At 34.8% G+C, this 51171-nt stretch overlaps 3 protein-coding genes and 3 long non-coding RNA genes across 6 annotated transcripts; all 6 read left to right on the top strand.

The window, feature by feature from the left end:
• The first annotated feature begins 3219 nt into the window (after window positions 1-3219).
• LOC148154013 (uncharacterized) lies at window positions 3220-3948 on the top strand. The gene is made up of 3 exons (XR_015766053.1): window positions 3220-3323; window positions 3611-3643; window positions 3874-3948. It is a non-coding gene; the product is annotated as an uncharacterized LOC148154013 (long non-coding RNA).
• Window positions 3949-4883: 935 nt separating this feature from the next.
• Window positions 4884-7470, top strand: LOC148154012 (Fc receptor-like protein 5). Its single transcript, XM_088016013.1, has 4 exons — window positions 4884-4911; window positions 5811-6056; window positions 6859-7128; window positions 7454-7470. Exons 1-4 carry the CDS (start codon window positions 4884-4886, stop codon window positions 7468-7470), a joined length of 561 nt encoding a protein of 186 aa, XP_087872139.1.
• Window positions 7471-9908: 2438 nt separating this feature from the next.
• On the top strand, window positions 9909-11103 carry LOC106909766 (uncharacterized). The gene is made up of 4 exons (XR_015766056.1): window positions 9909-10372; window positions 10502-10517; window positions 10605-10684; window positions 11053-11103. It is a non-coding gene; the product is annotated as an uncharacterized LOC106909766 (long non-coding RNA).
• Window positions 11104-16885: 5782 nt separating this feature from the next.
• LOC106905129 (Fc receptor-like protein 5) lies at window positions 16886-31304 on the top strand. Its single transcript, XM_088016012.1, has 17 exons — window positions 16886-16922; window positions 20781-21047; window positions 21813-22061; window positions 23227-23499; window positions 23938-24189; window positions 25069-25350; window positions 26249-26548; window positions 27354-27620; window positions 28570-28818; window positions 28967-29077; window positions 29213-29228; window positions 29323-29402; window positions 29807-29857; window positions 30043-30105; window positions 30188-30247; window positions 30402-30461; window positions 30612-31304. The coding sequence occupies exons 1-17, from the start codon at window positions 16886-16888 to the stop codon at window positions 30695-30697; spliced, it is 2703 nt and encodes a 900-aa protein (XP_087872138.1). The 3' UTR covers window positions 30698-31304.
• A 5222-nt stretch (window positions 31305-36526) lies between these two features.
• Window positions 36527-47423, top strand: LOC106913130 (Fc receptor-like protein 5). Its single transcript, XM_088016011.1, has 7 exons — window positions 36527-36605; window positions 41309-41590; window positions 42044-42295; window positions 44589-44888; window positions 45640-45906; window positions 46886-47131; window positions 47282-47423. Exons 1-7 carry the CDS (start codon window positions 36527-36529, stop codon window positions 47410-47412), a joined length of 1557 nt encoding a protein of 518 aa, XP_087872137.1. The 3' UTR covers window positions 47413-47423.
• A 51-nt stretch (window positions 47424-47474) lies between these two features.
• On the top strand, window positions 47475-49157 carry LOC106912205 (uncharacterized). Its single transcript, XR_015766052.1, has 5 exons — window positions 47475-47545; window positions 47639-47718; window positions 48100-48150; window positions 48386-48445; window positions 48792-49157. It is a non-coding gene; the product is annotated as an uncharacterized LOC106912205 (long non-coding RNA).
• Window positions 49158-51171: the final 2014 nt, after the last annotated feature.

The following is a 51171-nucleotide window of genomic DNA, read 5'->3' as shown; positions in this document are numbered from 1 at the left end:
CTGTTCTCAGAAATGAGGAAACTAAATATTTTTAGCTCTTTTTTAAATGCAGCTGTATTCAAGAGTAAATGGTTCCTAATCAAAGTTGCTTTCTATTAATCTTTGAATACACTTGAACTTCATTCCTTAACCCAGCCTGGAGAACCTGATGAAGATATTTAATAGAACAACATAGAACTATGGCTGAGCATGGCCTGTTAGAAATATAGTCAACAAGTAAGTTTATGGCAAAGGAATCATCAACTCCAGGCCTTAAAGGCCAGTTATGCACTTTTATTGCTCAATCTGCTAACTATGTTACCTGCAGTTATGAAAAGGCTGTCAGTATAAAAATAAGTTAAAAGAAATTTGATTTTGCATCACAGCTGCTTGTAGAACCGGAAATTGGCCTCTGTCTATTTAAGGAGTTGCTATCCGACACTTCCCCTTTCACCACTTTGCTTTGGAGCATCAGACTGAGAAGTAGTTTATTTATTATGAACCTGGAGGAGTTACATGGGGGAGGCAGAAGGGAAGAGTCCTGTGTGTGGAGGGAGATTGGCTGGGGACTGCAGCTCTCAGTAGGAGCTTTGTGCAAATGAACAGCACATTGTAAGAACTATCGCTTAGATGCTTGATTGTGGATAAAATGGGAATTTCAAACTAAGGGCCACAGTTGATAGCATGCTAAATGAAATGTCAGTCCTGCTCACCATTATTGGCACCCATGAAGTTTAAGTACATAGAATGGAATATTTATTGAAGGGAATTCATCAAGAGAAACACCAAGATAGCTTGTGCTTGATGCAAAACAACAAATGATCAAAAACATTTAAAAAGATAAACATTATGAGGAAAACAAAGAAAAAACATAATTTTTACCATGCCAATGGTATTGGCACCCTTTGCTGCAAATCAATATGAAAACCCAATTTGGCTCACCTGTTGCAAATCACACATAAAGATCACTTGTGATGGACTGCCTCCACACATGTGACATGAATTAACCAATGAATGATCATGTTGGTGCTTTAAAAGCCACTTGTTAGTTCATCTCCACATGTGACAATGGTAAAGACAAAGGAGCTGTTTGAGGACATCAGAAACGCTATTATTTGCAAGCACAAGATCTCCAAAGGGTATAAAGGCCTCTCCAAAGACCTTGGTATCCCTGTTTCAACGGTGCGTAATGTTATTAAGAAGTGGAACGGTCAAGAACCCCTGGACGTGGGGGGAAGAGAAAAATTTCTGACAGAAGTCTTCGACGGTTGGTGCGAATGGTGGAAAAAACACCACATCTAACATCTAAAGACCTAAATACCAACCTGGAGCAGTCTGGTGTGATTGTTTCAACAAGTACCATACGCCGCACACTAAACAAAGTGGGGCTTTATGGTCTGAGGCCAAGGAAGACTCCATTGCTGAAGAAAAGACATAAAAAAGAATGTTTGATCTTTGCAAAAGAGAACCTGGAAAAACCTCAATCCTTCTGGGACAACGTTTTATGGACAGATGAAACAAAAGTGGAGCTTTTCGGTAAATCACACAAACAATATGTTTACAGACAGCGCAATGAAGCCTTTAAAGAAAATGACACCATACCAACAGTCAAGCATGGTGGAGGAATCATAATGCTGTGGGGCTGCTTGCAGCTTCTGGTACTGGAGGCCTTGACCGTATCACAGGCATCATGAAATCAGAAGATTATCAAGCAATTCCAGAGCGAAATGTCTTGCCCTGTGTAAGGAAACTTGGTTTGCGGCGAAGATCCTGGGTCCTCCAGCAAGACAACGACCCAAAGCACACCTCCAAAAGCACACAGGCCTGGTTGAAAGGGAAAAAATGGACTGTTTTAAAATGGCCAGCAATGAGTCCTGATCTCAATCCAATTGAAAATCTTTGGGTAGAGCTGAACTTTGCCATTGGAGAAAGGAACCCTGCAAATGTACAAGAGCTTGAGCCATTGGAGAAAGGAACCCTGCATATTGAGCATATTGCAAAAGAAGTGTGAGAGAAAATGCCACCCAAGAAGTGCAAGAAGCTTATAGATGAATATAAGAAACGTCTGGAGGCCGTCATTGCTGCCAAAGGCTCCGCGACCAAATATTAAAGAGGGGTGTTATAAATATTAGTGCACATGCTGGTTTTCTGTTTTGTCCTTTGGAATTAAAATATTTATGTTGAAATGGTAATTGCCTTTGTTAAATTACTTTGGACCTGAAATTGAAAGATCCTGCTGATATAAGTTTTGAACATTTCCATTTATTTCTGAAGATATTCACTCAGCTATGCAAATCATGAAGGGGTGCCAATAACGGTAAGCAGGACTGTAATTTGTCCCTATAGAACAGAAAGCATAGATAGACTTCACTTAATACTGTTCATTTTAGTTTTGGGGATCAGTCTGACTGCATTTGCTTGGCACATTATTACTTCTCCTGTTTTTATTACAGTTCAGTTCATATCTGAATGCGATAATGAGATAATTCTCACTATGAGACTCTTTAGACACAAAGAGGAACCATAAAGTTTCCATCTCCCTCTAGCAACCAGAAAAACAAAACAAAACATCTCCATAAACAAATAGTATAAACATATTATAACTGTTGGACAGAAAACCTTGTATCAAGAAAATGTACATTTTTCAGCAACAGAAAACACATGTTGAAAAATGAAAAAGTCCTAGAAGAAGGAAAAAAAACTGATTTGAACCAGTTTAAATTTTAAAGAGTATTATTATCCTCAGCTTCATTCTCTGCATCCATGTTATCGTCCATCAGGGCTGGTGGATCATCAAGAACATATTGTGGCTCAGATATTTAAGGTTGAACGTCTTGCTTTGTTCATCACTGAGCTGAGAAGCAGCTGACAGGAAGTTATTTGAAGAAGGTGTAAAAGAAATAATTTTTGAAAAGCATGCATGCAAAAACGAGAAATTAATTAATGTGAAAGGGAAGGAGTTATTTTGCTAACTTAAGCCCAAAACTGCTGACAAAAATGTTTTTCTTTACAACATGCAATATTTGTTTAAAGTCAGGGTACTTTTAAAACCACATTTGTAGTTTTTTTTCAAGAAACGGGTTGAAATTTTTGTGCAGTGGACAGGAAATAAAACCCACTAACTGCTGCGGTCAAAGCTGCTGCTGCTGGATTCTGGTAATTATGATAAAGGGAAGGAAATTCACAGCTATACTAAGAAGCATAGAACATGGTGGTGTCATTTATGTGTGACAGATGTAACGTCTTCATAATTATAAATAAAACAACGTAGAAACCTTTCTGATGAGCAGAAGGTCTGGATGTGAGGATGGAGAACGCTCTGCTCTGCATGCTGGGATTTTTCTGTAAGTTCATCACTGACTTCATGTTTAATGATCAAAATGATTCTGCATGAAGGAAAAAGAGTTTATCTCTATTTGATCTGTTTCTCTACAATTTTGAAAAGAAGCGATATGTGTTTTCTATGATTGTTATATAAATGATTTTTGATGTTAAGTCTTTTTGGCATTACATATTTTATCTCTGACTTTATTTCTAAAACCAAAACATTTTTACCTGAAATGCTTCTAAAGTTAAAATATATTTGTTTTAAGTTTAATCATATCTGACCAGCTTCTGCTCTTCATTGCAGTTCTCAGTAATCTCATCTATGTAAATGCTGAAGGTGAGAATCAGTTTTTCTTGTTTGTTTTTCATTCAGTTTATGATAAATATATAATTAACCACCAACTTTTTATGCATTTTAAATTAAATATATATTTTTTTCAGTTTTATTTGAAAGCTAGTTAGACTAATTGAAAAACAGTGCATCGATTTGTGTTGAAATAAATATCTTTATGTACAAAATATTAACAGTAGATGAATATTTTTCTCTCTATTTGATCATCTCAACAGATCCGAGTGAATCAGGAAATAAAGATGATAATCAGGAAAGAGACATGGAAACAAGTCAGTAACTTTCTGCTTCCAAGATCAAACTGTCTAATGTATTTAATGGCTGCCTCAGCATCTTACACTATAATATGAAGTTACCATGTTTATTAGATGTGTATCTGTTTAAAACTGAAGATTTACATGAGAGAAAACTTAAAGAGGAGAAAGGTTTGTGCTTTTCTGTAAAAGTTGAAATGTTTTCTCTCTTTAGCGCCATCTGCTGTCTGTGATGTGAAGGCAAAAAGTTCATGTGGACAAAGTTACTTCCCTTTTCTTTACGCTGACATTTATTAATCTGACAAATTAATAAATGTTTGTAATCAGTTTGTAATCATGCATATTTCATTATTTTTGACTCTAATAGAGAACTGACTATCATTTTTTAAATTTCCGACAGTTATTATTGGACCTTTGTTGTCTTCTGTCTAAACAGTGTATTTTCTCATAGAGACTTCAAAAGCTTTTGAACAAGATTTTTTTAAGTGATTCTGCTTTCCAATGGATCCCCAAAGACAAACATGACTAAAATACATCCAGTGATTTATTCTTGTGTTTTCTGTTAATAAGCATTAGTCTGGATCAGTGGACAGATTGTCTTTAAGATTCATTGTTTATTATTTGAGTTCATGGTTTCCCTGCCAACCATCCATCCATTCAGTGATATAAATGTTCTAACAACACTTTGAGCACAAACCCCATCAAATCCCCGCTGCCCTGACCTGGTCCTGCATCGGCAGTGTTTAAATATACGTTTGGTGAAATCTGTGAACAAATCAAGCTTAAACACAAAGATTACTAATAGCAACAATACAGTCAAACTATGAAGATGATTCTTTGGACTTTCTAATTAAATCCTAAATTTACAATTTAATCTTCTATCTCAGGACCAACCATTCATCAAATTTAACAATTTGACATTCTTGGTATATGAATGCTAGGATTTTAGATCGATGGTCTGTTAAAATTCAAGCATGAACACAGTTTGCCTGCCTTGGGTTGGTAAAATGAAAAATCCTCACAGAAAGTGCAGCGATGTAAAAACTTCTGATCTGTGTGGATCTTCCTGTAGGGTCACCTTTTCTCCCGGTTCATCCTGCAAACACCTGCAGTTAAATTTAACACCACTCTTGTGTGTGTGAAGGTTTCAAAGCTGTCAATCAGAGGAAAAATGGTTCTGTTCTGGAAATCGTTTATTTTGAAGCTCACCACATTTTCTTCTTGTGATAAGTGAAATAATCTGTCAGTGGAATTAGTATTTTTCCATCAATATTTAAGAATTACTGACTTAAAACAACTGTCTATATTTTGCTGACAAGTAACTCATAAATTTCAAGTTCAAAGATATTTGCACTAGAAAACTAGACCAAAATATTTATTAAGATTTTGGATTTGTTTTTACAGTGTAGATTAAACACCTGCAATTGTGCTGCAATTTTTCTCCAACACTGAACAGATAATTCTTGTATCTTGTATCTTGTTCTCTTCCAGCTGTGAAGAACACAGCTGAACAAGACGATGTGCAGGGAATACTGCACATCTTCTAAATAATTATTTAACTAAAAAAGCTAAATTATTACTATGCAGCCTGATGATGTCAATCAGTATTTAATAGTGCAAACTGATTTAAATAATTCATTTTGTAGTGTTCAACTCCAATCATTTGACAATTTCACAGATTATTATTAGTTTCATTATTTATTTTTTTACTGATTCTTTGATAAGTTGATACAAAGGAAGTGACTGGGTAAAAAATATACTTTTTCTAGGTTTAAAGATTTTTAAATGAATACATTCGTTTTCATTTCTGTGTCACCTAAGATTTATTTATTTATTTATTTTATTTTTTGTCAAAGTTTTACATGTAACATTTCTAATGAGAGATTTCTTTATTTGAACAGTTTCCATTAAACCCACTGTGACCCGGAAACCCGACTGGTCTAAAATATTCAGAGGAGAGAGAATAACTCTGAGATGTGAGATCAAAGGAGGAGGAACTCAGTGGACGTATGAATGGAGACCAAACACAGGAAACTCTACAACATCCAGTGAATACAGGATCAACTATGCTGACAGTGGTACATTCAGCTGCAGAGGAAAAGGAAACCATCAGTTCACACAATGGACTCACTACTCATTAACTGTTTGTAAGTAGATCATCTATTATAGACATGAAGTGATTATTTACAGTGCATCATCAAGTTTCATCTAAACAGTTCACTTTTATTATCATTAAACATGTTATGTTTCTTTAATATTTTAATTTACATTTTCAAACACAAGAACTAAAAGTCAGTGTTTCCTGCTTCCTAAAATCATTTATTGATCAACTTCTAAGACAAACTAAAATAAATGTTAATAATAATAATAATAATAATAATAATAATAATAATAATAATAATAATTAATAAATAAATACTCAAATCGACTGCACATGTGCAGTTTTCCTTAGTAATATATTATAATGTTTATGCTTCAATTCTCTAATTTGTGTCACTGTGAGATCTTATTGTTCATGAAAGATGCTTAATCCACTTTGATGCTGGGCAACCAGATTTTTTGTTGATCTGCTTATTAGAAGTCACTGTTGTTTAGTGACTGTAAAATCGAGTTCAGTCACCAAATGTAAAATGTAATAATGATGAGATTTTACATTGGAATATTGGAAAGAAGCAATTGGAGAGTAAACAATTGATTTATTAACAGTGAATTCTGCTCAACACTGTCTGTATTTTAGTAAAGTTTTGTCTCGTATAAAATCTATCTGTCTTTAAATGATTCAATAAAAGCTGATAGGAGGCAGATTGTGATTCTCTGGTCCTGCTGCAGTTTTACAGCAAATGACCTGTGTCATTTATTAACTGGTGCTGTATAAATGGACCAAACAGAATGTATTGAAACAAGCACAATTTTGATAATTTTGTTCTTTTTTTTCTTTCCCTCAATCAGCTGCAAATAAACCCAGAGCCTCAGTGACAGTGAAGGATACAATCATACCAGCAGGGGGCAGTGTAGCACTGAACTGCTCTGTGGACATCGGTGAAGGCTGGAAGATTTACTGGTTCAGACATTCACATCCTACAGATCGGAACATATCAACCACTGAACCAGATGGAGTCTTCAACGTCTCAAATGAAGGTGTTTACAGCTGCAGAGGAGGAAGAGGAGATCCAGTTTTCTACACTGAAACCAGCAATGAAGTCACCCTATGGAAATCTGGTGAGTTTAGTTTCTGTTCATCCAAATTGTCTTAAACTTGTTAAATACTTTTATTGAAGATACTCGTTTTTTTAACTACTGACAGTACATATCATATTAAATTACCTAATAATGTTAAACTGAGTTTTGTAGTATAAGCTTGATATTTAATCAACCTGCTATGAAATATCTTTAAGTTTAAAAAGTTCTGATTTGATAAGTGTGTTCTTTATTCTAATATCTTCTACTACTAATATTAATTATCCTCTATGTTTAGAAGTCACTATTTTATACTTGAATAAAATAGTGACTTATTCAACTTGAATTGTTTATTTCTTTTTCTTAGATCAGTTTGACCTTTGAACTCCAAATTGATTTCTGTGAAAGATAACCCTCAAATTGGAGCAAAAGATTTACTTCTAATTTCATTTTTTTATATTTCTTTATGTGATCAGTTTCCATTAAACCCACTGTGACCCTGAAATCCAACTGGTCTGAAATATTCAGAGGAGAGACGGTCACTCTGAGATGTGAGATCATTGAAGGAGAAGGAGTTTGGTGGTGGGCGTATGAATGGAGGACAACCAATAGAAACTCTCCAGTATCCATTGAATTAAAGGTCATTGCAGCTGATAGAGACACATTCAGCTGCAGAGGAAGAGGATACTATAAGTTCACACAGTGGACTAATTACTCACTAACTGTTTGTAAGTAGATCATCACATGAAGTGATTATTAACAATGTTTCATGAATTTCCAATTAAATATTTGGTTCTTTCAAGCAACATTAAATCTTTTCATTTTTATTCAAATATTTCAGTTTATATTTTTTAAACACAAGAAGTGGAAATCAGCCTAAAATTTATATTGATCATCTTAAAGACAAACTGCAACAATTATTGTCCCAATGTGTTGTTTCTTAGTAAAATAACATTATAAAGTTTATGCTCCACTTCACTAATTTATTTCAGATACAATTTGCTACTGGAGATTTTATTGTCTGTGAAATAATTTTATTCCAGTTCAGCTTTAATGCTGGGCAGCCAGACTTTCTGTTAACCTGTTTATTTTCATCCTGTCACTAGAGACTAGATTTCACATTTAAATACTGACTAACAGGCTGAGACAGAAAGTTGAGGTTTTCTTGAGAAAAAGGACAGGAGCAATCGGAAAGAAGAGTGGAAACGGTTGATTTATAAACAGTGAATTTTGTTCAATACTGTCTGTATTTTAGTAAAGTTTTGTCTGTCATATAAAATCCCTCCATCCTCCAATGAGTCAATAAAAGCTGATAGGAGGCAGATTGTGATTCTCTGGTCCTGCTGCAGTTTTACAGGAGGCCACTGTGGTTCCTCTGAGTTCAATTCATCTGATTGAAAGTTTAGAAAAATCACCACTAGACTAAAAACAGTTCAACCTTTAGTTGTCAGCAGAGCTTTCCTTGTTGAAGGACTGAGAAGTGATTTGTGCAGTAGAGCTGATTTCCAGCCCAGTTCTCCTGACTGCAGCAGAACATTAGAAGATGTTCTGGTTCAGTAGTTTGGTTCAGCTCAGCTCTGATACAACATGATTTGATTCAATCACAGTCAGATTATTATGATTTCTGGGTTTTATTAGTTAATATATTGATGAACAGTCGATGTTCTAATGTGAATAATCTGCATGTTTATGAGAAAAGATTATTTTAATGTTAAATTTTAATAAATATATGAATCCATAACAAGCACAGATGCTGCTGGTTAAAAACATTTGACAGAATAAATGAGTCAATAGCGGAAAATGTATATTTTGTAAATGTTAAAGGAAACCATATAAGACCTGTTTGTCTTATGAAGTGGAATGTGACGATATTTTTTTTATTAAGTGAAGCTATATAAATGAACCAAGCTGAATTATGTTGAAACAAGTTAAATTCTGGTGATTTTGTTATTTTTCTCTTTGTCTCAATCAGCAGCAAATAAACCTGCAACCAAACTGACAGCAAGTGATACAATCATACCAGCAGGGGGCAGTGTAACACTGACCTGCTCTGTTAGTGGATCTGATGGCTGGAAGTTTGATTTGTTAAGACGGGAGACAGAGTCTCATACAGATCAGTCCATCAGAACCACTGAACCAGATGGAGTCTTCATTGTCTCAGATGGAGGTGTTTACAGCTGCAGAGGAGGAAGAGGAGGAAGAGGAGATCCAGTTTTCTACACTGAAACCAGCGATGAAGGTGCAGTTTGTGATTTAAAAAAAAAAGAAAGAAAAACAGCAGAACAAAGCTAACTACAGCAGGATACCATGTAGTTTTAATTCATCATGTCTGAAAATTAAATCCATCTGTAAATGGATTTAAGATGAGTGTCTCATCCTTATTTATATTTTGTGACATTTGGCGGTAAAGTTGTTCAAATTCCTCTTGTTTGTTTTGGATATTTTTCTTCACAGCTTTATTTCATTTAGGATTTCATGTTTTCTAATTTGTCTATGTCTCATACTTACTATATAAAGCATAATAACTCTGAAAGTAAACAGATTCTCCATGTAACAGACGGGGAAACAAAATCTAATTTGAAGCAACAAATGACACTGTTAAATTGTTTTGTTTTATTTCTCATTAGTAGCAGATGGCAGCACTGCTGCCTTGTAGAAAGAAAGTGCTGGAGACGAATCCTGACCTGTGGTCTTTCTGCATAGAGTTGGTTTGCTCTCCTGGAACATGTGTGTGTGTTCGTTCACTCCTCATGGCTGTTATTGGTGTGTCTAAAATTTTCCTGACATATGAATGTGTGCATGGTAGTTTATCCTGTGATGGACTGGTGACCTGTCCAGTTTGTAATCCAATTTGACCAGAAACTGCTGGAGATAAAAACCAGCAAGAACAAGCAGCTGTAAACAATGGATGGATATTTGTTTTTATTAAGTTTCGTTATCACTGCAATGATGCCGCTGTAAGTAAAAAAAACTTGTATTTGTACTAGAAATGAAGAAATCATCTTCATTTTTTGCCACTTTGACTTTTTGTCATGTGATTAATACGCATTTAAATGCATTTCACACAACATTTGACCAGAGTCTCTCTTAGTTGATATAGTTGATGGAGAAGCTCCACCTTAATTATAACCTCTTTTTGTCAGAGAATATTTACAAGCAAGCAGTGATCAGGTGGAGAAATCACACAGATCACCTGCCATCTTGATCGTTGGACCAGTTGTTGGAATCGTTCTCATTATTCTCTTTAGTCTCCTGATCTTGTTGTGGCGCTGCAGACGGTCCAAAGGTGAGACATTTTTCTGACTATACTGAATTATAATTAGTTAAATACTTCATTTGTTCAAATGTTTCAAGTTTATTGTGATGTTTTTAAGATGGACTGAAAATATGATTTTTTTTTTCTTTTTCTGTGCAGATTTAAGCAGCAGCGGGTCAGTAAAAACCATCTGTTCTCTCTTTGAACATAAATAAAAATATATATATACTTTTAATAAAACATCTAAGTCTTTTATTCTTAGACTGAATCAACCAGAGAGCATCAATCCAGATCCTGGAGCGACCCAGAATGACGGTTCTGTTTCCAGCTCTCTGCTTCCTGGTTCGTCTCAAATTAAACATTTTTATGAATAACTGGGATTTATATTTACTCAATTTTCTGATTAATCATTTTCAGAAACAAAACAAATAAACACAGAGAGAATAACATTTCTACATTATCGTAGAAAGAAATATTCTGACAAAAACCCACTCTTCAACAGTGTAACATAAAAATACAGTTATAACATTTTTATGAAATTAATACAATTCATACTGGAAACAATTATGAACATTTTATCAGGAAACATACCAAACTACTGAAACACAACTAAAAACAAACCATGAGAACATTTACTTTGTGTGAACATGATTTACTTATTTGATCTATTTCCAGTCATTTGAACTTTAGCCTTGTTTTATTGTCTTTAGGTGACTCTTCCCCCGATGAGACAATTCAACTCAGCCAAACTTCTGGAAACGGTAAAGTAAAAGTTTTATAGCAGAAAGAGATTCAACATCTGACTGATTTAAAGAGACTGATGATGGAAAATAGAGAAATATTTCAAATGAAGATAAATCCAAACATGTTAAATACTCAAATAACTTAAATAATTCACAATTACTCCAACATATGGAATATAAGAAAACTTTAAGATCGTTTCTCAATATTAAGATTCTCTATTTGTTTGATTCCCAATTTATTCATCTGACAGTTTCAGCAGAGAGAATTCCTCAGCCAGCAGAAGATTCTGAAAATGCTAATGTTGACCAAGGTAATTATAATTTAACATCTACATAATAAATGTAGACATAACACACTAACAAAAGTTTCCAATTTGATTGATTCTTCATTAATCTTTATGCTTTTTTTATCCAATGTTTATTTTTAGATGAATCAAAACAATTAATCTTTTAATATCTCCAGATTGTATCAATCTTTGTTTTTCTGATATGCTTTATAACAGAAGGCTTAAAGTAAATGACTGATGTAGTTAAAAATATAATATCTTTGACATGTTCAAGTCTTTAGAAGACTTTAACTCATTTTTAATGTTGATAAAAATCTCACTAAATAATTTCTCCATTGACAGGAAAATAATCCTGCAGCAGCAGAAGCAGCAGTGCTTAATGATTCTCCTGCATGAGATAAAAGCTGTTTTCTTGCATAATCCCATATTCTGTTTGATTCTGTTGTAAATCTGTGAACTAAAATGGAATCCAGTTTTTTTATTTTATTTTTTATTTTTTTGCATGCATTGTTCATTGTTAAATGTAGCAAAAACATATCATATTCATATTTGAGATGCTATTGATCAAATGATGTTATTAAATATGAACATTTAAATGTGTGGCACATTTTCAGTCTCTTTTGTGATTAAGTTACATATTTGTAAAGTGACTTTCAGAATTGAGAATGAAAATCAATGCCAATTAAAACTTGCCAAAGTATCATTTCACTTTAATATTTGTTGATGTTGGACAACTCTGCACAGCAGCATTGAAGTTCATAAGCATGAGAGCCGCCCGTTATCAGAGATCACAGTGTTTATTATTGTCCTAAATATTCAAAGCTTAAAAATCTGAAATAAAACATGATAAAACAGCTGAGTATTTGAGTAACATGCAGTGAGAGCTCTGAAGCAGTAAATCTGTTGCAGTGCCATTTAACAGCCGCTAGATGGAGGTACAGATGAATAATTTAACGTAAAGGTACAGAGTTTCATCATCATGCTTTTTGATCCAATATTTGTTTTTAGATTAATCAAAGCAGTTCATGTTTTGATAGCTTCAAATTGTATCAATCTTTGTGTTCCTGAACCGAATGTTTAAAGTAAACAACTGAAATAGAATTAAAAATATGATTTTATTCTTTGAACATGTTCATGTCTGAGGCTTTAATTAATGTTAATGTTGATAAATATCTCACTGAAATTATCTCTCCTCTGACAGGAAAATAATCCTGCAGCAACCGAAGCAGCTTTGCAGACTGAATGATGTGATGGTTCAATCTACTGTATGAAATAAAAGCTTTTATTTTTTATAATCTCATATTTTTATAAGATGTTATTGCAAGTCTTTGAACTAACATGGATTCCAAATATCAGATATGCTTCTTTAGCTTTGTTTTAGCAAAGAGCCGTGTTTTACATGTACTGTTTACTGTCTACCAGATTCTTGAAATGTAATATTCATTTTTAAGATGCTCCTGATGCTTTGATTCTATTATTTTAACATTTAAATGTGCGACACATTTTCAATGTTGCCATCTTAAGTTTCTTTTGTAATTAAGCTAAATACTTGTAAAGTCACTCTTTAAGAATTTTGACTGAAAATATGAATTAAAAAATATTCTCATCTAGACATTTTAAGTGTCAGTGGTGTGTGGAAAATTAAATGAGTTTCTTCAGACTCAGAGACTTTGATTCTTTCTATTGTGTTATGAATGGTGAGATATGGTACATCAGTTTTCTTCTAATGTAACCCAAACAGAAATGGAGGATGTTTTCTAGATATCCACAGGCCAGAAGAAATGTAACTTGTTGAAAATCAGTGGTGGATCTTGTAGGAATGGCATCCTGGGCAAATCCCTCCTTTTGTCGCCCTCCAACTAATTAAAATTCAAACAATAATATATACCCCACTCTTCACCAGCAATCAAGGGAAACTTGTTCAGGGCACCGCTGACAGATGCTAAATATTTTTTTTGTTCTTTCTAATGCCGCCCTGGGCAACTGCCCATACATAGAGCTCATATCAAAAACAGCCACTGAGCAGAAATGCAAAATTGAACTAGAGTTTTATTTCACCAGTGATAAAATTAAAATCTCATCCTCTTTCCTGTAAAAATACTGTTCAATATAAGCCACTAGTCCAAGAAATCTTGAAATAAAGTACAGATACCTTACTCAGGTAACAAAACACCTTTAAATTATTCTTCTGTACAGCATAAATCAACAGTTATTTGTTTTGTGATTTACTGGAAGTTTGTCTTCAGCTTTATCTCCACAGAACCTCTCATCCTTTCTGTGACTATTATTTCTACAGGATACATTTACAGCTCCCGTCTGAGACAAGCTACTCATAAAAATCTTTTTGACCAAATGAATTTTCAAAAGGAGTTTAGTGCTGCAAAAGCTCATGTAAATAAATCCATCTGGAAAGGGCTCCTTGGTGGCACAGCAATCAGACCTGATATGTGGAGACAGAAAGAACCAGTTTAAATGTTCAGGTTCTTCAACACGTCTGACTCTCATTGGTCAGAGGAGATGACAACCAGAGCTCCCTCTACACAACCCAAGCCATAACTGGATGTGAATATTATAATTCATCACTTATATAACCATTTTATCACTGCAGGTGAAAATGCTTACATGCACAGAACTGTGCTTTTAATATGACAGAAGTAAACTTTCAATATCAGCACTGAAGTTCATAAGCATGAGAGCTGCCTGGAATCAGAGCTCACAGTGTTTGTTGTCATGAAGTCTCAAAGCTTAAAAACTTGAAATTAAAAATGATTTGTTCTGCCATCTCCAAAAATATTAAGCATCTGTATATTTGAATAGCCTACAGAGAGAGCCCTGAAGCAATAAATATGTTGCAGTGTCCCTTAACAGCCACTAGATGGAGGTACAGACTAATATTTTACATACTTAATACATAATATAATACAATATATTAAGTACAGAGTTTCACCATTCCAGTTTATTGTGGGACCATTCATATTTTGAGTAAAGGAATCATCAGGTAAAGGCCTTGATGGCTAATAATGCCTTTTTTTTTGTTCAATCTAGTAACCAGGTTATCAGCGGTTGTTATGAAAAGACTGTCTATGTAAAATAACTCAAAAGAAATTTGATTTTGCATCACAGCTGTTTGTAGCACCTGAAATTGGCCTCTGACTCTTTAAGAAGCTGATGTCTGACACTTCCCCCTTTGCTTTGGAGTATTAGACTGAGAAGTATTTCCTATGATGAACTCAGCAGACATGCAGTTCCAAAGGGTGTTTGCTATCTGCTGCTGCTAATCTGGAGGAGCTACATGGGGGAGGCACAGGGGAAGAGTGCTCTGTGTGGAGGGAGATTGGCTGAGCACTGCAGCTCTAAGGAGGAGCTTTGTGTAAATAAACGGCACATTTTATGAACCATCTCTTAGACACTTGGTTGTGGATAAAATGGGAATTTCGAACTAAGGGTCACAGGTCATTTTATGCCAAATGATACATAATTTGTCCCTGTAGTACAGAAAGCATAGATGGACTTCTCTTATACATTTTCATGCTGGAGAAGATCGGTCTGGCTGCACTTGCTTGACAAGGTCTTACTTCTTCTATTTTTATTACAGTTCAGTTCAGATCTGCATGTGATAATGAGATCATTTTCACTGTCAGGCCTCTTTAGACACAAAGAGGAACTATAAAGTTTCCATCTCCGTCTAGAAATCAGTAAACACAAAAACATCTCTATAAACAAATAGTATAAATTAGAGGTGTGCCGATTGATCGGAACAATTTCCATGAAAAACTGTATGATGGGTGATAGCCGATCACTGTCTCTTGTTGCCGATCTCCAAAACCATCACCTGCATCTCACTTCGCAGCCTGCATGTGCAGCTATCTTCTCTTTCCTTCTCACTGCACAAGTGCTCAGCAATAAATCCTAAGTGATGTGGAGAGGAACTATAAAGCTCTGAGAGTGAATGAGGAAGTTTGCGTGTTCCGCTGAAGAAATACCTCGGGGGTGAAGCATGTCTAAATGCATCAACACAACAAATCTAATATGACGTTTAAAAAACAAACATTTGACGGAGTTTGGCTACATCAAAGATCACTGCAGGAAAAAAAAAAAAAAAAAAAAGGGGGGGGACATCCAGAGCGGCCAATAAAGCAGCACACATCTACCAACACTCACCCAGAAGAGCATCACGGTCAGAAAGCTAAACAAAACAGCTAGCCAAGCTCTCGGGAAGTTTTGATTCAGTAACTCAATATTGTTTATTTTGATGCAGCCTGCATTTGACTCTGAATGAATATTTCGTTTTTCTTGACATTATTTGATATACACAGTGTTGTGAGATTTATCTGACTTATGCATAATTTAAGCTGTTGAGAGCCTTGCTGTTAAATATTATTTTACTGCAGGTTTTTCAGTTGTCCTTTTGATTGAATAGTTGTAGTATTGTGCCTGGAAATATTTTGTAATTCATGTCTAAATTAGGTGAATTTATTGCCAGATCATTTTTCCATTTTGCCAGATCATGTAACAGTATTTATACCTAAGGCGAAAAATTAACAGCCAATCCGGGTGATCGGCAGAGATCGGCCTTGTAGGTGATTGGTATCGGAATCGGCAGCAAAAAACCTGATCAGAGCATCCCTAGTATAAACATAGGACAGAAAGCCTTGTATCAAGACAATGTAAAAAATTTTAGCAAAAGAAAGCATATTGAAAAAGAAATCAATTGAGAAAAAAATTTGAGGAAGAAAATAAACTGATTTGAACCGGTTATATTTTAAAGGCTATTATTATCCTCAGCTTCATTCTCTGCATCCATGTTATCGTCCATCAGGGCTCGTGGATCATCAAGGTCATATTGTGGCTCAGATATTTAAGGTTGAACAACTTGCTGTGGTTCAAGTACCTCACTTAAACTCTCTCTCAGACACTCACACACATTCTCACCAGCTTTAGCTCCTTTTTCAGTAACATCGTGGTATTCAATGTTCCATGAGTCATTAGCTGCTTTTAATCACATTATAATATCTAATTGTGTCACTTAACAGCACATAAGCTGCAAACCCACCAGGCAGGTCATTTGTTTATCACAGAGCTGAGAAACAGATGAAAGGAAGTTACACAAAAAAGGTGTGAAAAAATTTTTTCAAATCATGCAGCAAAAAACGAGAAATTTAAGAGTCAGAAAGAAACTGCTGACAAAAACTCAGATTCACATTAACATATTTCTTTACAACATGCAATATTGGTTTAAAGTCGCAGTATTTTTATAACCACATACAGAGTTTTGTTCATGAAACAGGTTGAAATGTCTGTGCAGTGGACAGGAAATAAAACCCACTAACTGCTGCGGTCAAAGCTGCTGCTGCTGCTGTGAAGTTTGTGTAAAAAGGGGAGGAAACACACAGCTATACTGAGAAGCATAAAACATGCTGGTGTCATTTATGTGTGACAGATGTAACGTCTTCATACTTATAGATAAAACAACGTAGAAACCTTTCTGATGAGCAGAAGGTCTGGATGTGAGGATGGAGAACGCTCTGCTCTGCATGCTGGGATTTTTCTGTAAGTTCATCACTGACTTCATGTTTAATGATCAAAATGATTCTGTAAGATGGAATTAGAGTTTAACACAGTTTGATCTGTTTCTCTGTCATCTTGACAAGAAGCGATGTGTGTTTTCTCTGACTAACTCTACATGTTGTCTTGGTGTTGTTTTATAAATGCTTTTTGACATGAAGTCTTTTTGTCATTACATATTTTATCTCTGACTTTATTTCTAAAACCAAAGCATTTTTACCTGAAATGTCGCTAAAGTTAAAATATATTTGTTTTGACTTTAATCATATCTGATCAGCTTCTGCTCTTCATTGCAGTTCTCAGTAATCTCATCTATATAAATGCTGAAGGTGAGAATCAGTTTTTCTTGTTTGTTTTTCATTCAGTTTATGATAAATATATAATTAACCACCAACTTTTTATGCATTTTAAATTAAATATACATTTTTTCAGTTTTATTTGAAAGCTAGTTAGACTAATTGAAAAACAGTGCATCGATTTGTGTTCAAATAAAGATCTGTATGTGCAAAATATTAACAGTAGATGAATATTTTTCACTCTATTTGATCAACTCAACATATCCGAGTGAATCAGGAAATAAAAACGATAATCAGGAAAGAGACACGGAAACAAGTCAGTAACTTTCTGCTTTCAAGATCAAACTGTCTAATGTATTTAATGGCTGCCTCAGCATCTTACACTATAATATGAAGTTACCATGTTTATAAGATGTTTATGTGTTTAAAACTGAAAATTCACATGAGAGGAAACTTAAAGAGGAGAAAGGTTTGTGCTTTTCTGTAAAAGTTGAAATGTTTTCTCTCTTTAGCGCCATCTGCTGTCTGTAATGTGAAGGCAAAAAGTTCATGTAGACAAAGTTACTTCCCTTTTCTTTATACTGACATTTATTAATCTCACTATCAGTCAGACTTTACAATTTCTTTGCAATTACAAGTCCTTTACATGTTCTCCCTGTGAATGTTGGGTTCTCTCCAGGTACTCTGGTTTCCTCCCACAGTCCAAAAACATGACTGTCAGGTTAATTGGTCTCTTTAAATTCTCTTTAGGTTTGAGTGTGTGTATGTGTCTGTCTCTGTGTTGCCCTGTAATGGACTGGCGACCTGTTCAGAGTGATCCTGCCTCTCGGTACAGTTGACAGCTGGGCTCCAGCATCCCTCCTGACCCCAATGGGATAAGGGTGTAAGAAAATGGATGGATTCCTGGCAACAATCCATCCATTCAGGGATATAAATGTTCTGACATCACTTAAAGCACAAACCCTTCAAACCCACTGGCCTGGTCCTGCAGCATCAGCATCACTAACAGTGTTTAAATATAAGTTTGGTGAAATCTGTGAACAAATCAAACTTAAACACAAAGATTATTAATAGCAACACAACAATCAAACTATGAAGACGATTCTTTGGACTTTTTTAATTAAGACCTAAATTAACAGTTTAATCTTTTATCTCTGTTGAAACCATTAAATCAAATTTAATACCATTGACATTCCTGATATATGAATGCTAAGACTTTAGATATGTGGTCTGTCTTAAAATTCCAGCAGTAAAATGAAAAACCCTCTGATAAAGTGCAGGGATGTAGAAACGTCTGATCTGGTTGGTGGATCTTCCTCTAGGACCAAGTTTTCTCTCCAGTTCGTCCTGCAATGAAGGACTTAACAGTATTTCTGTGTGTGTGAAGGTTTCAAAGCTGTCAGTCACAGGAAAAATAATTTTCTGCTGGAACTGATTTATTATTTTCAGGCTCAACACATTTTCCTCTTGTGATAAATGAAATAATCTGCAAGTGGAACTAATAGTTTTTCATCAGTAGTTCAGAATCGTTTTATTTGCTGAGAAGTTCCTTGTAAGTTTTTATTGTCTTATTTCAAGTGTTTTTAGAGATTTGCACTAGAAACTAGATGAAAATACTTTATTAGATTTTATATTTTTGCAGTGTAGATTAAAAACCTGCAACATGCTACAATTTTTGTCCAACACTGAAAAATCAAGTCTTGTATCTCCATCGTTTGTTGTTGTTCAGCTGTGAGGATCCTGGTTCAGCAACAGGAAGATGTGCAGGAATTCATGATTTCAGCTAAATAACTACTGTACACCCTGATGATGTTTATCTGTATTTAATAGTGTAAATTTAATTAATTCCAGTTTCTCCAGACCACAGACAGACATTTGCAACTCCAATCATTTGATGATTTGACAGATTTTTAAATTTTTTTAACTGATCCTTCAATCAGGTGATACAAAGGAAACAGCTACACTGACCTCAGATACAAACTTCATGCAGCCCATTGGTACAAAATATACATGTTTATGTTTAAATATTTTTGAATGAATATATTCTTTTTATTTCTGTATCATCTGTGATTACTTTCTGTCTTTCAAAATGAATTTAATTTCTGTTTCATCATATTTACCCTTGGACACAATAAATGTTTGTTATTTGACATGGCAGGAAAAGTTTTATATGTTACATTTCCAACCAGAGATTCTTTATGTGAACAGCTTCCATTAAACCCACAATAACCTGGAAACACTACTGGTCTGAGATATTCAGAGGAGAGACGGTCACTCTGACATGTGAGATCAGAGGAGGAACTGAGTGGACGTATTATTGGAGAATAAATGACAAAGACTATCAATCATCCAGTGACTCCATATCAATAACAGCTGACAGTGGAGGATTCAGGTGCATAGGAACAAGAAACGATGAATCAACACAATGGAGTGAAGAATATTCATTAACTGTTTGTAAGTAATCTGTTATTGACATGAAGTGATTATTTAAATTGTTTCATCAAGTCTCATTTAATCAGCAACATTTTTCCTACCTAAAATTTTATATTGCTTTAATATTTTAAATTTTCAGACAAAAACTAAAAATCAGCTTTTTCTTCTGCTTAAAATCATTTATTCATCAATTTGTTAGAGAAAAAAATATCATATTGTTATAATCATCTACAGAATTGACTTTTTGTCAGTAAAACAATGTTATAAATGTTAAACTTCATTTCTGTCATATTTATTTAAAATAAATCAACCAAAGTTGAGGGAAAATATGAACATGGAGGAAGTTTAAAAACAATCAGTTTTAAATCTGATAAAAAGTTTGGAAGGAGCTTAGAGAACTGATGATTAGACCAAGACTTTTGCTCAATACTGTCTCTATTTTAGTAAAATGTCTGTCATATAAAATCCCTCCATCCTCCAATGAGCCAATAAAAGCTGATAGGAGGCAGATTGTGATTCTCTGGTCCTGCTGCAGTTTTCCAGGAGGCCACTGTGGTTCCTCTGAGTTCAATTCATCTGATTGAAAGTTTAGAAAAATCACCACTAGACTAAAAACAGTTCAACCTTTAGTTGTCAGCAGAGCTTTCCTTGTTGAAGGACTGAGAAGTGATTTGTGCAGTAGAGCTGATTTCCAGCCCAGTTCTCCTGACTGCAGCAGAACATTAGAAGATGTTCTGGTTCAGTAGTTTGGTTCAGCTCAGCTCTGACTGGGATAAAAACTCTTCCTGAGTCGTTCAGTCTGAACCTCCTGGTTGATAAATAATTTATATTTAGAAATAATCTGACAGGGCCTGAATTGTAGTTATCAGTCCTGTTTTGAAGTTTTGTTATCAATTTTACATAATAGTTAAATGTCATTTATTTTCTAATTATGGTTTAATGGCTTGATGGTAAATCTGACCTGTCAGTTTTGTTTAAGATTCATTATTAGTGTTTGGTTCTAGTAACTCAACATGTGATTTATAGCAACATATAGAACTGTATGTTGCCATATTAAGATGAGATTGTAGCAATAATTTTAACATTTACTTGTTTTTATGTTTTGCATCAACAGCTGATAAACCCAAAGCCACAGTAACACCAGCAATAACATCCCTGCCAGCAGGGGGCAGTGTGACACTGGCCTGCTCAGTGAAGGGCTCTGCTGACTGGAAGATTTACTGGTTCAAGAAGTCAGTGAATAATAGATATCAGTTCATCACAAACAATGAACGAGGTGCAGTCCTCAGTGTCACACAGGGCGGTGTGTACAAATGCAGAGGAGGAAGAGGAGATCCAGTTTTCTACACTGAATTCAGCAATGAAGTCGACATTAAAACTGGTGAGTTTAATCATTTTAATCATCAACCTAATTAGAGATGCAGTTTGGATCTTCAGTTTCTGTCCCAGTTCTATAGAAATAGTTCATATTTGAACCAACAATATGAATAATAATCACTAGGAACAGACAAGCAATGAAGTATTTAACAAACCTTTTGACACAGTGAACACAACATTCATGCTATTTATTATAATCAACCTGGAACAAGTGAACCAGAATAACTGAAGAAAAAAAGTATAATTACAAATCTATTGGTCACTGAAACAATGGACAGAACGAACCACAATCTTCACTGTGAAACCAGAACAACAATCAAATCAAAGATGAACTGTTGACCCAATCAGAGTCTTTCCTTATATTAAATAAAACCATCAGTAAATCTAAAATGCTGGGCAGCTGCATGATCCATCTTATGTGTTTATAATGCTTCTCATGCTCAGATGTCTGAGACTTTACAGATTTCTTGTTTGTCCAACATGAACCAAATCAAATTACATTTAAAACATAAACCACATGTGGCTCTGCTGCAGTTAATGGAAGATTTTCTGTATTATATTTGACCTGTATGAAGGTGTCAAAGACTTTCACTGACAGGTAAAATCAGTTCTCTACTGGAACTGATTTGTCATTTTGAGTTTTAGATGTTAAATTTGCAACAATGCTGCAATTTGTGACATGATATGATTATCATCAGCATAGCAGGAAAAGTTTTACTGCTAATTATTATTATTACATTTCTAACCAGATATTTATTTATGTGAACAGTTTCCATTAAACCCAGTGTGACCCTGAAACACAGCTGGTCTGAGATATTCAGAGGAGAGACGGTCACTCTGAGATGTGAGATCAGAGGAGGAGGAACTGAGTGGACGTATGAATGGAGACCAGTCGGGTTAAATTATTCTCCAACATCCAGTGAATACAAGATCAACAAAGCTGACAGTGGTACATTCAGCTGCAGAGGAAAAGGAAACCATCAGTTCACACAATGGACTCAATACTCATTAACTGTTGGTAAGTAGATCATCTATTATAGACATGAAGTTATTATTTACAATGTTCCATCAAGTTGCACTTAAAAAGGTCAATTTTCCTAATTTGTTGCCCAAATATTTTAGTTTAGTTTTTCAAACATAAAAACTATAAATCAATGTTTCCTTTTCCTTCAAATCATTCATTGATCAAAAGAAAATAATATTTCATAGATTTATGTCGAATAACAGGTTGATGCTAAAAGATAAAGATTTCTTGAAAGAGAAAGAGGAACAATGACCCATTACACAATGTGTGTTTTATGTTTTTGACAGTCCAGGTCACATTTTGTGTAATTCTGGATTGAGACAAATTTCCTGTTACAGTAACTGTTGTTAATAATAAATACAAACAATAAATAAATCAACAGTGAAATTCATTGGAAAGTCTGGATGAACTTTACAAACAATAACTTTTAAAGATGACAGAAAGTTTAAATATTTGAAGGAGAATTTCAACCTTTAGTTGTCAGCAGAGCTTTCCTTGTTGAAGGACTGAGAAGTGATTTGTGCAGTAGAGCTGATTTCCAGCCCAGTTCTCCTGACTGCAGCAGAACATTAGAAGATGTTCTGGTTCAGTAGTTTGGTTCAGCTCAGCTCTGACTGGGATTTGATACAACATGATTTGATTCAATCACAGTCAGATTATTATGATTTCTGTGTTTTATTAGTTAATGTGTTGATTAAAAGTAAGTTCTCTAATATGAATAAAGTCTATATTTGAGTAGTTAAGGCAGATTTTGTAATGTTCCATTAAATAAATATGTCAATCCATAAAGACCAGAGATGCTGTTGGTTAAAAAACATTTGACAAAATTAATGAGTCAATAACTGCATTGATTTTTCTATTAAAAAAATAAAGAAAACATGTCATCAGTTTCAGGTATAGTTTTTTTTTTTTATTTCTGTTTGATTTTACTGATTAAATAAAACCATAAAACTTTTTTGACTTGTTACTGAAATGCTTCCTTTGGATCAATCAGATTTTTATAATGTGCACCTAACAGGATTGGATTGAAGCTGTTTGTCTTACAGTGATACATGTTATAGTTTATAAACTGGTGCTGTGTAAATAAACCAAACTGAATGTTTTAAAACTAGAATAATTTTGATGATTTTGTTCTTTTTTTCTTTGCCTCAATCATCAGTAAATAAACCTGCAGCCAAACTGACAGCAAGTGATACAATCATACCAGCAGGGGGCAGTGTAACACTGACCTGCTCTGTTAGTGGATCTGCTGGCTGGAAGTTTGATTTGTTCAGACGGCAGTCAGTGGATCATACAGGTCAGTTCATCAGAACCAATGATCCAGATGGAGTCTTCATCATCTCAGATGAAGGTGTTTACAGCTGCAGAGGAGGAAGAGGAGATCCAGTTTTCTACACTGAAACCAGCAATAAAGTCACCCTATGGAAAACTGGTGAGTTTAGTTTCTATTAATCACAGAAACAACAAATTATCTGGAGCTTATAAATACATCAATAGAACAAGCTCATTCATGTAATATGATATTAAATGTAATATTATATTATTTAATAATTTTAAACAGCATCTTGCTGCATGAGTTTGATATTGAAATTTCACATCAAACTGTTTTGAAATCTAATAAGTTTAAAAGCTTTTAACTGTATGTGGTTTTCTTATTTCTGTTATCTTTTCAACTAATGTTAATTATTTCCTATATTTAGGATTCACTGTTATTTCATTTATATCCCCAAATTATTCAGTTTTAATATTAACTGTTTTAAATCAGTTTGACCCCTAAAACAGTGAATCACAGCCTCTGAGAAAGAGCAAAGGTTTTAGTTCTGACTTTGTTTTGTTACATTTCTAACCAGAGATTTTTCTATGTCAACAGTTTCCATTAAACCCACTGTGACCTGGAAACCCGACTGGTCTGAGATATTCAGAGGAGAGACGGTCACTCTGAGATGTGAGATCAGAGGAGGAACTCAGTGGACGTATGAATGGAGAACAAACTACAGAAACTCTCCAACATCCAGTGAATACAAGATTATTGCAGCTGATAGAGACACATTCAGCTGCAGAGGAAGAAGAAACTATCAGTATCAGTTCACACAATGGAGTGATGATCTCTCATTAACTGTTTGTAAGTAGATCATCTGTTATAAAACTAAAGTGATTATTTACAATTTTTCATCAAGTCTCATCTTAACAGTCATGTTTTCTTACCGTTAAACTTTTCCATGTTGATGAAAGATTTTAGTTAAATTTCTAAACACAAGATGAAAAAATCAGCTTTAATTAGTGACTTTAGTTCTTTTTTGTAAATATAATTCTAGATTTAATATCAATAATATTTAAGAGGTCATGGTTAAAAATAAAACAGCCAAAGCTGATAGAAAAACAAAAACTCTTAAATTACTTAAAAGTCTGAAGGATCATTGAAATCAATCAGTTTTAAAAGTGACAGATAGTTTGGATTTTTGCATTAGAGAGTTTAGAACTGATGGACCAAGACTTTTGCACAATCCTGTCTACATTTCAGGACAGTGTTGATGAACAGTAGATCCTGTAGTGAGTAAAGAATGTGTTTATGAAAAAAGATTAGTTTTTTTTATTATATTTTAGTAAATATATGAACACATAGACCGGATGTGATGTTCATTAAAAACTTTGACATTGTAACAAGAAAATAGTTATATTGATATTTTATATAAAATTAAATGAAACGTTTCCCATCAGTCCTGCTTAGAGTTTATTTCTGTTTGATTTTAGTGGTTAAATTAAACCATCAAAATATAAAGTCTGATTTATGGGATTAAAATGTTTTTAGTGGAATAAATGTATTTAAATTTGGACAATAGAGGGTTTTATAAACCTGGATATTAATTGGACATGTTTGTCTTATAAAGTGAACTGAGAAGTTATTTATTAATTGATGTTGTATAAATAAACCAAACTGGATGTTTTAAAACTAGAACAATTTTGATGATTTTGTTCTTTTTTTCTTTGCCTCAATCATCAGTAAATAAACCTGCAGCCAAACTGACAGCAAGTGATACAATCATACCAGCAGGGGGCAGTGTAACACTGACCTGCTCTGTTAGTGGATCTGCTGGCTGGAAGTTTGATTTGTTCAGACGGCAGTCAGTGGATCATACAGGTCAGTTCATCAGAACCAATGATCCAGATGGAGTCTTCATCGTCTCAGATGAAGGTGTTTACAGCTGCAGAGGAGGAAGAGGAGGAAGAGGAGATCCAGTTTTCTACACTGAAACCAGCATAAAGGTCATTATTAATGAAATTGGTGAGTTTAGTTTCTGTTCATCACTGAAAAAACAAATGAGGTCTGAATCTTGAATTTCTGTTCAGTGCTGCAGTTTGTGATGAAAACCAGAGAAAAACTAACCAGAGTAAAATAAAATGTAGTTTTTATTTATGATGCCTGAAATTTAAATCCATCTGTAAATGGATTTAAGATGAGAGGCTCATCCTTTATTATATTTTGTGACATTTGGTGGTAAAGTTGTTTCTTTATTTAATCAAATTCATCATGTTTGTTTTAGAGATTTTCTCACAGCTTTATTTCATTCAGGATTTTATGTTTCCTAATTTTATTCTTTCATAAACTTAAAATTTGACTCTGAAAGCAAACAGGTTCTCCAGGGAACAGAGGAGGAAACAAAATGTAATTTGAAGCAACAAATAACAATGTTGAAATTTCTATTTGTATTTATCATCAGTAGCAGATGGAAGAACTGAATCCTGACCTGTTGTCTTTCTGCATGGACTTAGTATGTTGGTGTGTGTGTGTGCGTGTGTGCGTGTGTGTGTGTAGATGGGCATGTGTGTGTGTATGTGTGTGTTCTCACTCCTCATGACTGTTATTGGTGTGTCTAAGTTGAGTGTGTGTATGGTTGTTTGTCCTGTGATGGACTGGTGACTTGTTCAGGTTGTAACCCACCTTTAACCAGAAACTGCTGGAGATAAAAACCAGTAAAGACAATCAGCTGTAAACAATGGATGGAGATTTATTATTAGTAAGATTTATAATCACTAAACTGTTGTCATTTTAAGTACATTTCCTGATACATGTCATTAAAATCATTTAGAAATTAAGTTAATAAAACATTTAAATTGATATATTTCAGTCGAAGTCATATTCTAATATAATGTTAATGTTTCTAATTGTTTGATTTCAACAGGTCAACTTGTTCCTGTCCTCTCTGTGTCTCCATCATGGCTGAATCCTGGAGCCTCAGTGACTCTGAGCTGTGAGGGTTTGGAGCATCAACCAGCAGGATGGAGGTTCTTCTGGTATAAAGCTGTTCCTGATCCATCAGTCAGTTATTATAGATTTGAGCTGCTTCCTGGCACCAGTGGGACAGAACAGAACTACACCATTACTGGACCGACTCACACAGCAGGATTTGTGTGCAGAGCAGGAAGAGGAGAACCAGTGAACTACACTGAATACAGTGAACCAAAGTTTATCTGGTCTGCAGGTCAGTTTGTTTCTCTCTGTGCTATAAATAAACAGGAGCCATGATTTCAGTTTCATTTATTTTTATCTAATCTTTAATCTTTAATGTTAATCAAAAGTATGTTGCACATTGTTTGTTCTTTTCCTAATTATCCAAAAAGATGAAATAAGTTTAATATTTTTATATTTTCACCAGATAATAAACTTGAATTACTTTAGATTCAGAGGAAACTTCAACATTATTACAAATTGATCCATTAATTAATATTTAAAGGTGCTTAAAACAGTATGTACATTAACTGCAAATCATGTTGAAATATAAGTAAAGAGATTTATGGATTGTTACTTTCATTTAGTTCCTGAACATCGATGCTCTTGTAGGCCTGGATACATTCAGTCTAGAGCTGAGCTGGTGGTTTGGTTAGAAATATTTAATGGTTGTAAACAAGCAGAGCAAAGACAACAGAGAAGAAAAAAACAGGAGCTGAACAAAATATGGAGAGTTTGTAGTCTGACGTCTGGCTGGGACTGGAACCTGAATGTAGTCAAGAAAAAGAAGTCAGCAGGTTAAACTGCTAAATTTTACCAAATAAAATATTTACCAGCTTTATTTGTTAAATAAGACAGATTCATTTTTACCGATGTATTTTATTTTATATACACTGAAATATGTGGATTGTTGTAAAGACAACCAATAAAGTTTAACATGTTGAAATGTTGTTAAAATACACAAAAACCAAATGATTGTTTTCAATCTGTTATATTTTATAAATGTTTTCCGTGCTCAGCTGAGATGCTGCGTTTCTTTTTCTTCTTCTTGTTTCCAGATCCTCGTCCAGCAGCTTCTCTCTCAGTGAATCCTGACAGAGTTCAACACTTCAGATCTGAATCTGTGACTCTGAGCTGTGAGGGAAACTCTGCTGGGTGGAGAGTGAAGAGGTTTATAGAAACAGGAAAAGTGTCAGACTGCTCCAACTGGGGGAAAATGACTGGATCTACATGTAATATCACTTCCTACTGGATTAATAGTGGAGTTTACTGGTGTGAGTCTGGATCAGGAGAGTTCAGCAATGCTGTCAACATCACTGTACATGGTGGGTTATGATTTACTATCTTTTCTTTCTCTTCACTTTATATTTCAACATTATTTGCAGTTAATGTACATACTGTTTAAGCACCTGTAAATATTAATTAGTTTTTTCCTCATCTGCAATATCTAAATATTTGTATCATCAAGGTTTTCCGTGCAATGATTAACAAATTAAAATAAAAACATTTTGATTTAAATTTAGGTCAAACGTATTGCTCTTATCCTTATTTGTTTTTAGATCAAAATATGTTCTACTTGAATAAATCAGAAACTAAAACTTTACCTGATTTTTGTCAATAATAACAATCAGGCTGACCTACTGTGTGGTCAGACACTCAGTCTGGGTTCAGGGTTCCCAAGTTGTCTTTTTGAAAATGACATGATGTATGAAAAAAAAATAAAAACATTTTTCACTGATTCTTTTAGTTTAGCCAAATTGTGATTTTATATTTTAAAAATCAAACTAACAACTTTAATTTTGTGAGATTTTTATCATTCAGTCATTTTAAAGTCTTGTTCTGTTCTGGACGTCTGAACTCAGCTTAGCTTTTCACTCATGAATCTGAATAGAGGAAGCAGAAATTTGACTGAGAGCAGATTTCACTGGGGATGATGAGAAATGTGCATTTACATGTGTTACATAAGAAAAACACCAAAAAAATCATGAAAATCATTTCAATGGTATAGTTTTACATGGCACTGACCAGTGGTCATAAAACAAAATGTCAAAATATAAGAAGACATGTGGTCCTGATCCTCATAGGTGGCTTAAAAAGAAAATATTCAGGTGACAAAATAAATGTGAAGTATTAATATTAAAACATTTGATGTTGTCTACTTGAAATATGATATAAAATATTAATTGGAAAACATTTTTGTTTAAAGCTTTTAGTTCTACTACCACCAGTAGTACCAGTACCACTAAATGTCATGATTCTCTGGTTGTTTTACAGATAATTATTCTGATCCTCTCCTGCTGAGTCCTGTTCATCCTGTGACTGAAGGAGATCCTGTTACTCTGAGCTGCAGAGATAAAAAACAACAACTTCTCTCCAATGTGTTTTTCTATCATAATGATAAACTCATCCATAATGACAGCAGAGGGGAGCTGAAGATCTCTGCAGTGTCAAAGTCAGATGAAGGTTTCTACAAATGTCAACATTCAGGAAAAGATTCACCAAGGAGCTGGATGTCTGTTAGAGGTGAGGAGGAGGAAAATGTTTGATTTTAAAAAATCACTTTAATTAGGAATCAGGTGAACGCTGCTGGTGGACCAGTTTAAGTCACATTTATCTGTTTCCAGTGAATGATGTGATCAAAACCACAGATAAATAATTTCTTTATTTCCAGCAGCTGTGTCCAGTCCTATCAGCTCTCTTGTCATGATGATCGTTGGACCAGTTGTTGGAATTATTCTCATTGTTCTCCTGATCTTGTTGTGGCGCTGCAGACGGTCCAAAGGTGAGAACATGTTTCTCTTCACACTGGATCCAAATATTCATTTGTAAATTGTTTAATTATTCCTGACCTTATTTCTTTTATGATACAAAATGGCAGCAGGAGGATTTGAATAATCAAATCTGACTTTTTTCACAGATTTGTGCTGCATCAGGTGAGAAGAGTCATAACTTTTTTTTCTCCTTTTTAAAGAAAAGCAGTGGATTTTTATTTTCCTGAATAAGTTTCATGTATTTATTATATTTCAGGTCAAAAGGCTCACAGAGCAACAGTCAGACCTTCACTACAAACCAGACTGAACATCATGATTATAGTTCCCTTTGTCATGGTCAGATTTATTTTGATACATTTTCTTACAAATGTTGAATATTTAACCTCAGTGTTTCTACTATAGATTTTGATTATCAATAAATCTCTGCTGCTGACCCAGACTCCAGCTGCAGATATTATACAGTTTCTCTGTGTTCATGCAACACATCTTGCAGTGCTTTATATAAAATTACGAGATTATGTGAAGAAGTATTACTGTTCTTGTCCTTCTGTCTGCTGTGATCCATAATCATAAAGCTGATGATGAGTTATAAAGGTTTTGTAAGTGTTTGTGAAATAACTGTGATTTCTTAAAAATTTGCGAACATTTATTCCAGCTTTGAATTTTCAAATGTCTGAGAGAAATGTTCAAATGACTTTGCTGTTAAATTAATCACATTTATCTCTTTTTATTCACTGCAGATAATGTTAATTTGTATGAGAATGTGGGCTCTGCTGAAGCGGCTGGAAATGGTAGATCAGATCTTTTCAAGATGTGTGTGTGTGTGTGTGTGTGTGTGTGGGTGTGTGTGTGTGTGTGTGTGTGTGTATATATATATATATATATATATATATATATATATATATATATATATATATATATTTATTTATTTATTTATTTACGGACAATTCCCTGACAAAAAACTTACATATTTCAGCTCCAGAAGAACCCAGAGACGTTACATACGCTCTCATTGATATGAAGACATTTGGGAAAGAGAGTGAGTCCCACATCTCTACAGTCGATAAAATAACTCAATGGTTTCATCCTATACGTTGGTGATTATTTTATGATTTTTCCAGGGAGACATCCTGCACCAGAAGAGGGCGCTGTTTACTCTGAGGTGAAAACAGGAGCTGCAGGTACAGTCAGTCTTTGTAGTGAAATGTTTCTTCATGTCAACTTTACACTGCAGGTTATTACAGCTCAGATATTGTAGGTCCTGTGATTCATCAGTTCTGTATGAAAGAAGATAAACTGATCAAACGTTTCCTGAGATCTGTTCTCTGATTTCAGACTCCACTCCAGTCTATGCTGCGATTGATCCAAAAAAGAAAGCCAAGAAGAAAGGAAAGGGTAAAGTCAACATTTATCTGTTGTACTTTCTGCCCATAATTTTTAAAAATTATATTTTATGCCATTTAATATGTTGCAGTATATCCAGTTATACTTGCTTTAATTGTATTCATTTGACTTTTAGTATTAAAAATGTCTCTTTGTTTACAGGAAATCCAGGTCCTGCAGCAGCAGAGGCAGCAGTTTATTCTGAAATCAGATCAGCTCCAGATCTGAGGATCAACGCTGCCATGTAGGCTGGAGGCTCTGATGGTTTATTCTGACATTTAGTCAATGAAAAGCTTCTTTGAACAGTCACCATTTATATCTCTCTCACACAAATCCAGTGAGAGAAGCTGTATTAAATGTTTTGGCATCTTTGAGGATCCATTTAAGCCATAAAATAAACATATTTCAGAGCTTGTTCAATATCTACCACTGAACGTCTGTTTATAGTGAGCGCTCTGCTGCAGTGACTTTTTTTATTTCTTTTAATTGTTTCAAAATAACTTGCATTGAAATGTGTTTGACATACAGTAATGTTTATAAAACGTATCTACTTTCTGTTAATTTTCCAGTAATGATTTCAGTAATATGCTTAATTTTTCAGAATAGTTGAATGTAATGCATTTTATTTAAACTGAAATCAATGAAATTATGAAAATTTATGGTAATATTTGCCTAAAAATATCCTTACAGTTTAATCTAAGGAATGGCTTAATAATCTGTTTTTGTTGTTGATATTATTTTAGTTGTTTAATCAATCATGTTTTCATAACCACAAACTATGACTTATGTAAGCTTTAATTTTCCTTTAGACTCATCATTATCCCCCATGCTTTCAATAAAATATCAAAAACCAAACATGTCAATTCTTAATGTTTATGAATTTATACAAATGTATAAAGTAGAAAGGAATCCTTTGGTTGAAAAATTCTAAATAAAACTTCTCACTGTCTTTCTAGGACCTTTGATTTGATACATTTGATTTCAGGCATACAGCCAAATGTGTTTCTTTTTTTTTTTTTAAAGTCATCTAGCGAAATATCAATCAGATAAATTATATGGAAACAGAAGAATTCATTCTATGAATCAAAAACCAGAAGGGACCGACTCTTACATGTTGAATTATATGTGTTAAAAGAACAATGAGCAAAAAAAAAAAAAAACTATATGTAGTCACTTGTTGTAGAACAAATGTTTTCAGTAGTCTTAAGTTAGTCACATTTTTACTAGTTATGATTTTATTTCCTGGATTGTTAAATTTGATTGTTTCAATCTGTAACAACAGATAAAACAGAAGAAAAGAAGTAACTATTGCTCCTGGGAGTTTAGGATTTAATGTAAGTATGAAATAAAGGAGCTTTTTGTAAGATCTTACATTTCACAGGATAAATGTATATATAAAATATAACAGTAGATTATCTTGAGAGTCGTCTGGTTTATTGTCCTAAAGACTCAAAGCTTAGAAATCTCAACTAAAACATGATTTTTTTCTGCCATTTCTAAAAATATCAAATAGCTGAATATTTCAATAACCTACAGGGAGTGAGGGCCGGCCCAAGCCTCCATGGGGCCCTAAGCAAAATTTGGTTTTGGGTCCCTCAGGTTCTGCTAACAATGTGGACCTGCTGTAATCAACAGAATATTAGATCATTCACACACCTACTATAAACTTACTGCATCTCTGACAGTGATGTTTACCACACCGACTTACACACACATATATGTAGGATACATTTATTAGCCGATTTCCTTAACTTTGGGGGATTGGTAATCGGTCAATGCACTAGCAGAACAAGTCAGCATCTGGCTGGGGGGCGGGGCCAATGACCGGGCCCCTCACGTAGCGGAGGGGGGGGGGAGACGTTTCATTTTTACCCAGGAAGCACATTGGCTAAACCGTGAGTCAAACAGTCACTGGGACTGACTGCTATATATTCCATTGAGGGACAATAACTTTAACATTACATACACCTTTCTGAACAGGCGAGGGTGCACTTTCTCTGTCTATAATCAGACATTAAAGCGACTTGAAACCATTCCTCCCTCCCTGGCACCTCCAGACCTGGGCCCCCATGGACACCCATCCGGGCCCAGGCTGGGAGGCAGCCCCCCCCCCCCCCCCCCCACAAGCCTCACACCTGGGCCGATACCTACATGTGAAGTCCATCTTGTCCCCTAATCTTCATCAGCAAAGGTTTATAAATCAGCTTCTGTCCTCTTCTGCTCTGCAATAAGAGGTTTGACTGACAGATCAACCAGGTCAGGTTTACAGTTAACAATATTCACCCCACTGTTGCCAACTCAGAGACTGTCTTGCTATTTTTAGCGACATTTCAGACAAAAAAAAAAATTGGTATCGGCCAAAATCAAAATCGGCAGGTAAAGGTTTTTAAAGATCGGTAACCAGCGAATGGCCAGAAAACTGAAGTCGGTGCAGCCCAACGTAAGATAGGATACATACACACATATTCATGACATTCTTTGATTAAATTAATTTCTCTTAGGCGTAATTACAATAGATAAAATTTTAATTTATACCAGGTGAGTCTCTCTCACTTGAGAATGTGGAACAGTACCACATAGATTCTGTCCATTCAAACAATTTTAATTGGAGAAGTTTCACATAACTTATAAGTTGATGTAAAAATACTGTTTGTTTTAGATGCATAAATTATCATGCTCAGCAGCAAACAATATATCACCAGCTACAGCTTAGAGTAGCTTATTGATATATTAATGCAGTGGCCATGTAGCCTGTTGTAAAGACATTTTGCTAGACAATATCAAACATTGAGAAGTTTTAATTAACATCAAACACATTTTGAAAAAAAAAAAACCCTCAGAAATATACAGAGCCAACCATGAAAATCAACTCATTTAAAGTTAAAATTCAACTTCACACAAATACAAACAATGTAGCGTAAATGTTTGTCTGTTGAACTGGACCGTTCAAGGTCGCTATCAAACTAATTTTCAATTAGCAGCTCCACAAATCTTTCTGATACAGAAAGATTTGTGGAGCTTACATTTCCAAGACACATTAAAAAAAACTTTATCTTGACTTTGTCTCTGTTCTTGATATGTGCTTTCATTGTATCAGAGCTAAATGAAACAACCAGCAACACATCTTGGTGCACTGTAAAAAGAAATTAGTTGAACCAACTTAATTGAGCTGCTTCAATTGGTAAGAAGTAATTCAATTAAGTTTATCCGACTTAACTCTAACCCCCTTTTCTTAATTGAATTCATTAAGTGTGTTTAAAATGACAATTTTAAGGCAGTCTTTCTCAACTCATTTAGTTAACTTCGGATAAAGAATTAAACTAATAAGTGATCTTTTTTACCAGGTGTTTTGGCTCAGGCAGCCTTTATTTGAGAGTAGTTAGACATGAAAGTGGGTAATGACAGAGAGGGAAGACACAGAGCAAAGGACATCAAGCTGGAATCAAACTTACGACGGCTGCGTCGAGGACTAAGGTCTCTTTATGTGAGTTGTGCTCTACGTCGGCGCCACCGCAGCTCCCTGGTTGATACACGATCTGTCCCTGGTGAACTTTGTGTCATGACATCAGACATCGGCTAGGAACACGGCATTGAACTTGACTGTTTTAAATACACTTTTGAAAGTGCTCTCAATGAATGTACTCTAAAAGTACAGAGTGCTCTGTGTGGGGGGAACTCGGCTGGGGACTGCACCTAAGAGATTTGAGTGAATAAACAGAACATTGTATGAACTTAGACACTTACATATTTGATTGTAGATATAATGGGAATTTCAAAATAAGGGTCATAAGTGTTGTGTCGAATGACATAATTTGTCCCTGTAGAACAGAAAGCATAGAGAGACTTTACTTATTGTTCATTTAATGCTGGAGATCAGTCTGACTGCTCTTGCTTCACACGGTCTTACTTCTATTTTTATTACAGTTCAGTTCATATCTGAATGTGGTAATGAGGTCATTCTCACTGTGAGGCCTCTGTAGAGACGAAGAGAAACCGTAAAGTTTGAATCTCCCTCTATAAACCAGAAAAAATAAAAAAACATCTACATAAATGAATAGTTCAAACATATTCACACTGTCGGACAGAAAACATTGTATATAGAAAATGTTAATTTTTCAGCAACAGAAAGCACATGTAGAAAAAGAAATCAAATAAAAAATAAACATAGAAGAAGAAAATGAACTGATTTGAACCAGTTTAAATTTTAAACACTATTATTATCCTCAGCTTCTTTCTCTGCATCCATGGATCCACCAGACCTTGATGATCCAGGGATGGTGGATCATCAAGGTCATAATCTGGGTCAGATATTTAAGTTGAACACCTTGCTGTGGCTCAACTAACTCTTGTGGGTTTCACTTAACCTCTCTCTCTCTCACTCACACACACCAGCTTTAGCTCCTTTTTCAGTAACATTGTGGTTTTCAATGTTCCATGAGTCATGAGCTGCTTTTAATCACATTACAGTATCCATTGTGTCACTTTACAGCACAGAGGCAGCAAAACCACTAGACAGGTCAACTGTTCATCACTGAGCTGAGAAGCAGAAGAAAGGAAGTTACAAGAAGGAGGTGGGAAAAAATACTTTTAAAAATCATGCAAGAAATTTAAGAATAAGAAAGGGAGAGAGTCATTTTGCAAACTTTAATCACAAAAACTCAGATTCACATTAACATATTTCTTTACAACATGCAATATTTGTTTAAAGTCACAGTATTTTTATAACCACATTCAGAGTTTTGTTCATGAAACAGGTTGAAATGTCTGTTCAGTGGACAGGAAATAAAACCCACCAACTGCTGCTGCTGTTCTCAAGTTTGTGTAAAAGGGGAGGAAACACACAGCTATACTGAGAAGCATAAAACATGCTGGTGTCATTTATGTGTGACAGATGTAACGTCTTCATGCTTATAGATAAAACAACGTAGAAACCTTTCTGATGAGCAGAAGGTCTGGATGTGAGGATGGAGAACGCTCTGCTCTGCATGCTGGGATTTTTCTGTAAGTTCATCACTGACTTCATGTTTAATGATCAAAATGTTTCTGTAAGATGGAATTAGAGTTTAACACAGTTTGATCTGTTTCTCTGTCACCTTGACAAGAAGCGATGTGTGTTTTCTATGACTAACTTTACATGTTGTCTTGGTGTTATTATACAAATGATTTTTGACATCAAGTCTTTTTGACATTACATATTTTATCTTTGACTTTATTTCTAAAACCAAAGCAGTTTTACCTGAAATTGTCACGTTTAGTGGTAGTTGAGGTGAGGATGAATACAGAGGACCCAGGTAGTGGCGTGAAAAAATGACTTAATCGGCAAAACTCACAGAAAACCAGGTAGCACAGGTGAACTAGGAGTCAGGGAACTAAACACTGGTAGCACTGGAGTGAGGTGATGACGACAAATAACAGCAATAACTATGACAACTTGACAAGGACCTGATGAGGAAACACAGACACAGGTGGGACGAAATACACAGGGAAGGTAATCAGGGAACACGAGACACAGCGGGGAGCAATCAGGGGCAGGAGACAACACAGGAACCAAATAAACACACAGAAATAAAACAAATCCTCACAGAAATCTTGCAATAGTTCAAATCAGGGGTGGAGAGTCAGGGGGGCCTGGGAGGGCAGTGGGGGGCCCATCCTATGGAGGAAGAATAGGATTTCAGGGATTCAAGCCTCTGTCACATCTGACAAAAGCTGGACAAGAGCTCGGTATGTGTTGGATTATGTAGGTTGCCCAGTCAGGGTTGACTCAAGGTTGCCAAAACTTTGCAAGACCAACTGATTTTAGAGGCACAGTGGGTGTAAAATATTAAATAAAATGTTGTGCTACATGACTGGCTTTATTTTCACTCTTGCATTTAACTTTATGACACACAAAGTTACAAGTGGATCGCCCATATGTCATCATCAGTCACTTGGAAACAGATGGCAAACTAGACGAAGCATTTTTATGGACTAAATTAACATGAGTGGAGCTCCATGGAGCGGCAAATGAAAGGATGGAAAAAAGAGAGCAAGGAAAAGCCAAAAACTGGACGCATATTTTGTTCGTTGTCTTGGAGATGAACCGGACTTTTTTGTTGGCAGCGATTCAGGCCCGCCAAAACTGCCAGCCCAGCAAAGGAGCAGGAATAGTTACAGGTAGCAACTCTAACATTATTCACAATGTGTGAATTAACTGTAGACTGATTGTAAACTGTATCAGCCCAGCCGCCTAGCTTACGTCCCCTTTTTCTCTCTCTATGCAGTACAGCTGTGATGTCAGGGACTGAATTGCAAAGATGCAAAGGAGCATGAGTCGCTGCAACATGGTGTGTGTGCAGCGGGGTCGGCGTGTGCCGCTGCGTGTCCGTTTCAACGCGCGCAGATGCGTGCTCGGTTTAAAGTCTCGACAATAAACCTAGCTTCAGCAGTTGCCAGCTGCTCCAGGTTCTGAGTTGAAATTGATAAAGTGTCAAAATGATCTGATCGCTCTTCGTGGTGCTGAACTGCTTTGAATCTGTGTTGTTTCATCATTAGTGACCAGTAGCCTGATGTTTCTGTTGTTCTCTTTGTTTGTTGTACTTTGTGTCTGTTTGATGGACTTCAGAATGACATAGTCGTTCTCTGTGGTAGTCAAACTTCTAAGGCCCGCTGTTGTCTCTGTTGTAAAGTTATATTATCCTGAGCTTTATTTGGGTATAACAAATTAGCCTGTCACCGGCCCAACGCTGACTTGTTCTGCCATTGATTATAATATATTTGTTTTGAGTTTAATCATATCTGATCAGCTTTTATTCTTCATTGCAGTTCTCAGTCATCTGATCTATGTAAATGCTGAAGGTGAGAATCAGTTTTTCTTAATTGTTTTTCATTCAGTTTCTGATGAATATATAATTAACCACCAACTGTTTATGCATTTTAAGTTAAATATATACTTTTATTAGTTTTATTTGGAAAATGGTCAGACAATTTGAAGCTTAGTGTACTGATTTGTGTAAAATGAAATATCTTTATGTACAAAATATTAACAGTAGATGAATATTTTTCTCTCTATTTGATCATCTCAACATATCTGAGTGAATCAGGAAATAAAGACGATAATCAGGAAAGAGACACGGAAACAAGTCAGTAACTTTCTGCTTTCAAGATCAAACTGTCTAATGTATTTAATGGCTGCCTCAGCATCTTACACTATAATATGAAGTTACCATGTTTATTAGATGTTTATGTGTTTGAAACTGAAAATTCACATGAGAGGAAACTTAAAGAGGAGAAAAGTTTGTGCTTTTCTGTAAAAGTTGAAATGTTTTCTCTCTTTAGCGCCATCTGCTGTCTGTGATGTGAAGGCAAAAAGTTCATGTGGACAAAGTTACTTCCCTTTTCTTTACACTGACATTTATTAATCTCACCATCAGTCAGACTTTACAATTCATAATCATGCAGGTTTTTAGAAAATGAGTCTGACTATTATTTCTTACATTTACAACAAATATCATTGGATCTTTTATTGTCTTCTGTCTAAACAGTTTATTTTCACATTGAAATCTCAAAAATTTTTGAAAGTTTTTTTAGTGATTCTACTTTCTAATGGGGCCTTAAAGACAAACATGACTAAAACACATCCAGTGATTTATTCTTGGTTTCTGTAAGTCAGTATTGATCTGGATCAATGGACAGATTGTCTTTAAGTTTAAAATATTTATTTTTTTAGCTAATGGATCCCCTGGCATATTTGGTAGAGCTGTTGCCTTGCAGCAAGAAGGCTCTGGGTTCAGTTCCCAGCCTGGGGTCCTTTACATGTTCTCCCTGTGAATGTTGGGTTCTCTCCAGGTACTCTGGTTTCCTCCCACAGTCCAAAAACATGACTGTCACGTTAATGGGCTCTTTAAATTCTCTTTAGGTTTGAGTGTGTGTGTGTGTGTGTGTGTGTGTGTGTGTGTGTGTGTGTGTGTGTGTGTGTGTGTGTGTGTGTGTGTGTGTGTGTGTTGCCCTGGCGACCTGTTCAGAGTGACCCCGCCTCTCGGGGTACAGTTGACAGCTGGGCTCCAGCATCCCTCCTGACCCCAATGGGATAAGGGTGAAAGAAATGTTCTGACATCACTTAAAGCACAAACCCTTCAAACCCACTGGCCTGGTCCTGCAGCATCAGCATCACTAACAGTGTTTAAGTTTGGTGAAATCTGTGAACAAATCAAACTTAAACACAAAGATTATTAATAGCAACACAACAATCAAACTATTGTTGAGAAAATAAATTTGAAATAAGCTAGTTTTAGAACTTTGCATGTCTTGATTCAAATGGCCTAAATTGTGGTTTTAAATCAGTAACTTAGTCTGGCCTGTTGACCTTTATGTTACCTGTAGTTACAGCAGATGGTTTGCTAGGATCGTTTGAACTGCCTTTTGTCTGTGGGAAAACAATACAGGAGAAGTTCCAGCTTTTCACACTCATCTGTGAAAAGCCGTAAACTCTGCAGGGGTTTAGGCTTCAGATAGAGGGTCAGAGATGGCTCCTGGTTGGAGGAGCAAAGGTACGCCTTATTTGAATAAATTAAATACAAGAGGATAAAACTTTCTACACAGAAGTAACAAATCAGATTTGCTCTTGCAACTCTCCAAAGACGTCTTTGCTTTTCTTTCTTTCCTTCTTTTATTTGTCAGGTAAATGAATGTATGTCTCCGTTGTTCTGCAGTTTCTGTGTAAGTTTATGCATTGTCTTATATTGGATTAAATTCTGTAATTCTGTGACGTCAACACGCATTGTTGCTTTCTTTGTGGCTACACGTGGCCCGCCGAGAGGACCTGGGATCCAGAGGAAGAGAGAGAGCCAAACTTTTTCCAAAGTTAACTATTTTAGAATATTTTCTTCCTTAACACTATGAAGACGATTCTGTGGACTTTCTAATTAAATCCTAAATTTAAAATTTAATATTTTATCTCTGTTGAAACCATTACATCAAATTTAATACCATTGACATTCTTGATATATGAATGCTAAGACTTTAGATATGTGGTCTGTCTTAAAATTCAAGCTGTAACATGAAAAACCCTCTGATAAAGTGCAGGGATGTAGAAACGTCTGATCTGGTTGGTGGATCTTCCTCTAGGACCAAGTTTTCTCTGCAGTTTGTCCTGCAATGAAGGACTTAACAGTATTTCTGTGTGTGTGAAGGTTTCAAAGCTGTCAGTCACAGGAAAAATAATTTTCTGCTTTAACTGATTTATTATTTTCAAGCTCAACACATTTTCCTCTTGTGATAAATGAAATGATCTACAAGTGGAACTAATAGTTTTTCATCAGTAGTTCAGAATATTTTTATTTGCTGAGAAGTTCCTTGTAAGGTTTTCTTGTCTTATTTCAAGTGTTCTTAGAGATTTGCACTAGAAACTAGATGAAAATACTTTATTAGATTTTATATTTTTGCAGTGTAGATTAAAAACCTGCAACATGCTGCAATTTTTGTCCAACACTGAAAAGACAATTCTTGTATCTCCATCGTTTGTTGTTCTTCAGCTGTGAGGATCCTGGTTCAGCAACAGGAAGATGTGCAGGAAATCATGATTTCAGCTAAATAACTACTGAACTGTTATTGACATGAAGTGACTATTTTAATTGTTTCATCAAGTCTCATTTAATCTGCAACATTTTTCCTACCTAAAATTTTATATTGCTTTTATATTTTAATGTTTCAGACAAAAACTAAAAATCAGCTTTTCCTGCTGCTTAAAATCATTTATTGATCAATTTGTTAGAGAAAAAATATCATATTGTTATAATCATCTGCAGAAGTGACGTTTTCTCAGTGAAACAATGTTATAAATGTTAAACTTTATTTCTGTCATATTTATTCAAAATAAATCAGCCAAAGCTGAGAGAAAATATGAACATGGAGGAAGATTAAAAACAATCAGTTTTAAATCTGATAAAAAGTTTGGAAGGAGCTTAGAGAACTGATGATTAGACCAAGACTTTTGCACAATACTGTCTCTATTTTAGTAAAATGTCTCTCATATAAAATCCCTCCATCCTTCAAAGATCCAATAAAAGCTGATAGGAGGCAGATTGTGATTCTCTGGTCCTGCTGCAGTTTTCCAGGAGGCCACTGTGGTTCCTCTGAGTTCAATTCATCTGATTGAAAGTTTAGAAAAATCACCACTAGACTAAAAATAGTTCAACCTTTAGTTGTCAGCAGAGCTTTCCTTGTTGAAGGACTGAGAAGTGATTTGTGCAGTAGAGCTGATTTCCAGCCCAGTTCTCCTGACTGCAGCAGAACATTAGAAGATGTTCTGGTTCAGTAGTTTGGTTCAGCTCAGCTCTGACTGGGATTTGATACAACATGATTTGATTCAGTCACAATCTGATTATTGTGATTTCTGTGTTTTATTAGTTAATGTGTTGATTAAAAGTAAGTTCTCTAATATGAATAAAGTCTATATTTGAGTAGTTAAGAAATGTTGCATTAAATAAATATGTCAATCCATAAAGACCAGAGATGCTATTGGTTAAAAACATTTGACAGAATAAATGAGTCAATAACTGCATTGATTTTTTAATTTAAAAAAAATAAAGAAAACATGTCATCAGTTTCAGGTATAGTTTTTTTTATTATTATTTCTGTTTGATTTTACTGATTAAATAAAACCATAAAACTTTTTTGACTTGTTACAGAAATGCTTCCTTTGGATCAAATCAGATTTTTATAATGTGCACCTAACAGGATTGGATTGAAGCTGTTTGTCTTACAGTGATACATGTTATAGTTCATTAACTGGTGCTGTGTAAATAAACCAAACTGAATGTTTTAAAACTAGAACAATTTTGATGATTTTGTTCATTTTTTTTCTTTGTCTCAATCATCAGTAAATAAACCTGCAGCCAAACTGACAGCAAGTGATAAAATCGTGCCAGCAGGGGGCAGTGTAACACTGACCTGCTCTGTTAGTGGATCTGATGGCTGGAAGTTTGATTTGTTAAGACGACAGTCAGTGAATCATACAGGTCAGTTCATCAGAAACAATGATCCAAATGGAGTCTTCATCATCACAGTAGAAGGTGTTTACAGCTGCAGAGGAGGAAGAGGAGGAAGAGGAGATCCAGTTTTCTACACTGAAACCAGCAATAAAGTCACCATATGGAAAACTGGTGAGTTTAGCTTCTGTTAATCACAGAAACAACAAATTATCTTGAGCTTGTAAATACATCTATAGAACATGCTCATTCATGTAACATGATATTAAATGTAAAATTATATTATTTAATAATTTTAAACTGCATTTTGTTGCATGAGTTTGATATTGAAAGTTCACATCAAACTGTTTTGAAATCTATTAAGTTTAAAAGCTTTTAACTGTATGTGGTTTTCTTATTTCTGTTATCTTTTCTTCTAATTTTCTTCTAATGTTATTTATTTCCTATATTTAGGATTCACTGTTATTTCATTTATATCCCCAAATTATTCAGTTTTAATATGAACTTTTTTCTTAAATCAGTTTGACCCCTAAAACAGTGAATCACAGCCTCTGAGAAAAAGCAAAGGTTTTAGTTCTGACTTTGTTTTTGTTACATTTCTAACCAGAGATTTTTCTATGTCAACAGTTTCCATTAAACCCACTGTGACCCGGAAACCCGACTGGTCTGAGATATTCAGAGGAGAGACGGTCACTCTGAGATGTGAGATCAGAGGAGGAACTCAGTGGACGTATGAATGGAGACCAAACTACAGAAACTCTCCAACATCCAGTGAATACAAGATTATTGCAGCTGATAGAGACACATTCAGCTGCAGAGGAAAAGGAAACTATCAGTATCAGTTCACACAATGGAGTGATGATCTCTCATTGACTGTTTGTAAGTAGATCATCTGTTATAAAACTAAAGTGATTATTTACAATTTTTCATCAAGTCTCATCTTAACAGTCATGTTTTCTTAACAACATTAAACTTTTCTATGTTGTTGAAAGATTTTAGTTTAGATTTCTAAACAGAAGATGTAAAAATCAGCTTTAATTAGTGACTAGTTCTTTTTTGTAAATATAATTCTAGATTTAATATCAATAATATTTAAAAGGTTATGGTTAAAAATTAACAACCAAAACTGATATAAAAACAAAAACTCTTAAATTACTTAAAAGTCTGAAGGATCATTGAATTCAATCAGTTTTAAAAGTGACAAAAAGTTTGGATTTTTGCATTAGAGAGTTTAGAATTGATGGACCAAGACTTTTGCACAATCCTGTCAACATTTCAGGAAAGTGTTGATGAACAGTAGATCCTGTAGTGAGTAAAGTTTGTGTTTATAAAAAAAAAGATTAGTTTTTTATTATATTTTAGTAAATATGTGAATACATAGACCGGATGTGATGTTCATTAAAAACTTTGATATTGTAAGAAGGAAATTGTTATATTGATATTTTATATAAAGTTAAAGGAAACGTTTCCCATTAGTCCTGCTTAGAGTTTATTTCTGTTTGATTTTAGTGGTTAAATTAAACCATCAAAATTTAAAGTTTGATTTATGGGATTAAAATGTTTTTAGTGGAATATTGATTTCTTTAAATTTGGACAATAGTACGGAGCCCCTAAGGGGACATGGAGAAAAAAAAAAAAAAGGAAAGAAATCCCGACTTATCCCGAGATCGCGAGAAACTAAGTCGAGATCTCGAGATCCCGACTTAATTCATTAATAACCAGCTACAGTCCTCTGGACATTAATGAATTCTATCAAAACTGCCAAGTCGGAAAAGGACTTGCGCCGAATGAGTCCCCGCGCTCTGAAAACTCTCTTCAGATGTCGCTCACTAATACAAAATCCATGTCTGCTGTCAAGCACTGATTTAATGTGTTTATAGTCAAGCCCAAGCTCGAAATAAAATTCTATATATTTACCCCATGGGTGTGTGTCCTCCATCACTGTAATTAGGTCGTTATGTACTGATGTCGGGATCTCAAGATAATAAGTCGGGATTTCTTTCCTTTTTTTTTTTTCTCCATGTCCCCTTAGGGGCTCCGTACAATAGAGGGTTTTATAAGCCTGGATATTAATTGGACATGTTTGTCTTATAAAGTGAACTGAGATGTTATTTATTAATTTGATGCTGTATAAATAAACCAAACTCAATCTTTTAAAACTAGAACAATTTTGATGATTTTGTTCTTTTTTTTTTTTACCTCAATAATCAGTAAATAAACCTGCAGCCAAACTGACAGCAAGTGATAAAATCATGCCAGCAGGGGGCAGTGTAACACTGACCTGCTCTGTTAGTGGATCTGCTGGCTGGAAGTTTGATTTGTTAAGACGGCAGTCAGTGGATCATAAGGATCAGTTCATCAAAACCAATGAACCAGATGGAGTCTTCATCATCTCAGATGAAGGTGTTTACAGCTGCAGAGGAGGAAGAGGAGGAAGAGGAGATCCAGTTTTCTACACTGAAACCAGCATAAAGGTCATTATTAATGAAATTGGTGAGTTTAGTTTCTGTTCATCACTGAAAAAACAAATGAGGTCTGAATCTTGAATTTATGTTCAGTGCTGCAGTTTGTGATAAAAACCAGTAGAGCAAAACTTTTTGGGTCAGGGGTCAGAGTTAGGGCTAAGGTATGAATTGAGTTTTGGTTAGGGTTAGAGTTAGGTATGTGATGGTTAGGGTTATGAAAAGGGTAAAGGTAAAGTTTAGGCTGTAGAAATTAATGGAAGTCAACGGAAAGTCCCCACAAAGATAGCAAAACAAACGTGTGTGTGTGTGTGTGTGTGTGTGTGTTGGGGTGTGTGTGTGTGTGTGTGTGTGTGTGTGTGTGTGTGTGTGTGTGTGTGTGTGTGTGTGTGTGTGTGTGTGTGTGTGTGTGAGAGAGAGATTGTTTGTCCTGTGATGGACTGGTGACCTGTCCAGCTTGTAACCTCACTTTGACCAGAAACTCATGGAGATAAAAACCAGTAAAGACAATCAGCTGTAAACAATGGATGGAAATTTATTATTATTAAGATTTATAATCACTGCACTGTTGCCATTTTAAGTAAATTTCCTGATACATGTCATTAAGATCATTTAGAAATTAAGTTTAGAAAACATTTAAATTGATATAATTTTAGTCAATGTCATATTCTAATATAATGTTAATGTTGCCAAATCTTTGATTTCAACAGGTCAACTTGTTCCTGTCCTCTCTGTGTCTCCATCATGGCTGAATCCTGGAGCCTCAGTGACTCTGAGCTGTGAGGGTTTGGAGCATCAACCAGCAGGATGGAGGTTCTTCTGGTATAAAGCTGTTCCTGATCCATCAGTCAGTTATTATAGATTTGAGCTGCTTCCTGGCACCAGTGGGACAGAACAGAACTTCACCATTACTGGACCGACTCACACAGCAGGATTTGTGTGCAGAGCAGGAAGAGGAGAACCAGTGAACTACACTGATTACAGTGAACCAAAGTTTATCTGGTCTGCAGGTCAGTTTGTTTCTCTCTGTGCTATAAATAAACAGGAGCCATGATTTCAGTTTTATTTATTTTTGTCTAATCTTTGATCTTCAATGTTAGTCAAAAGTATGTTGCACATTGTTTGTTCTTTTCCTAATTATCCAAAAAGGTGAAATAAGTTTAATATTTTTATATTTTCACCAGATAATAAACTTGAATTACTTTAGATTCAGAAGAAACTTCAACTATTAAAATTTGATCCATCAGGAAATATAAGTAAAGAGATTTATGGATTGTTACTTTCATTTAGTTCCTGAACATCGATGCTCTTGCAGGCCTGGATACATTCAGTCTAGAGCTGAGCTGGTGGTTTGGTTAGAAATATTTACTGGTTGTAAACAAGCAGAGCAAAGACAACAGAGAAGAAAAAACAGGAGCTGAACAAAATATGGAGAGTTTGTAGTCTGACGTCTGGCTGGGACTGGAACCTGAATGTAGTCAAGAAAAAGAAGTCAGCAGGTTAAACTGCTAAATTTTACCAAATAAAATATTTACCAGCTTTATTTGTTAAATAAGACAGATTAATTTTTACCCATGTATTTTATTTTACATGCACTGAAATATTTGGATTGTTGTAAAGACAAACAATAAAGTTTGAACATGTTGAAATGTTGTTAAAATACACAAAAACCAAATGATTGTTTTCAATCTGTTATATTTTATAAATGTTTTCCGTGCTCAGCTGAGATGCTGCGTTTCTTTTTCTTCTTCTTGTTTCCAGATCCTCGTCCAGCAGCTTCTCTCTCAGTGAATCCTGACAGAGTTCAACACTTCAGATCTGAATCTGTGACTCTGAGCTGTGAGGGAAACTCTGCTGGGTGGAGAGTGATGAGGTTTATAGAAACAGGAAAACTGTCAGACTGCTCCATCTGGGGGGAAATGACTGGATCTACATCTAATATCACTTCCTACTGGTTTAATAGTGGAGTTTACTGGTGTGAGTCTGGATCAGGAGAGTTCAGCAATGCAGTCAACATCACTGTACATGGTGGGTTATGATTTACTATCTTTTCTTTCTCTTCACTTTATATTTCAACATTATTTGCAGTGTTGATGTAAATACTGTTTTAAGCATCTTTTCATAACAATGTTGTTCCTGCAAGTTATTTGAAGAGATGCAATAACAAACAAAGTAAAATAAAAACATTTTATAAATAAAAACGTATTTCAGTTATTGCTCTTTTCCTTCATTGTTTTTAAATTAAAATATGTTCATCTGCTGGTAGAAAGAAGAAACTAAAACTTTGCCTGGTTTTGTTGGTAACAAGAATTCGTTAATCACAGTAGTTTTGTCTGACCAAGGTTCAAAGTGTGTGAGCTGTCTTTATTAAAATGACATGGTGTATTTGAAAAAAATAAAAACCATTTCCACTGATTCTTTGAGTGTTAACCAACCTGTGATTTCATATGTTTAAAAATTGAACATTAATTTTGAGAGATTTTTTTTCTTCCAGTAATTTTAAATTGTTTTGTCGTGTTGTGGACGTCTGAAATTTCAGTTTAGCTTTTGAGGAAAGTTTCTGAAGTGATGAAGCATCAATCTGAGTCAGAGCAGATTCCCTGGGAGTCATGAGAAGATTCATGTACTTTAAGTGAAAACATGAGCTCCTTATTTTTTCAGTTTCCTTTGCTGGCATTTACATTTGTTACATAAGAAAAACCCCAAAATATCGTCAGTCACTCTGGCTGTATAGTTGTTACATGTCGATCACATGAGGTCATAAATGAAAATGTCAAAATATAAAAAGATATTTAGTCCTGATAGACGGCTATAAAATACCCAGGATTTAAAAAGAAAATATTCAGGTCACCAACAGCAAAACAAATATAAGGTGTTAATATTACAACATTAGATGTTTTCTGCAAGGAACATGAGAGGAACATAGAAATAATTTTGGTTTAAAACTGTTTTGTTCTACTACCACCAGTTTCTGACTAAATGTCATCATCCTCTGGTTGTTTTACAGATGATGATTCTGCTCCTCTCCTGCTGAGTCCTGTTCATCCTGTGACTGAAGGAGATCCTGTTACTCTGAGCTGCATAGATAAACAACAACGTCTCTCCAAAGTGTTTTTCTATCACAATGACAAACTCCTTGACTCTGGAAGCAGAGGGGAGCTGAATATCTCTGCAGTGTCAAAGTCAGATGAAGGTTTCTACAAATGTCAACATTCAGGAAAAGATTCACCAAGGAGCTGGATGTCTGTTAGAGGTGAGGAGGAGGAAAATGATTTTCAAAATTTCACTTAGTAATTAGGTGAACACTGACAATGTTTATGTGGTGGTCAAGTTTAAGTCACATTTATCTGTTGTTAGTGAATGGTGTCATCAAATCTCCAGATATATATTTTTTTATTTCCAGTAACTGTGTCCAGTCCTGTCAGCTCTTCATTTCCTGTCATGTTGATTGTTGGAGTCGTTCTCATTATTCTCATGATTCTCCTGGTTTTGTTGTGGCGCTGCAGACGGTCCAAAGATGAGACATTTTTCTGACAATAAAGGATCAAATTCAATCAAAATCTTGTTGTTCAAATGTTTTAATTTTATTGTGATGTTTCGAGATGGACTGAAAATAGAAAAAAAATGTTAAATGTCTTTTTCCCCCTGCAGATTTAAGCAGCATCAGGTCAGTGAAAACCATCTGTTCCCTCTTTAAACATGCATCAAAAATAACGACTTTCATGAAAACATTAAAATCTTTTTTTATTATTATTTTCAGATCAAATCAACCAGAGAGCATCAACCCTGATCATGAAGTGACCCAGAATGACGGTTCTGTTTACAGCTCTCTGCTTCATGGTTCGTCTCACATTAAACATCTTTATGATTAACTGGGATGCTTATTTACTTCATTTTTCTGATTAATCAGTTTCAGAAACAAACAAAACAAATAATTAAAGACAATCACATTTCTACTTTACTGGTGCTTATATAGAAAAAATATTCTGACATTATTGATCCACAGTTATTACTCTTCAACAGTGTAATATAAAAATACAGTTATAACATTTTAATGAAATGAATAAAATTCACACTGGTAAGAAATATCAATATATCAAGATAAACTAATCAAACAAAGCTAAAATCAAACCATGAGAACATTTACTTTGTGTGAAAATTATGTAATTATTTGATCTATTTCCAGTCATTTGAACTTTAACCTTGTTTTATTGTCTTTAGGTGACTCTTCCCTCTATGAAACAATCCAACTCAGCAGAACTTCAGGAAACGGTAAAGTAAAGGTTTTATAGCAGAAAGAGATTCAACATCTGACTGATTAGAGAGACTGATGATGGAAAATAATTAACTATTTCAAATGAAGATAAATCCAAACATGTTAAATACTCAAAGAACTTAAACTCTTCAGAAAGACTTACTCCAATAAATGGAACATTAAAAAACTTCAAAATTGTTTCGCAACATTAATTTTCTGTTTTTTGTGATTCCCAATTTATTCATCTGACAGTTTCAGCAGAGAGGATTCATCACCCAGCAGAAGATTCTGACTATGATGATGTTGACCAAGGTAATTATAGCTCAACATCTACATAATAAATGTAGACATAACACACTGACAAAATGTATTAACCAAACCAAAGAAAAGGACAATAAAAAAGGTGGTTGATTCTTCATTCAGCTTTTTTATCCAATGTTTATTTTTAGATTAATCAAATTAGTTCATCTTTTAATAGGTTCACATTGTATCAATCTTTGTTTTCTTATATTCTATATAACAGAAGATTTAAAGTAAATCACTGAAATTGAGTTAAAAAATATATAATTTTATTTTTGAACATGTTCTGGTCTTTAGAAGACTTTAACTCATTTTTAATGTTGATAAATATCTCACTGAATAATTTCTCCACTGACAGGAAAATAATCGTGATGCACCAGATGCAGCAGTGCTGAATGATCCTGCATGAGATAAAAGCTGTTTTCTGGGATAATCCCATATTTTAATGTGATTTTGTTGTAAATCTGTGAACTAAAATAATCATAATTCAAATATCCAAATATTTTTTTGTTTGCATGCATTGTTCATTGTCTGTCAGATTTGTGAAATGTAACAAAATATATCATATTCTTATTTGAGATGCTATTGATTAATTGATGCTGTTAAGTATTAACATTTAACATTTTGCCATTTTAAGTTTCTTTTGTGATGAAGTTAATTATCTGTAAAGTGACTTTCAGAATGGTAAATGAAAGTAAATATCAATTAAAACCTGTCAAAGTGTCATTTCACTTTAATATGTGTCGATGTTGGACGACTCTGCACAGAAGAAGAAAAAATAACATTTTGATTCTGTTGTTCAGCTTTGATTGAGTTTATGTCAAGTTGAATAAGTTAATAATTCATCTAGTACAAAAACTATTTTATCTATAAATATGAAATTTGATTTTCTGTGAAGATGCAAAGAGAGAAAGAAAGAAAGAAAGAAAGAAAGAAAGAAAGAAAGAAAGAAAGAAAGAAAGAAAGAAAGAAAGAAAGAAAGAAAGAAAGAAAGAAAGAAAGAAAGAAAGAAAGAAAGAAAGAAAGAAGGATCCAGTTTAAATGTTCAGGTTCTTCAACACGTCTGACTCTCAATGATCAGAGGAGATGAGAACCAGAGCTCCCTCTACACAACCCCAACCTATAACTGGATGTGAATATGATTATTCATCACTTATCTAATAATCTGAACATTTCAAGTGAAAACATTTTCATGCACAGAACTATGCATTCAATATGACAGGAGTAAAATTTCCATAGCAACATTGAAGTAGATTACACTGAGAGCCGCCTGGTTTATTGTCCCAAAGATTCAAAGTTTAAAAATCTGAAATAAAACATGATTTGTTTTGCCATCTCCAAAAATATTAAACAGCTGAATATTTGAATTGCATCCAGTGAGAGCTCTGAAATAAATCTATTGTAATGCCCTTTAACGGCCACTAGATGGAGCTACAGACTAGTAATTTAACCGTGAAGGTGCAGAGTTTCATCATCCCAGTTTATTGTGGGGCTGTTCATATTTCTGACTAGCAACACAAAACAAATGTATATGGAAACCAGAACCAGAAGCTAGAATTTTCTAAACTGAGCCCTCCTCTTATTTTATGGTTATAAATGTATTTATAAAATCTGTCAATGAGATATTTATGAAGAAGCAGGAAGAAACTTTAAAACTTCTTTAATTCTGACTGTGACATAAGTTTCTTCCTGCCCACAGCCATCAGCATGTTCCTAGAAGAAAATTATGTTTCATCAACTGTGTTATGGGTTAGGTTTAGTACTAAGGTGTTAATACTAAAACTTAGTATTCACTAATACTTACCCTACGTAAGGGTAAATCTACTGGGGTAGGCTAAAAAAATAAATGGAAATTAATGCAGTGTCTCTGTGAAGATAAAGACATATTGTGTGTGTGTGTGCGTTTGTTTGTAATACCTTGTGGGGACGATTTTCCTGACATATACTATGTTGTGGGGACCAATCGCTCCTCGTGGGGACCGGAGCCTGGTCCCCACGAGGGGAAACCCTGTTTTTGGGTCAGGGGTCAGATTTAGGGCTAAGGTATGAATTGAGTTTTGGTTAGGGTTAGGGTTAGGGTTAGGCTGTAGAAATGAATGGAAGTCAATGGAAAGTCCCCACAAAGATAGCCAGACATACGTGTGTGTGTGTGTAGGTGTAGGTGTGTGTGTGTGTGGGTACGGCCGCGTGTGTGTGCTTGTGGATGTGTGTATCGTTTTGCAGCTTCCTTAAAAGCTCCATCTCTTTCTAGCTGATCAGTTTACACAGTTCATTTTCAAAGAATATTTATGATACGTGTGATTTTTCCATTCAGTAAGAATAGGACCTTGTCTCTTTCATCATCGCAAATATTCTTGGTTTGGTGTTGATGCTGTCCTCAGAAATGAGGAAATAAAATATTTTAAGCTCCTTTAAATGCAGCTGTATTCAAGAGTAAATGATTGCTGATCATTTATATTCATTCTATTAATTTTTTAAATATACTTGAGCTTCAGACTAAAGAACCACAGGAAGATATTTAGTCCTTAAACAATGACTGAGGATGGCCTGATGGAAATTGACTCAACATGTAAGTTTATGTCAAAGGAATCATCAGCTAAAGATCTTAAAGCCCCATAGTGTCAATTTATTGCACAGTCTAGTCACTGTTTCTTTCAGTTGATATGAAAATGCTGTCCATATCAAAAATAACTTAAGTTAGATTTTGCATCAAAGCTGCATGTAGCACCTTGAAACTG

This window comes from Poecilia mexicana, unplaced genomic scaffold (genome assembly GCF_051168715.1).
Source record: "Poecilia mexicana isolate PSO_F unplaced genomic scaffold, ASM5116871v1 scaffold_18, whole genome shotgun sequence".
Lineage (NCBI taxonomy): Eukaryota > Metazoa > Chordata > Actinopteri > Cyprinodontiformes > Poeciliidae > Poecilia > Poecilia mexicana.
The sequence above is the reverse complement of the archived record's forward strand: the minus strand, read 5'-3'. Positions and strand labels throughout refer to the sequence as shown.

Excerpts from the sequence above, each read along its gene's own strand:
- LOC148154012 (XM_088016013.1), top strand. The coding sequence starts at position 4,884 with ATGAACACAGTTTGCCTGCCTTGGGTTG. Across the intron at positions 4,912-5,810 it reads AGTTTGCCTGCCTTGGGTTG|TTTCCATTAAACCCACTGTG; the intron begins GTAAAATGAAAA and ends TTATTTGAACAG. Across the intron at positions 6,057-6,858 it reads TCACTACTCATTAACTGTTT|CTGCAAATAAACCCAGAGCC; the intron begins GTAAGTAGATCA and ends TCCCTCAATCAG.
- LOC106905129 (XM_088016012.1), top strand. The coding sequence starts at position 16,886 with ATGGAGAACGCTCTGCTCTGCATGCTGGGATTTTTCT. Across the intron at positions 29,403-29,806 it reads TTATAGTTCCCTTTGTCATG|ATAATGTTAATTTGTATGAG; the intron begins GTCAGATTTATT and ends TATTCACTGCAG. Across the intron at positions 29,858-30,042 it reads TGCTGAAGCGGCTGGAAATG|CTCCAGAAGAACCCAGAGAC; the intron begins GTAGATCAGATC and ends TACATATTTCAG.
- LOC106913130 (XM_088016011.1), top strand. The coding sequence starts at position 36,527 with ATGAACCGGACTTTTTTGTTGGCAGCGATTCAGGCCCGCCAAAACTGC. Across the intron at positions 42,296-44,588 it reads TGATCTCTCATTGACTGTTT|GTCAACTTGTTCCTGTCCTC; the intron begins GTAAGTAGATCA and ends TGATTTCAACAG. Across the intron at positions 45,907-46,885 it reads AGTCAACATCACTGTACATG|ATGATGATTCTGCTCCTCTC; the intron begins GTGGGTTATGAT and ends GTTGTTTTACAG.